Raw genomic sequence first — 66,757 nt, 5'->3', positions numbered from 1 at the left:
TGTTTTTTGTTCTAATGAGTCAACGCTGGGCGGGCACCTGGATGGCTCTGGTCACCAGAAGGACCAAATTCTGACCAGAAGCTTGGAACTTTCAGTCCCATCCCATCTCTAGGGAAGGGAGAGGGGCCGGAACTCGAGTGAATGACCAATCATGCCTACGTCCAGAAGCCTCCGTAAAAAAATCCCTCAAGTATGGGGTTCACAGAGTCTCCAGGTTGGAGAACACGTCCGCACGCCAGGAGGGTGACCCGTCCCAATTGCCCGGGGATAGGAGCTCCCATGTTCAGGACCCCGGTGGCCCCGGCCCCGTGTAGTCCTCCATCCAGCCGTTCACCTGCACCCTTCGTGAGAGCCTTTATAATAAACTTGTAAATGTAAGCATTAGAGCAAATTACCAAACCCGAGGAGGGGCTTGTGGGAACCCCCAATTCTGAGACCGAAGTCGTGGGCAGCCTACTACTTGCAGTTGGCGTCTGAGGTTGGGGGGACAGTCTTGTGGGGCAGCCCATCACCTGTGCTCTCTTCGGGTAGGTGGTGTCAGAATTAAATTGAATGTTAGGAGGCCCGGCTGGTGTCCACAGGGAACTGGAGAATTGCCACGTGGAACTCACAGTACCCTTATGCCTCACAGGGGGAAACCAAGTCACACAGATGGAAAGCCACTAGGCCAAGGTCGATAGCGAGCAAAGGGCACAGCAGGATTCGAACCTAGGCCGCCAGGCCCGGCGCCTCCTACTTCATTCCTTCCCCACATTGTTTCTTAGAACATTGACTGACTCCCTGCGTTGTGTGGGCCCAATGTCCTCTCCCTCCCCCCGCCTGTGGGGCCCAGACCAGGAGTACAAATGGGGGCCCACACGCCGTGTCTTCCAGCTGCCAAAGTGTTCAGTGAACTGGGTTCTATCCTCCTGCCTTGACACGCAGACCTTCTAATGCCCTGGAGGCCGGGTGTGAATTCAGAATTGGTGACGCCTCAGAGTTTCTGGACAGGACGTGGTGCCCAGGAGAGGTTGCCCAGGGCGACCTCCTGTCTTTTCAGCCCTGCAGGAGGCCTGGCACCCTCGTACAACATCCCCTGCACTCCCCAGGTCTCCCCACCCCCGCCGGTGATGGAGCTCGGTGTGTCCACTTCTCTGAGAACGGGCCTGGGATGAGGTCACTGAGGGCCCTGGACTGAGCTCAGAGCCTTTTATGCAGGGATTTTGGGCTCCCAGAGCAGGCCCCACAGGCAAACCTTGGGGGAGCAGCACACGGCGTTGGGGGGAGATGGCAGAATTACTCCCCACACTCCCCAAGCCCCGGAGATCTCCCCAGCCAGGGGGTGTCTGCCTCTGCCTCCCATGGGGCAGTCACACTGGACGGGGGCACACAGTCGGTGACATTGACCTGAAGCCTGTGTCACACCGGCAGCCCTCCTGGCACAGCCTCCCTACAGCTGTCGGGCAGGGCAGGCTGGCTCTGGAGGAACACAAGTCATTTGTCACAAGCACGTGGATTCACTGCCCTAAGATCCCATTCTCTTGCCTGCTACCTCCCCAGCACCCAGCGCAGGCCAAACCTTGATGAACAAGTTGCTGGAAGAGTTCATGAACATGTCGAAGCCCCTCTCTGTAGCATTTGTTCAACCCAAGCTCAAGCATCTACGATACGCCACATCCCAGCCCCTGCCCAGGCTTACCTGTCACCTCCGTCATCCTCTTTAATCCCATGGGTGCCCTCCTTGATCGACCGCCCCCAGTCACACTGGCTGTGGGGCTTGGATACCCACTGCCCATCCACACCATGAAGACCGGCCCCCCTGAGTCCCCTCAACAGGTGTAGGACCCAGCGCATAGCAGCGGGACCTCTGGGCGGGGATGGGGGTCACCTAGCACCTATCTTTCGGGAACCCCACCAGGCTCCAGTGTGCACTCACCACAGCTCCCAGCAGAGGGCGCTCAGCTCTGGAGCCCCTAGGGGCAGGACACGGCCCTGCTGGGGGCAGCCAAAGAAAGCCCGGTCCCCCAGGCCCCACCACTGACCAGACAGCTGGTGTCCCTCATGCCACGCTCATGACCGACACAGGCTGCGGCAGGCCAGCAGCTCCTCGCGTGGGCAGCTTGCTTCACAGAGATCAGCACGTGTCTCCCTGTGGCCATTTTGGGGGCAGGATTGTTCGGGAGCGATGAGGGATCGAAGGAATCAGCACCAAGCATTGGACAATCCCCTTACCCCTCCATCAGAGCCCCAGACCTGTGTTTTCCTCAGAACCACCCCCAACACGCACACACACACCACACACACACACACAGAAAAGTTGTGTCCTCTCAGACCCCAAAGCAGGGACAGACGTTTGTGTGCAGTTCACAGCCTGTGCCACTGTACACAGGCGGTCTCGGCACAGATCCCACCCTCCTCTTTGCTGTCTCCCTCCAGCTCACCGCTGAAGCCGGGAAAACACTAGGTGCCCACAGGGAGGTCAACAGTTTGACAGGCTCTCATTGGCTGCACACAGCTTCTCCATGCAGCTGGCCCTGAACGGGCCCACGGGCCCAGATTGCTAGGGGCCTGTCAGTTCTGCGAGCTGCCCACAGGCCTTGGGGCCTGCCTACCTGGCTCTCCTGTGGGCCAGGCGGCTGGACCTTTCTGAGCTGCAGGGCCCCACCTCCTGCCCTGCGGCCTGGAGCTGCTCAGGCTCCAGCTGGCACGTTCCCAGGGGCTTCAGGGCCTCGGGCCCACACACACCGCAGCAACAGTGACCTCAGTTTCCAGGTGCACATCCTGGATCCACAGTTCAAGGCCCATGTCCATGGCCAGGTGGACGACTGAACACCGTGTGCGGACAGCCCGCCCAGCCTCGGGGAGGGAGGCAGCAGAGAAAGCAGGTGCCCACTCAGCTGAGGGGACAGGATGCAGGACTGGAATCAGGGGGCCCCTGCAGGCTCGGTTCTGGGGGGGCAGTACAGACTCTCAGTGGGAGGCATTTCAGATAAAAACCCCTGTATCAGGAAGAAGGGGGTGAGGCTCAGGGGATGAGTGAGACTCTGGAGAGGGAAAGGGGATGGACGGCAGAAAATATGAAAGTGATGCCCAAGGTTGTGGGTAAAGATGAGAGAGGAGGAGGGTGGGCCGAGTCCCGGGCGTTCGGGATTTGGGGTGCCCACAGCTGGACAGGTGGGAGGAAAACCAGGAACGTGGGGTTCTGGAAGCAGGGAGAAAGCGCTTCATGGAGGAGGAGGGTAGGGGTGTCTAAAGCCACGGATTGGGTCACTGGACTGAGGGAACCTCATGCAGAGAGGTTTGGTGGCACGAGCTTGAAGGGGGACAAAAGCCTGACCAGAGGGGGTTCACAGAATGAAAAGGGGGGGATCGGAGGCAGTGAGCACAGACAGTGCCACAGTGGTTTTGCTGTAAAGGGTTTCTAAGAAAGTGGCAACAGCTAGAGGGGCTGAGGGTTCAGGCAGGTTTATAAAGACGGGACAGATCACAGCCTGTTGGAACAAGGTGAGAAGGACCCCACAGGAAGGGGCAGACTGAGCAGGGACTCAGACCAGTGGGGCCCAAACTACAGTGGGCATCAGGGTCCCCAAAGGCCGGCTGAAACAGACCATGGGCCGCAGGGAGGGGTGGCCAGGAGTGGGACCCAAAAGCTTGCATTTCACACGAGTTCCCGGGTGCTGCTGATGGTGCGCTCTGGGACCCCGCTTTGAGAACCACTGATGCCGAGGAGAGAGAACAGGAAGAGTACCCAGGTGAGACCCAGGAGCAGAGGCCATGGTCACCACAGCTGCCAGGACTCAGAGGGAGCTCCAGAGTTTCGAGAAAGGACGTGTGAGTAGTCATGGGGCAGGGAGGGAGAGAGGGAGCGTGCGTCGCAGGGACTGGGGAAGGTGGCCATTCAAGGTCATGATTGCAGGTGTGAAGCTGGCCCAAGGGCGAGAGCAGGACAGGGGAGCCTTCTGCAGTGGGGTTTGCCCAGTGAGTGGGAGGAAGGGGAGGGCGCAGGCCGGGAGGAATTGCAGACTGAGCCTGGAATCCGAGAGGACAGGGCACGGGCAGCCGCGGTGGGCTCAGGGGGTTGGGGGCTGGCCAGCCAGTGGGCTCAGCCGGTGGCTGGGGTCAGGAGGCAGCCAGGGAGGGTTGTGAAGCCAGGAAAGTCGGGGGTGGAGGGTAATGGAGGTGAAGCCCAGGCCTTGGAGGGAGTAACAAGAGGCCTGTGGTGACGACCAGACCTGAGGAGGCCCCAGCCGTCCTGTGTCCCTCTGCCTCGGGAGAGCCCGCCGTGCGGTTCACCCTCTGCCCACTGTGTGTTCACCCGTCCGTCTGTCTCCCTAACTTCTGTCTCACCACCGCTTCTGTTTATCCCAATATCATTCTGGCTTTCTGGTTTGCCATCAGCCTGACGCTCTCTCTGTCCATCTGTCCGTCCATCTGCCGGACGGTCTGTCTTCTTGTCCCTATCTCCTTCTGTCTGCCTGTCCAGCTGCTGTTTGCTCTCTGCTGCCGGGTTCTCTGCCTGTCTCTGTGACCGCCCAGTCTCCCACTGTGTCAGTCACTCCCCGGGGGACCCCTCCCCGCTCCACTCTCTAGCCCAGCCCCCGCCTCATTCACCAGCACGCATCCTATTGGGGTCTCGGGATCTCACCACCATGTCCCAGCCTGGCACCACCAGAAGGACCGGCTCTGGCACTGGGGCTCCCCACCCCCCGGCTCAACTTCCGCACGGACGACGCCAGGACAAAGTGGCAGGGCTGGATCTCAGCTGCATCTCAACAGTGTGTGCAGACGGCCCTGGGGACCCAGGTGGCCAGCCAGGAATGGGAAGTGGTGTGCAGGTGCCCACAGTGCCGGCTGCGGGGATTGCTAATCCAGAAAGCGGTGGAGAGGCGGGGACTGGGCTGCGCAGAGACTGGACTGGGACCCGGACTCCAGGTCCTGAGAGAGGATGGCACCGGGGCTCCTGCCTCCGGGGCTTGAGAGTGGAATGGGGTGGGGGGAGGGCTCACCAGATTGGGAGTGTGTCCAGCCTCACCTCTGATCGCCTCGCTCCCGGTCACTTGATTCTGCAGGACTGAGGGGAAGGGTGTCAGCCAAGCGCAGCCAAGGGCCCACCCACCACAGCTGGTCCTCTTCCTGCGCCCTCGTGCTCGCTGGCCCGCCAGCAGCAGCCAGAGCATCGCCACGGCGGCCTCATGTACGGGGTGACTGCAGTGGCTGATAACCCAGGGCTGCTGTGGGGGCCCGAGAGGGGGCTGAGGTGGGCCTGGGGATCCTGTACCTCAGCTCCACGACCCATTGTTTGAGGATCAGCAGGCCCAGGAAGCTCGCAGGGATCCTGGTCCTCAGCTGGTCTGGTCTGGCAGGGGCCAGCCGGGGCAGGCCTGCGGGTGGGGGTGGGGTGAGATGGGGCGAATGGACAGATGGCTTCCAGGGCCTTCCCCAGGGGCAGGGTTGACACAGGCACCCAGAGTCCAGGAGGAGCTCCCCACTTCATCAGCGGGGCCGAGCGTGAGTCCAGCAATCCGCAGATGGGGAACTGGAGCTCAGCTGCCCCGAGGAGCTGAGGACGCAGGTGCCTCTCCTTCCCTGGGCCCCGCCCCGGCCTGCGCTCCGCAGGACGTTAGAGATGCACTCTCGGCCTCCTGGGCCCTGAGCTGGGCAGGTCAGAGGGGGTGGTCCAGATGTGCCCCTGGGGAGTTTAAGGGGCTGCAGGCCGGCTGAGGGGCCCATGGGGGGCAGCTGCAGAGAACGATGTGGGGCTCTGTGCTAGAAACTCATAGCTGAGCATTTGGGAACACGCATGGGGGACCTACCGGCAGAAGGCGAGATTGATTTGGAGCTGGAAATAAGGGACCAGCAAAGAGGGCTCCTGCCATGCACCCATGGAGATCGGTGGGGGCTGCCTTAGCTAAAGACGTTCTGAGTTAGGCCAGGGGGACTCCATGGTCAATGTGGGGATCCTCAGGGCACTGCCCTGGGTCCCCAAACCCAAGGGTTCATCTGGCCAAACCAGGTGGGAGAGAGGGGTGCCTACACCAGGGCCTGATGTGAGCGGGCCCCTCACCTTGCCCGACTCTGAGGAATCTCTGGTTGAGACTTCCTAGCTGCATTCACAGAACACCCCAGCATGGGGGCCCGGGAACACCGGGAGCAGTGTCCAAGCCTGATCAGCAGGGAGGGGCTGGCAGTGGGGGACCCGGGCCCCTCTCCTGAGGTGTTAAGTCACAGCCCCAGCTTCACTCCTCAGACATGCCACCTGGAGCAGGTTACACGGCCCCCTGTAGGACATCACACCCCACAGCCCTCTCTTCCTGGCTTGTATGAGGATTAAAACAGCATTTCCCAGAGTGTGGCTGGCTGGTGGGCTGCTGGTGCAGGAATTCCGGGAGCACCTAAGAAGAAATGAGGAAGCACTGGGTATTATTTTACTCCTGTTTGTTTATCTAATATTTGTGGGACTTTTTTTTTTTAAAGATTTTATTTGTTTGAGAAAGAGCACAAGTGGGAGAAGGGGCAGGGGCAGAGGCAGAGGCAGAGGGAGAAGCAGGCTCTCCATCGAGCAGGAAATCCAAAATGTGGCTCGACCCCAGGACCCCAGGATTACGACCTGAGCCAAAGGTCACTTAACACTTAACCAACTGAGCCACCCAGGTGCCCCCTAATATTTTTTATTTCTATTGAAAAAAAGTATGCCGCTGCCACATGAAATCTTCAGTTTTTGAAAGAGTGTTAAAGTCAAGGCTAGGTTGAAAAAAGAGAAACACAAAAAGAAAGAGAAGCAGAAAGAAATGATCTAAATAAAATAATAATATAAGTGGGACCAGTGGTATTTGTTCCTGGTCTGTCCCCCTCACCACCCCCCCACACAAGACAACCCCATAAGAGCAGGGATTTCAAAATAAAAAATAAAAAAAATAAAAAAAAAAAAGAGCAGGGATTTCATCTGACTTGTCTCTGGTTGTGTCCCTAGCGCTCAGAACAGAGCTCGCTTGGCACATAATAGGTGCTCAATAAATACGAGTTGAATGAATAGTAAAAATTAAGAAAACCACACTCAAATGCCTGACTTGGAATAAATAATGGAATAACACACATAACATTCTCAGCAGCGCCCAGCACAGAAGTACTAAACAACATTCATAACCTTATTCTGATGAAAATTATTATTATTTACAGGCAACAAAGAAGCATACTGGCCAAATGCTGACTAGCATTAAAATCCAGACAAGCCCAAAGCTGAGTATCACCATCCAAGGATGAACTTCCTGAAACATAAAAACAAATCTGAAAACATATTAAACATTTATTACTGTCACAATCTTTTTATCCACAATCACAGCAGGCAAATCTTTCAGGTCGAACACTTTAGTGAGGGACAAGGTCTCCACTTGGCCACCGGCCAACCTGCTCCTACAGTCCATGAGTTTCTGTGGCGGTTCTAAAACACGGCCCCAAATTTTTTCAGCAGATTGAGAGGGGGGTCTGTCTCTCTCTGCTCTTCTGAGGCTGGCCAGGTTTGTGACAACTTCAACCAACTGAGTAGAGAAGAAGGGAGGCTGGGGTGTAAGAGGCAGTGTTTGCAGAAATGCTCACCAAGGAACCTGAGAACCCTAAGATGTCCCAATGTCCTGAGGCAGCCGTGCTCAGAGGCTGGTGGGCTGGTACTGGAGCCCAGTCCAGACGTGCGAGTAAAGCAGCTTCCCTACTCCTGTCTCTGTCCACCAAGTCCCTCCATCCTTGAGATCTTTGAGACCGCAACATCTCCGAGCAGAGCCAAGCAGTCCCTGCTGCTCCCGTTTGACTTTCTGAGCCACGGAATCCACGAGCATTCTAAGACGGTCACTATTTCACGCCACTAAGTTTGAGCCGGTTCGTTATGTGGTGAGGGAACTAGAGCCACTGCCCACGTGATACCGCAGGATTTAAATAGTGTTACTTTTCTGCAGAAACGAAAATCCATTCCCTGCTCGCACCACTCCTTAAACGTTCACAGTAATTATTTCTGATCATCACAATCACTGTTAATCACGGTGGCATTTTCCTTGTAAGATAACTATTGTGAAAGACTGTGTGTTGCTCCTTCCGCTTGACTGGGAGGATGCCAGCCGAGGAACCACGTGCGAGGCTTTCCATTCCAACTTACATCCGGCAGGCTTTTCTATATTTGCAAGTGAATATTCAGCAAAGAGAAGCACTGACTGGGGATGCAAAGCCTTGCTTGAGCTCCTGATATGTTTACACTGGGTGGGCCGGATTCTTCAGGCTCAGAGATGCCCACCAGTGACATGGAGGTGAAGAATGTGGATGGTCAACTTTTCTGAAGACCAAGATCCCAGCAGAACATCAAGGCAACCCTGTATTTTTTTTTTAAGATTTTATTTATTTATTTGACACAGAGAGAGGTTACAAGTAGGCAGAGAGGCAGGTGGGGTGGGGTGGGGAGCAGGCTCCCTTCCGAGCAGAGAGCCCAAAGCAGGGCTCGATCCTGAGCCAAAGGCAGAGGCTCAACCCACTGAGCCACCCAGGTGCCCCAAGACAACCCTGTATTTTTGTCATGGTTCTTCTTTTTTTTTTTTTTTAAGGTTTTATTTATTTATTTGACGGACAGAGATCTCAAGTAGGTGGAGAGGCAGGCAGAGAGAGAGAAAGGAGGAAGCAGGCTGCCCGCTGAGCAGAGAGCCCGATGCGGGGCTCCATCCCAGGACTCTGAGATCATGACCTGAGCTGGTGCAGAGGCTTTAACCCACTGAGCCACCCAGGTGCCCCTTCGTCATGGTTCTAATAGCTGTGTGGCTCCTTGGGGAGGGGGGTCAAGGTTGGTGGGGGCAGGAGGAGAAACTGAGGCTCACCGATCCCTGGCAAACACAGGAAGCTGGTAGATGGCTGTTGAGTAAATCAAAGTTTCCCTAACTGACTCCCAGTCTCCAAGAGAGCAATAATGTGGCGGATGCCAGAGTGGCCTCCTGGTCGACCTCTTTCCGGCGGACCTGCTATTGGCTTTTAATGCCCAAAACATCTACTAGATCCCCTAGAATAGGACTGCCTCCCCTCAGGTCCCCTAGGGCAGACCATGCCCTCTTTTGTCCCCTGCAGAGCTGGGTCAGGTCTGCTCAGAGCACCCCCTCCTGCCAGGGTAAGTTGTGTGCCCCTATCCCTTCCAGGAAATGGTTGTATCTTCTCAGGAGCCCCCACCCTGGGGCCATGTCCTCTCTGGATCCCTGAGCTTCATAAAACACAGGCACCGTTCATTTTTCAGCTAATTACAAAATTCTAACAAAACAATGTGTGAGCCAAGTCTCAAATGAACATCTCCAATAGGATGGGTCAGACCGCACAGCCCCCTGCAGACGTTTGGGAAACCTGCCTGGATCTTGCAGATGAGACTGGGCGGAGGTGGTGGGCAGGGGTGGGGGTGGGGGTGGGGTGCTGGGGTGCTCTGGAAGGAAAAAGCTATGGTGGGGATCAGCTACACTAAGGGTTTCGTATCCAAGGACTGAAGCTTGGAACTTCTTCCAAACAGTTGGCTGTTAGTCAAAGGCACTTGCCTGCGTGTATGTTTCAGGAAATTGCTTCGGAGCATGCAGGTGACGGGCAACACACTATAATTTTTTATCACCGGAAGTCATGGGAAACAGGCTCCGGTGAGAATTTTCCCTGCAGACCAGCTGGTTTTCAGCAACACGTGGACAATTAGGGCAGAAAATGCTCAATTTCCCACAGTTTAGGGGCAGCAGCACCCCCTGGTGGCAAACACAGGAAACACCCGCGGTGGCTGTCAAGCCTCCATGAGATGGGCAGATGTTCTAGGGAACAGAGTGGGTCCCAGGGGAAGCTGGGACCTAACCTCCAGCCCAGATGAAGGAAGGGGCAAGGGTCTCAGGGCCTGGGACTCCTGTCTCTACCATACAGCGCCCAGTTTCTTGTGTTGGCCTATGGGGAATGTCTTTTTTCCCTCCACCGGGCATCTACATAACTTTTTTAAGAAAAAGCACTCCATTTTCCTTTGGGGAGCTCCCTGCACTGAAGTCATAGAGTTCTTGAGAGTCAACCCGCTGACTCACGCATCACACATCGTGATTTGCTGAGGGGTGAGCATATAACCCAAATCTGTCCAGTAAGAACCAGGCCTGGGCCTTTCTTGCTGTAGCTATTGGGAGGAAAGCATTTTCTTTTCACTGGGGCTGCTCAGTGGTCCATGGCATATCAGCCTAGCGTTTGGGTAGGTGGGGGACATCTCTGTCTCTGGTTGTAGGGGAGGCTTCTTGCAAATAAAGCTTCTCTCCATACAAAAGCAGATTTTGGAGCAGAAACGAGGCAGTCCTGATGAAAAATATTTGAGCAGCTGGATCCAGCAGTACCTGAAGCCACATGCTCCAGGGCATTTTCAGTTAAGTGAACCAATTAATTTTTTTTCTCTTAAGCCAATGGGAATTGGAGGATAATGCTCCCTGCCTGATTTGTGCCAGTCCCTAATTTCTCCCTTCCCTCCCGGACAAATGTCTCATTGCTATTTACACTTGCAAACTCAGAGGCCATGTTAATCAAAACCATCTTTATTATTTAAAGAGCATCCTGTCATCATGGGCACCTAGATGGGGGTCCCCAGATGGCAGAACAATATTTACATGGGGGTCAGGAGGATGAGGCTCAGGTGTTCCCAGGGCTGAGTGGGCCCGCCACTGTGGAAGAGAGGAGCCTGGAGGGAGGGTATCCTTGGACCTGTGGGCTCAGCCCAAGAAGAAAAACGTCCCATTCCGGGCCCTGGGTGAACCCCACCAGATGGGGCTGGAGCCACCTAGGTGAACTTGGGCCCTGGAGGCGTGCGCATCAAGGAGAAGCCACAGGTCAGAGCTGGGTCACCATGCCGCTGGCTTCGGAGTGAGTCTGGAGAAAGACAACTGGGGGCTTCTGAGGTCTGAGAGGCTTCCCCAGTCCCACAGCTAACCAACCTCCCCTCCTGACAAGCCTTGGAAATCCATCTGTCCCCTGGCCTGAGCACAGGTTTCCAGAAAACCCCTGCCTCCTCCCCCCTCCCCATTAGAGTCCCAAACATTCCCACCCAATGGCCCCCATCTGGGCCCAACGTTCACCTTTATGGCCTGGAAGATCCACTCCCGGAAGTCACTGACTTTGGTGTAGACACCTGGCTTCTGGGCCAGGGCACAGCCGGTGCCCCAGCTCACGATGCCACACAGTCGCCAACGTGGCGTCCGAGAGATGCTGTCCTCACACACGAAGGGGCCACCGCTGTCACCCTGGTGGGGGCAGGGGAGGCCTGGCTGGAGGCCAAGAGGGCATCCGAGAGGCCCTCTGGGATGGCTAGGGGCTGTGGTCACAGAGCCCTGTGGCCCAGAGGGCGGGACCCTGGCCACCCACCGCCCTGTGTGTCCATCCCTGGAGTGGCAGGAGCTCGGGGCCACCGCGCACAGTCCCTCACCTGGCAGGCATCAATCCCGCCCTCAGGGAAGCCGGCACAGAACATCTTGGGCTTGATCTGGTTCGCGTAGAAGTCGGGGCCATTGCAGACCTCATTGCTGATTATAGGGACTCGGGCCTCCTGGAGTACCCCAGCCTGTTGGCCTGGGGGTGTGCGGGCAATGCTGGCCGAGGTTGGGGAATAGGCGCGGCCCCCTTCCCTCCTGCTGCACCCCCCACCCCAGGCTCTTCAGCGTCCCAGGGCCCCAGGGCCAAGAAGCATTTGCCTTTCCAGCCAGACTGTCTTTCCCCAGCCCACTTCCATTTCCCTCTTGGTGGCTCTGCAGGCAGAAGACGGGACTCACCGTAGTACTGGGTGTTGCCCCAGCCAGTCACAGTACAGATCTTGCCGTGCACCAGGGCCTGGCCGGCAGCCGGGAGGCACACGGGCTGGATGTATTCTGTGAAAGACCAGGTGGTTCAGCCCCTGTGGGCCTGCCCTGCCTGGGACAAAGCCTCTGTCCCCAGCCTCAAAGGCCCCGACACACCCTCTCCTCTGTTCTTTTAAAACAATGACATTTGAAGCTGCCTCCCCTGAGAGCCCACCAGGGTCCACGTCGCCCCACCTCACTTCCTCCAAAGTCCTGCCAGTCCAGAGAGCGAAGGGCTAATATTAGCCCATTTCCAGAGGAGGGAGATGAAGCCGAGTCACGTGGCTGAGGTCTCGTAACGAGGCAATGACAGAGCTAGAATTTGAACCCACGTTGGCCTGGTTCCCAAGCTCTGCGTTCTTAACCGTGGCCCACAGGCTGCCCCCACCCTGCCCTCCCCCAAGAAGGTGCCTGTGTGAGAAACAGAAGAAGGCCTCCCTATCTTTAGATACTTGACTTCCATCTGCCAGAAGATCATTATTACTTGGTACACAGATCTACACCAACAACAGTGAGAATGGTGCCCTAAGATGTGATGTCCTTGTGCAGTGCACAACCCACACTGTAGATCCTGGCAGCTCTGTCTACGGCCTGCCTGCTGGAGACTTCACAGGCCTATCGTCAGGGCTCTCAGGTATAAAATGGACAGAATAATCGTCTCCCTTAGAGGTTGTGGTGAGAAACCGGTGAAGCACTGAGCAGCATGCTCAACAAATAGGAAATGCTCACATAACTATTAATAGTAATAAACAATGACAATAGCAATGACTTCTCACGGCAACTGAGTGCTCACTGTGTGCCGGCATCGCTCTAAACTCTGTGCTCATATTACCCTTCCTTTTTAAAGATTTTATTTATTTGAGGGGCGCCTGGGTGGCTCAGTGGGTTAAAGCCTCTGCCTTCGGCTCAGGTCATGATCTCAGGGTCCTGGGATGGAGCCCCGCATTGGGCTCTCTGCTCCGTGGGGAGCCTGCTTCCTCCTCTCTCTCTACCTGTCTCTCTGCCTACTTGTGATTTCTCTCTCTGTCAAATAAATAAAATATTTTTTAAAAAATAGATTTAAAGATTTTATTTATTTGAGAGAGAGCAAGAGAGAGAGCCTGAGGGAGGGGAGGGGCAGAAGAACTAGGCTCCCCTCTCAGTGGGGAGCCTGGCATGAGGCTCTATCCCAGGACCCCAGGATCATGACCTGAGCTGAAGGCAGACGCTTAACCGACTGAGCCACCCAGGCGGCCCTCATATTACCCTTTTAATCGTCTTGATATCCCTAGGAAGTCATTTAAGGGAAACTGAGGCACAGAAAGGTGAAGCCAAGATCACATGGCTGGCAAGTACCCCAATCTGATCCCAAACCTTATGCTCTTACTCCCTTGGCCATGTGTCTCCCAGTCAAGCGGCTCCCACCCCACCCCTCCATGCTTCCATGGACTCTTCCCTATGTCACTATTTGCAACCCTTCCCTCCCTAAATAGAAGAGTTTGTTAAATTTTAAAAAAAAAAATGTATATCATCCCCTTTGTTGGAAAACCAGGAATACGGACCATTCAAAAGAAAATAACCATGAAAAGAAGTAGAATGCAAGCCACAGAACGGCCCCGGCAGCAAAGCCTGGGAGATATAAGCACAGACGCCTGCGCCAGGTGACCTCGACCCAAATCTTTCCATTTTCCAGATGCAGGACTTCAGAGCCACTCTGCGTGGGGACCTTCCCCTGTGTGGGAAAACAGGATCCTACCAGGATCTGCCCTCCTAGGGCTGCTGTCGGAGCTAAATGCACATAGGCTGGGGTCATGCTGAGAACAGGACCAGGCATGCAGGAGGTGAGCTGTGAGTGTTGACACTACAACATCATCGCCGGGATAGTATTTTATGGTACTTTTTTGTTATTGCTATACTATTGCCTGCTAAAAGCTCATCTACACCCCCTTTGATGACTTCGTCAGCAGTTTTTATGAATATTGTTGTCACGCTGTGGCCTGCTGAGAGTACAGGCTCTCAATCCACCGGCATGCGGTAGAGGAACGCTAAGGACAGCCGAGCCCCCACGGGGGCTCCCGCTCTGGAAAACTGCAGAGGGAATAACTTCTGATTCCCTCTCGGGTTCGTTAACAGCTTTTAAAAGTTTTCTTCGTTGTACTTCACTGTATTTTTTGGTAACAGCTTTTCTGAGACGGAATTCACACACCACACAGTTCACCCCCTCCAAGTGGACAAGTCAGTGGGTTTTAAGGGGTCCACGGAGAGAATTTAGTTGCGTGCCTGGCCATAGGAAAGTGCCACCATCACCACCAATGATTTGAGGACGTTTGGATCACCCCCAAAAAGCAAACCTGTATTCTCTGCTTGTCACCTCCCAATCTCCCTGTCCCCATCCTCCTCCCCACCTCGTGCCACCCCTACTCCCCGGCAACCACCTTCTCTCTCCCCTGTTCTGCATCTTCTGGACATTTTCTGTAAATGGAATCACCCAGTGGCCTCTTGTGTCTGACTTCTTTGGTTTAGCACAATGCTTTCAAAGTTGATCTGTTGTGTCACGCGTCAGAGCCCCCATCGTTCCCTCTTAAGGCCAAATATTACTCTATGGTAGAGATCTACCTCATTTAGTCTTTCCCTGTGTCCAGTAAACATCTGGGCTGCTTCTGTCTTTTGACTGTCGCGGACAGAGCTGCCCCGAACACCGGGGTCCAAGATCCTACACGCACCCGCATTTTTCTTTCCTCTGGGCATGTAGCCCCAGGTGAAGCCGCTGCGGCAAATGGTAACTCCGTGTTCCACTCCCCTCGAGATCGGTTTCCTGATCACTGTGGATTCCTATGACTCGGTCCTCTGTCCTTCCCGCCTCTGGAGTCCCCAGGCCCAGGCGCATCCCCAGACTTACCTGTGAGGGGCAGGGGGCTGGACAGATGGACCAGGGCGATGTCATTACTGTTTTCCTCACTGTTGGGGTCTCGAAAGGGGAGGTAGGCCCCGTGGTAGATGACTGCCTGCACCCCCAGCTGCAGGCCATGGGGGGAGGCCTGGGCCACGGCGCCGGCAAACACTCGCCACCGAGACAGGACCCGGTTCCGCCTACCAGGGAAGAGGAGAGGAGGGAGGCAGCTTCCCCTGGGCGCAGCCTCTCCCACCTCGCCTCTCCCCTGCCTCTCCCGCTTGGGGCTGTGCAGGACACTCACTCAGGGAAGCAGTGGGCAGCTGTCAGCACCCAGTCCCCAGAGAGCAGGGACCCTCCGCACAGGTGTGCCCCATCGTAACGAAGACTGACTTGCCATGGCCACTTGCCCAGGCTGGTATCTTGGCCTCCCACGATGCGATCCACAGGCAGCTTCCTTCGGCCACAGTCTGTGGGAGAAGCAGAGTCAGGGGGCCGCGGGAGGGTCTGAGCCTGGAAACTTTAGGACATAGCCCCATCCCTGGGGACCTATAGGAACATGGCCCTGCTTTGGGGGACTGAGGGGACACGGACCTGCCACCCTGGGAGAGTCCGAGGACACAGCTCCGTCCTCATCGGATCTAAGAAGGTATGGCTAGTGGGAAGGGGGAGGGTGTCTGATGGGATGAGACCCTGACCTGAGGAGTCTGCGGGAACTTGGGCCCACCCTAGGGGAGTGAGGAGACATAACCCCATCCTTGGGACCCTATGGGGACATGGCCACGCCACCTAGGGGTGTCCGAGAGGACCCACACATGCTTGTGGGATAAGAGGAGTGTATATTTGGGGGGAAGGTGTCCGATGGGACATGGCTCTGCCCTGGGGGGTCTCAGGAAGAGGGTTCTGAGTTTCGGGGTCTCACCTTGGCAGACGGTAGCCAGGAAACGGCCCCTGGGACAGTCACTGTGACAGAAAGATCCGGGCAGGGGCAGAAACAAAAGGGGCGGCCAGTTAAGACAGGAGAAAGGTTCCCAAGGGTGGGTGGGATGGACGCCCCAGCCCGTGGCCCTCCTCACCACACAGAGATGACCTCGAGCAGCCTCCGGGCCAGCGGCAGCCTCCCCTCGTCCACGCAGAAGAAGCCTGACGTGCTGTTGGCGCCCGCGGTCCGCACGTCCAGCTCCGAGTGGCTCAGGGCCCTGGGCAGGCAGGGGTCAGGCCTGCTCCTCCCGCCCCGCCCCACCCCGCCCGGCCGCCCTCGGGGCTGCCCGGTACCTAAGGAAGCCCATCTCCTCGCAGCCCAGGCCCGCCACCCTGGCGTTGGAGCGCGAGGAGCACAGTAGCCGCCACGTGCCCTCCGTGTCGTCGAACACCATGAGTCGGGCGTCGGCCGGGCTGACCTGCACTGCAGGGCGACAGGACGGCAGCCTGGGTCACCTCCCCGCCGCGCCGCCCCCCACCCAGCCCGACCCCACGGAGCTCCAGGTCAGAGTTCCCATAGGGGCCGACAGGAGCTTGGGGCGCACCGGTGGGCGGGAACCCCGTGTCCTGCCCGTCACCTCCGGCTAACTACAATGGCTGCGCATGCGCCGCACATCTGGCCCTTTGCTCGGACATCAGACATCTGGGAGGAGGGAAGCGGTTTCAACCACGCTGCCAAGAGCATGGTGTGGGGAAAAACAAGCCATGTGGGGAAAAACAAGCCAACATGGAGGAAAGCCAGGGGATGTCTACCCCTCGATGGTGGGAGACCCAAGAGACCCCCAGAATGGTTGGATAAGTGAATTGTTTCCCTTGTTGTTTAACCAGTTTTCTCCTTTTGTCTTATGCAGCCAAAGACCCTTGACTAACACCTCAAATGGCCAAAATACTTAGATACCTAGTCTTTATTTTGTTGTTGTTGTTTTTAAATCTTTTTTTATTTTTTGGTAGATACCCAGTCTTTTAAAAAGAAAGAGAAAAAAAGGAAAGAAAAACTATCTTTTCTGCAGGACTTGTCCGAGCCTTGAATATTCTAAAGTGCAATTCTCCAAGCTGAGCATGAGGTATTCATTCATTCACTGGCTCACTCGTTCATTCATCCACGGGATAATAAGCGTTCGCTAGACGTATACCCCATACCCAGCCTTGTGGGTGGGGGTGCTGGAGGCACAAAAATGACCAAGACAGCCCTGGGCTGTGCCCTCACCAAGCCAAAGTCGAGGACTGGGGGAGACAGACAGCAATAAAAAAAGTCATTCAGCCAAACACATCATCGCAAACTTTGAGAAGAGGTGGGGTGCAGATCCAGGAAGGCTGGAGAGCACTGAGGGCTTCCTCGCGTCTGGGGCTGCTTGTGATGAAAACTGCCGGTCCTCTTAGCCCATCCCAGGCTGCTCCCCACGCGTGGCCAGAGGACCGTCTCCCGCACCTAAGCCAGGTCGGTTCTCAGGTGTATTTATCTATATATACTACACCGGCTGGGCGAGGCTCTATTTTGGGCAGTGAAACAAATTGTCATGGCATAAACAAATCAGACAAAATCCCTGCTCGGGGGAACTCCAGGACCGGTAGGTGAGATGGGTAAGGAAAGGGACAAGCAAGCAAAACAGACCCTGCGTGTCACAAAATGAGGGGCTGGGGAGACAAAGCCAGCTTGACTGAGGCAGGGGCATCCTGGTGTGCGGGGAGAGCTTGCCGTTTTCCACAGTCCGGGCTTCACGGAGAAGCTGGGGTGCGAACATAGATCTGAAGGAGGGGGGCGAGTCGCGAAGGTAGGTGAGGGCACAGAGAACTAGGCCACAGGAACTGCAAGTGCAGAGATCCCAAGGCTGGTGCGGGCAGGGCGGGGGTGGGGGAGGCACTTAAGGAGGGTGGGGGGAGGGAGAGAGCGAGGGGCAGATGAACTGGGAGGCAGGCCAGGCTCATGGGAGGACTTTGCTTCTCCTGGGAGAAAGGCGCAGCCCGGGGAGGCTCTGAGCTAGCAGCCCCCTGACCTGACTCAGGTTCCCCTGTGAACCTGCTCCTAGGTGTGAGCCAGGGGCAGACTGCAGGGGGGGCGCCCCGGGAGCGGGGAGGGGGGTTTGCTGCTGCAGAGTCCAGGCAGGGGAGGATGGAGGCCCAGCGAGGGCAGGGTCCATGGGGAGAAGCATTGAGATTCTGGAGAGATTTTGTGGGTGGAGCTGACCGGGTTTGCTGACAGACTGTGAAGGAAAAAGAGGGGTCAAGGACAACTCCAAGGCATCTGGCCTGGGCCCTAGAAGGATGCCGCTGCCCTGGGCGAGGATGGGGGAGGGGCAGGGGGAGCAGGTCTGGGGAAAGGCCAGCTGGAACCCCCTCGGTCCTATTCGCCTGAGCCTCATGCATTGCTGGCGCCCAGGATAGCACATTCTAGGAAACCAGATCTAGGGCAAACTCAATTTGGCCTCACCCGAGCTGAGGGGATCTGGACAAGGGAGGCAGGAGTTCCAGACCCAGTTCTAGAGAACCCTGTCTGCTGAGAACCTGCCATGTGCCCAGTATTATGCCTCACATCCCCTCTGCCCACCAACAGCAGGACCTCGCCACACCACTCCAAGGCCACAAAGATCATCCCCCTTCTGATCAGAGGAGGAAAATGAAGCTTGGAGAGGCATATTGCGCCTTGCCCAATATCACCAAGTGAGCGAGAAGCAGAGAGGACTTGCATTCAGGCCTGCGTGACGCCAAACCCCAAGTTCCGAACGTGTGCCCGCACAGCCTCTCCCGTGACTTCCTTACCCACAGCGGTCACCGATCGCTTCCTGGCTGTCTCATTGCAGTCACGGCCCCCCTGCTCTGAGGTGGGGGATTGGCGATGCCGGACGCCTCTGCTGGATGGCACCTCCCACCCCAGATTCTAAGACTAAGGCTTGAGTTTGAAACACCAGCTGGGGGTGAAAAGCTTCCAAGTGTTCCAGATAGGGTAAGGTTTTAGGAAAGAAAAGGATCACTTTATGGATATCCGTGGGGGGAGCGAGAGGGAGGGAATGTCAAAGGCCCCCTCCGATTACTTTTAAAGCCACGTTCTGTACCACTGTTTCTCACTTTTCCACTCTTTATTCTTGTTGGTATTATTTGCAAAAAAAAAAAAAAGTGTTCTGGGTCATCTGGTTTTGCTTACTGAATTATCTGATATATTTAGAGGTGTGAAAATCCCAGGAAAATGAGGTGGAGATATAGTTTGGGGGTTGTTTTCCTTTATTTGTTTTGTAATTTCCCATCATTTTTGGAAAACCTAAGTACAACCAAAGGGCAGGAGTGCTGGCATTGGCGGGATCGAGGTCTGAACCACAGCCTCGTTACTTTCCTGCTGGAGGCCAAGGACAATAACTTGTTCATCTCCGTGACTTGTCTTATGCATGTTCTCAAAGACCTCCTGAGCAACCCTATGGGCAGGACACCATCTGGGGTGGCAAACCCAGGGCACCCCGTCCTCCTGAAATGCCCCAGAAGTCAAGTGTGGGGAGAATTTTACCCTGGGTAACAGGCACGGCCACAGGGTTGGGGGAGCATGGGGCCTGGGGGTGCGGGAAGGCCTCTCTCAGGAAAGTTAAAGCAGGGTGAGACCTAAAAGCCACATTTACCAAGTGGCTCAGAGCCAAGCACTGTATCGTCTCTCCTTATCCCCCACGCCCCCCGTAGCTTATATCTAAGGAGGTTGGGACTCAGGGCAGGACTGGCCTGAGGCCCCAGAGCTCAGCAGAACCTCGAAACTGCTTCTAGGTGTGAGCAGGCAAGAGGTGGTAAGCCAAGACCGTGGGGGCCAGAAGGGTCCTTCGAGGGCATGAGAACAGCCCATAGGCTGGACCCTGGAGAGTGCCAGGTGCATGTGTGAGGTGAAGGCCGAAGAGGGGTCTGCCCCCTGGGAGCCCGGAGCCTGCAGGGGGCTGAGACTTTAGCCCAGTGTCCCTGGGGAGCTACGGAGCATTTTCTGGGGTGTGATCCCTCTGGCCTGCTGCTTCTTCAGTGTGTGGTCTTGGGCGAGTCAGTTCCCTTCATTGGGACTCAGCGAACCCCATCTGCAAAAGGGGGGTGATGATGATGGGTCCAAGGTTACAGCGTGGGTGCGGCAGATGGTAGCTGTCGCTATAGTGAGTCACTTGCCTGTTTCTCGAGAAACAGCAGAGTGTAGTAATTCTGCATAGACAGATCGAGGCTGCCTGGGTTCAGATCCCAGAGCTGCCGTTTCCTAGCTCTGAGACCTGTGGCAAGTTGCCAGGCCACGCCTCGGTCTACCCATATTAAAATAGGCTTTTGTGAGGGTTAATGAATTGAAGCCATAAAGCCCCAAGGCCTACGCCTGGCCCCTGTGAGTGGTCGCTAAGTGCTGGGATGGTGACCAGAGCTGATGCAGGCTTTCCCTGTCCGGATTTTCATTTCTCCTCTTAGCATGATCTGAGTCCTTTAGGGAATTAGATGAGGCTCCTGGGAGTGAAAAATACATCCCATCACCCAACTTCCCCTTTCTTCCTGCTGAGCTGGGCCATGGAACTGCAGCTGGGGGCTGGCACCCAGGAAAATTCATCCATTCATTCCCCATTTAGTTTCCACATCTATTATTAGTGTGACCGTTCATTCTCAGCTGCCTGCAGACACAGCTCTGCCGGGCCTGTCTGAGAGCTAGCTATTCCTGGCCTCATCATCTCCCAGCTGTGTGTCCTCTCTGGTCTCACTTTCCACATCTGTAAATGGGGATCATAGCAGTAGCACCCTACCCCCACCCCCGGAGAATGAGGAAGGGGTCGCCAAATTCATACAGCACCTCACAAACGGGCTCTGACCCTGCCTCGTTGTAAAGAAACACATTTTTATATTTTATGATGTAGCCCTGAACTTGTGCTTTCTGGAGCAAATCACTGCACTGCTCTGAGGCTCAGTTTCCCCCGCTGTAAAATGGAGAGAACAATAGCACAGCTCTCACGGAACCAAAACGAAAGATTAACAAAACTTTTCCAAGCTGAGAGAGATGCGTTGTGGTCTTTTCTAATCTAATCTTCTTCATGCTTTGCATTTTTTTATTTTTTAAAAGATCTTATTTATTTATTTGAGAGAGAATGAGAGAGAGCACAAGCAGGGGGAGCACAAGCAGGGGGAGCAGCAGAGGGAGAGGGAGAGGCAGGCTCCCCCCTGAGCAAGGAGCCCATGCGGGACTGGATCCCGGGACCCTGGGATCATGACCTGAGCGGAAGGCAGACACTTAACTGACTGAGCCACCCAGGCGCCCCTCTCCTTCGTGCTTTTTAAGTGTGGTTTCCAGCTCCCTAATTGGATTGCATGAGTCACTAACGGGTAACGCATTTAGAGTCTGGAAAGCATGAGACAAGGTGGAGTGCTTAGAACCACCCCTGGTCTAGAGCAGGTGCTCAGTACCAGCGCTATCAACATCTCTGCGCATGCTCACACAAGTCACTCAGAAATCTTTCCTTGAGCTCCCACCAGGTTTCCTCCAGGGATCCCCAGAGGGTCCCGGCCTGCTTTACTCACCCGGATACAGCGGCTCCTGATCACTCTTGAGTAGAAAGGTCACTGCAGAGAAGGAAGAGGTGAGGGCAGGCAGGCAGGGGGCTGCAGGGGGGCAGGGGAGGGGAGAGGCACAGGGGCCACTCTCACCAATGGCCCAGGACGCTGCCCCGATGCCTGTCAGGAGCAGCAGGGTCCCCGCAGTGAGAGCTGCCACCTTGGGTCCGGAACAGCATGGCACCGTCCGGCCACCTGCAACAGACACCACGCCGGGGCAGTTGCCAGGCCTGTCCTCCTCTCGGCAGGACCTGGGCACGGGGCCAGCTCTGCCCTGCCCCCCCTGGGGCTAACAGGACGCTGGATCCTGCCACGACCTGCCCTGGGCCAGGTTTCTCAGGACCCACCCTCCCCTACAGTGTGGCCGACCAGGTGTCCCCAGCATTCGGCTGGCAAGGGGCGTGGCCGGGAGAGCTGCCACCCTCTCCACCCTCCCCGGCCGCACTCCTGGCACTGCAGCCTCTCCCTCGCCAGTGAGGCTGCACTTTGCTAATCTCCTTCTTTCCTTGAACCTGTCACTTCTGCTCCCTCTCTCAGAGGTCTTGGAGCCTCTTGGGGGCTGCAAGCCCTGACCTCCGCCCTCCTGGCTTCTCACTTCTCTGCTGTTTGGCACGTCCTGACCACTCCATCCTTCTCGCTGCCGCAGTCCCTCTGTCCCTGGGCATTCCCCCCAAACCAGCCCTCTCCAGCAGTACCCAGCTCTGAGGTTAAAAATGCCCCTGGAAGTTAAGAACCTAAGTTTGAAAAGTTACTGGCCTCACTTAATAAATAGTGGTCTTAGCCCTCCCAACGCAGGACCTTGGGTGGGTGGCCTCACAGCTCTGAACCTCAGCTTTCTTGTCTGTTTAATGGGCATCCACCTAGCACTCACCTCTAAAAATAATACTTTAAAGTTCTCATAATCATAGTAGCCAAACTCTTATCACAGGTTCATGCCCCCCAAGCACTGTCCTCATTTGGGGGGAGGATTCCCATTTGTCGGACAGGGGACACTAAGTCTCCAGAAAGTGGAGTGAGATGTGCATGGGACTCAGCCAGCAGGAGGCAGTGGTGAGTCCTGGAACCCCAGGAGCATGGGGCGCTGGAGCCCAAGCCTATAAGCAAGAAGCTGTGCTCCCCTCCCCGTGCCATAATGCCTGCCCGGAGCAAGTTGTCAGGAAATGCTTTTACACCATTGCAGCTGTGTGCTCCTGGGCAATACCTTTCACCTTTCTGGGCTTCCTTGGTGAAAAGGAGCTTTGTTCACTCCTTGTCCTACTCTGGCACCTTTCTAGGCTCGGGAGACACACCCCAAGACAGATGAGAGGCTGGCTCTCATGGGGCTCACGTTCTCATTTGTGTGAGATTGAGGTGAAAACATAAGCAAGTAAACAACTTGATCGCTCCCAGATGGTGGCAAAGTCTATGAAGAAAGTAATGCAGGTCAGGGCAGTAGGTGGCTTCTGCGGGGTGCTAAGAGGAGGCTCCCCCAAGAAGTGACCTTTGAGCTGAGACCTGAAGGCTGAAACCAGCCACGCAAAGATCTCAAGGAAGAGCCCCGTGGGCAGAGGGAAATTCTTGAGGCGGGAATAAGCATGATCTGTTCCAGAGGGAGACTCCAGATGGGGCCGGGATGGCATGAGTTCGGGGAAGCCAGGGACCTAGGCTGAGAGTGGCTGGGTAGGCTGGGTGGCCTGAGGGGAAAGGGGTTTTTATTTCTAGAGCAACAGGGGCCGTGGGGATTAAAAGCCAACCCCTTCGCTAGGGATTGTGAGAAGGCCGAAGAGGAAGGGCTCCCAAGAGTCTACAGCTGGGCCCGGGGTGTCCCGAGCCTCTGCAGGACATCCCCAGGGAGGTGGGAGTCCCAGGTCCCCGACCTGTATCGCGGTCCTACAGCTGGTGGGCACAGGGCCAGACCAGCACCCAGAATGGAGCAGGGCGTAATCTGGGATCTTCCTGGGGTGGCCATTTTCCGGGTGTCTTAAGAATTTGAGAACGCCTCAGTCCCCATCAAGGTGAGAGAAAACAAACAAATACACCCTCTTTCCAAAGAGGCCACAGGGGCCAGGCCAGCCCTGGCCTCCCGCCCGCCTGCCAGCTCTGTCCCCAGCCATCTTCCTGGTTCCGGTGGGAGGTCCCGGCTCCTGCAGCCATTAGGCTGGTCCTGGTCTCTTTGTTTTCAGGGGGGCCCGTCAGGGCTCTGGGCCACTCCAAGCCCAGCCCAGAGGCTTTGGTGTGTCTGCTGGGATGGCGAGCATTGCCACTCCGGGAGAAAGACCTCCTTCCACACCCTCTGAGTCAGGGGGCTTTGGGCAGCCCTCAAGCAGGTGTCCCAGATAGGACAGCAAGTGTCCCCACTCTAGGTCCTCCAAGTGCGAGGGTGCCCTCACCTTAGATCTTCAGCCCCCACCATCTGGCTGCTAAACCCTCACAGGCGACATCTTGGGCTCCTTGTCTCTGAAGTTCCGCTCAGTCAACAGCTCATGTCTCAGCCCTCGGTGTCCCCAACTCCAACTTCCCGAATGAAAGTCTTTCCTTTGGCCTCTGGGACGCCGCATGCGTCCGGTTTTCCTTCCACTTTTCCAACCCTCTTCCTCCCTCTCCTGACCCTCCTCCTACTCCCTGAAACCTGGAGTTCATAGGATGGGACGTGGCTTCCTCCCCCTCATTCCCCTGGCACCCAGGTGTGACTCACACACCTCCACAGCCTCAGTTTCCCTTTTCTGTCCTTCAGGTTCATAGATGCCTCCCCCTGGGACCCGCTGGGTCCTTCACGTCCCCCGGGTCCCATACTGGCCTCAACGTCCCCCTGAGTCCCCAGGTCCCGTCTCAGAGGCCCTCATCCTCAGGACTGTCCCTCTTCTGCAGGACACCTCCTGCCCGCACAGCTTGCCCTCCCCGAAGCCCACAGGTCTCCTGAGCAGCTCCTGTCCACCCTCTCCTTCCCTGTACCCAGCCCCACCCAAGCCCTGGGCTCAGCCTCCCCTCTGGTCAGCCTCCACACGGAAGCTTGACGATCGTCCTAAGCACCAAATCCACCCTGCCCCTTCTTACCTAGAAGCCCCCAGGACTCCCCAGTGTCCCCAAGACAGAGTCAAAGACCCTCAGCCCTGTGATGCCAGCCTATCTAGGATGTAAGCATGGGTGTTAGAGGTTTGGGAGTCAGAACCTATGTTTCCCCAAATTCCCAGACAGTCTTATGGGTCATTATTAGGCCCCTGACAGAGCTTCCAACAAGCAACCAAACCCACAGAACTTGTAAAAACACAAGTCAGAATAAGAGCAACAAAGAATGACTACCAGCGCCATCTTGTGGAGACACCTGGCACTGCCGGGGCCTCAGCCCGCCCTTCACCAGCAACAGTCCCCAGGGACGGGCTCACTTCCCCCTCATCACTTTCCCAGCTCCACTTCCCACATGGCCTCCAGAAATACCTGAATTCTCCATGTGCCCCTGCACACCTGGCAGCTGGCTGCCCTTCCCTTTGCTGGGCGCCCCCTACCTAGTCCCAAATCACCCTGGGTGTCAACCTCCTCCAATTCCAAGTCCCCAGGGAGCGCCAAGAACCTTGTCTCCTCGCACTTAGAAGCGAACACAACCAGCTGGCAGCCCCCGCAGAGCCCTGTCCTGCGCCTTCCTTCCAGCCTCACAGCAGGTGTTAATAAGGAAGGTGTCATTACCGTCATCCCCGGTTTGCAGATGAGGAAAGGAGACCCAGAGAGGCACAGCAACATACCCAGGGTCACCCAGCAAGTAAGCAGAGCACCAGAACCTTTGCACGTCTGGGTCCAGGTTTGATCACCGGCTCCAGCCCTGACAGCAGGACGCAGCCGGGGGACCAGGCCCAGCTGCCTGGAAAATGCACCAGAGCCCACTCGGCCGCAGTTCTCTCTGTCCCCAGACCATCTCTGGCCATCCTTCCAGGCACGATCTGCTTTTCTCCCTGGTTCATTCTTGTAGTGGCCGAGGCTGGGGCCCTGGAGACTCCCTTCAGTCAGCTCCAGGACGAAAATCCTCCCGAAGGGTCCAGGCTCTGCCAGCCACCTGCTCACCAAGGGCACAGTGGCCCCCTACCTGAACCACTGGGAGCCTGGGTTTGCTCTGGGCCCTAGCTGTGTGGTCTGGGACTTGATTTGCTAACTGCTAGAGCCCAGGAGGCCAGTGATCCACACGGCTCATTTCAGCCAACACAACCAGCATTCCCGGCCTCTCATGCCCTTGAAACCCTCACATCACCCTGGCGGGGTACAGTCACCCCAGCTCCATTTTCCAGATGAACACTGAGGCCCAGAGAGGGTAAGCCCCTCCAGGTGGCTCCCCAGGGGGGTGGAGGTTGAGAGGGAGACAAGCTGTTTGGAGTCTGCCAAGGGCCCCTCAGGGCCAGCCACCCAGGCCGCCGCTCACTCCCATCATTCCTGGAGCGGTTTCTCTGCGCTGTCTCCTCTCCATCCATCCCAGCTGAGTCCAAAGTCCTCCCTCTGCTCTTTTGCCCACAATGCTAAGAGGTGGAAGGAATGTCTGGAATTGGTGGGGGTCTTGGGTCCCTGGAACACAGGCTGGCTGGCCTCGGTCATGATCATGACAGCTCTGGTTCATGGCGTGTGTCTCACGCGCTAAGCCCCACGCCGGTGCCTTAGTGTGGGTTCCATGCTCCCGGCAAACCCTGTGGGTCGCTAGGCAGGTAGCCTTAGGACCCATGCATGACCCAGGGTGGGGGGGAAATGGAGCCCAGAGAAATGACGTCACTTGTGCAAGAGCACACAGCTAAAAAGTGGCGGAAGCAGATTTGAATACAGGCCTGTGTGTTCATCTCCAGAGTCTGTGTCCATAACCGTGATAGCTGGTCTTCCCACCTTAGCCCCAAGTAGGGTAAAGGTCCAGGGTTAGCTAAGACATCACTGGGGTGTGAGGGGAAACTGAGGCAAGGAGCCAGGAAGGTCGTATGGCGTAGGCAGGAAGGCAGGTGGTGGCACAGCCCCACAGAAAATTTGGTTAATAGTTAATCGGGTGGAGGAGACTTCAGAAGGGGGTGGGGATGTGCTCAGGAGGGGCACCAGAGAGAGGGGGGCTCTGAGGGGGCGGAGGGTTGGGAGCAGAGCACAGAGGGAGGGGCGCCAGGCCGAGCCAAAGTTGGGACTCAAGGAAAAGGGGACTTACCCTCCTTCTCCGCCATGTCACGGACTCTTGTTAATGATTCCCCGGCTGACCTCCTGGGCCGGGGTGGGACCTGTGGGGAGATGAACAGAGAGGCAGGGCCTGGGGGAGCCGAGCCCAGCCCCGGTGCCCCCAGTCCCAGGCGCCCATCCAGGGAGGCTGGACGGACTGGGCCCTGGCCAGAGCACGCCGTGATCACGGACGCAGATCAGGCTGGGTTCAAGGATGGGGTCAGTGTCTGACCAGCAGCCAGGGGACTCCTGGATTTGCAGGGGTGGGGGCCCCTTGCCTGGGCCTGGGGGAGGAGGAGACTGAGGGTCTGAACTCCCAGCTCTGAGGAAGCAGAGACACCTGGGGGCCTGAACCCCTGGGTCCTGGGGAAAGAAAGATTTGGGGGCTCAGAACAACTCGGTATGTGGGAGGAGGGGCGTAGGGGCCCAGACTCCTGGGTCTGAGGGAAGAGGAGACCCGGGGCCCAATCTCTGAGTCTGAGCGGGAGGCAGCTGGAGCTCCGAGGTCCTTGGAGAGACGTCTGAGAGCCCACTCTTGGGGTCCCAGGAACCCCGCTATTGGGAGGTGGGCATTAGGTTGTGTGGGGACGAGGGCACCTGTGCCTTGGGCCTGGAACTGAGGGTCCTTACCCTGGGGTCCGGCAGGTGGGGCCGCAGCTGAGAGATGGTGCCCTCTTCGGGTCAGTCTCCGGGCCTGGGCAGGAGCATGGTGGCCCACGGCAGCGGTGGCCCGGAGGCAGAGGCAGCGGCGTGGGGCCTGCTAGGCCTGGCTGCCTCACCTGAGGAGGAGGGGGCCGGGCGGGAGGCGGGGGAAGGGGCGGGGAGGGGCAGGGCAAAGGGATTGGCAGCGCTAGAGGCCACCTGGCAGGCGGGGCAGGGTTTGCAAGGGCTGGACCTGGCTGGGCCCGCAACCTCATAGCCTCCCACCGGCCTGGAGGGGGCCCAGGTGTGCCATTCTTAGGGGAGGTGGGAGCTGGGACAGGTTTGGCCTGAAGGCAGGGGCTTTGGGCAGACAAAGCAGGCTGGGAGGGGTTGGGGGGGCGGGGTGCTTACAAGGACTGAAGCCTGGGCCTTTGAATTGGAGGGAACCAGATAGGGGGCCCCAGCTGCCCCAGCCCACCCCGCTCCTGCCACTTCTCCTGCCTCCGGCCCAGCCCCTGCCTTATGCCTACCCGGGCCCCAGCTCGAGCCTAACTCCCTCCCTAGCCACCCCTGCCCCTTCTAGCTCTCCACCCACATCCCCAAACTGAACCCAAGCCTACCACTGCTTCCTGCCATTTCCTGTCCCCATGTCCAGATCCTGAGCAAGGCCATCCTGGTCCCTGCCCCAGCCCTGGCCTCAGACCCCTCCCTCCAACTTCGGCCCCAGCCTCCGCCCCAGCCCCCTCCCCCCAGCTGCCTTCCTACAAGTCACGGGGGCTGGTTTGCTTTGGCAGCCTCTCTGCTGCCTGCAGCCGTGACCTCTGGAGCCTGGAAGTCCTGTATGTCGGGGGGATGGGGGGCTTGGCCCGGAAAAGGCAGCACCAAGCGCTGAGGTCCAGGCCAAGGGGCCGGAAGTGTCCACAGGCGGATACACACTGTCCCGCCAGCAGCCAGGAGCCATCCACGTCAGACCCCAGGGCCAGATAAACACCCAGACGCACAAGGGTCACCGGCAGCCACCTGCTAGCGGACAGCCATGCACCCAAACACAGACGGCAGCTGCTCACCCCACGCGCTCGCCCCACGCAGAGCCACAGCCTCCCACAAGGGCTCCTGCTGGGAGGGGGCTGCTGGAGCTGCCAGCCCCTAGTCTCTCTCTGCCACTCCCTCTACCTGCATCTTCCTCTCCTTCCCTCGCCCCTCCCCAGCTCCCAGCACCGCAGAGAGAGCCACCCTGCTAGGAACTCAGCAAACCCCCAAACTCAGGCATCCCCTCTCTTCCCTCCATGCCACCCTTCCCTTCCCTGCTGCCCCTGTGACTCCTCCCTGGCCCCCTCCCGCCCTCCCCGCTGAGCTAATGACAACCCCCCACCCCGCCCCCACTAATCAAGTGCTAAGTCGCTGAGACTCAACGACCTGTTCCTTCCCCCTCCCTTTCCCTGAATGTGCACCCGAAAGCGGGTTGGGGTGGGGGGAACCAAGGCTTTTGGAGAGGGTGACAGGGCTCGCGAGAGAGACTCTGAATCAAGTCCAAGAATCTTTATTTCATGAACAAAACTACTTGTGTGAAGAGAGAAGAGGCTGAATGGGCCTTTCTAAGCGGCCCCAGTCCAAGGCTGGTGAGAGAGGGCAGGGCGGGGCTGGGGCAAGTGCATCACAGGGAGAGGGGACCCCAGGTCCAGCCAGAGGAAGGAGGGGAAGTGTCGCCGGGGGTCTTCGGTCGGAGTGGGTCCCAGAAACCCCCTGCCCCAAACTGTGCCGCCCCATCCAGACCCCGCCCCCGCTGGGTGGGGGAGGAGGGCAGGGGGGGCTGGGCCCCAGTAGTGTGCATCTGAAGCGGCCAATGTGTGCAAATCAGCAAGAAGGAAGGGTGCGGAGCCGCTGCCCCCGCCTCACCGCCCCCCTCCTAAACAGGCAGCAGAAGCAGGGGTGGGGGCAGGGGCAGTATTGCTTTACCCATCATGCATGGCGCGGGTGGGCGATGGGGCAGGAGGAAGTAGGCTGGATTGGGGGTGTGAGCCAAGCCCCCTGCCCCCTCCCACCCAGGCCGCTCCGTTGGCAGGACTCTGAGGCTCGTGGAGGTCCAGGAATGGCCAACCCCCATTGGGGGCAGGCTGTGTCCAGATGTTCCCCATCAGGGCTGGCTCTTCCTTGAGGTGGAGCCCAGGGCCTAAAGGTGAGGGAGAGACAGGTGTCAGGGATCCAGCCAGTTGACCCCCGCCCAGGCCCCCCAGCCCCCTGTCCACCCACCTACCTTACCAGGGCTATTCGGCCACCTGGACACCCGTACAGTTCTCCTTGCTTTCTGAGGTGATGGCCAAGTATTCTGAGCTGTAGGGGCAAAGGCCAGGGGTACAGTGACCAGCATCATCAGTCTGGCCCACCCCAGGGGAAACTGAGGAGGGTGGGGGGGTTCTCTGCCCCAGGGGCACAGGGTTCTGGAGTTAGAGAGGTAGGGACTGCGGGCTGGACATCCAGGGATCCACAGGAAGCCCAGGAGTGGGGCCTGGAGCCCCGAGTCTCAGGGAGGAGGGGACTCAGGGGGTCAGACTCTGGGTCCTGAGGGCAAGGCACTGGGGCCTGACCTTACCCATCCATGACAGCAGATGGACGTACCCCTCGGGAAGCCCGCGTGTCTGGGTCACCTGACCCCGCCCCCACCGGCGCCACTCACGCGTTCTCCTGTGCGGCGGCCTCAGTGGCCGCAGCGATCTTCTTGTAGCAGTAAACCATCTCTGCCACGAGCCATATGGTCAACACCACGATGAGCACATACATCATGATCTCCGACACGATGGACGCCATGTCTCTGTTGGCTGCAAGGGCAAGCTGGGTTAGGGGGCCATCGAGGCCAGGCTCAGGAAGCCTGAGGTGCCCCAAGCGTGCGGGGTATGAGCCTGGCCAAGTGACCTGGCCTCCCTGGGCCTGGTCTGCCAACGGGACCATGCTGCTTCCCTAGAGTCAGCATTGTTACCGTCATTCCTGTTTTCTTTTAGAGCCCAGTGTGGGGCTTGAACTCACCACCCTGAGATCAAGACATGAGCTGAGATCAAGAGTGGAATGCTTAACCGACTGAGCCACCTGGGCGCCCCATCACTGAATCCGGATTCTTAATAACTAACCACTGTCCAGGGGGCTTTGGGATCCGCCTTAGCCTGCCTCCCTGTGTGGCTGGAGGGGGCATCTGTTTCATTCAGGCAGCTGCAGGTTCCCCGGGAGCTGCAGCTTTGCAACCAGAAGGCTCGGATTCAGATCCCAACTCTGCTACTTGCCAGCTGTGTAACCTTGGGCAAGTAACTCAACCTCTCTGAGCCTCAATTCCCCCTCTGTAAACTGGGAAGTGACAGTACTCACGCCTTCTCACGGGGTTACTGGGAAGAGAAAGCAAGTTAATCCCTGTAGCACGCATGGATGGGCTCGCGGTCGGCACACTGCCTAAGTGTTGGCTATTCACCGACATTTTCCGGAAACCTTCTGTCCTTTCCACGGCACTGGCTCTTGCCGTCGCCAGCTTCCTCTCACTTAGCCTAAATTTAAACTGTGGAGGGGATGTGCTCAGGCAGGGAACCAGAAGCGAAGGCCACTGTGACGTCCCTGGCCGGATTCCACAGGCATCCGCCCCGTACTCCTGGGCCTCTCCTTCCGGGTGGCCAGGATCTCATTTGCCCCGGCTGTCCTCACATGGTCTTTCCTCCCATCAGTGGGTACTCTTTGCTGCTCCACCCCGTGCAGATGGCACCGACGTTTTCCGGGCCAGAGGGAAAGAGGGCGCAGGGCTGGGTGTTTCTCCCCTGCTTTTCTGCCGGGAGAAGCTGGGGCAAGGACTCACACATCATTCATTCATTCGAAAGTTCGGGATGCGTGTCATACGAAGAACGCGTGCTTCCAGCCAGGCTCTGTGCTAAATTCTTTATGTGAGCATCTCCCTGCGTCTCTGAAACACCCCCAAGGATAGAGAGAGTGCTGGCTTCCCACATCAGCTGACCTCAGGAAGCACACTGAGTTGGACGTTGCTGGGTAAAGCGCGCGTCTTCAGAATTCTCCTCCCTGCTCCTGGAACTCGGTGCTCTGATGGAGTTAGGTAATCTGGTATCTCCTGCTCTCCCAATCAGATTAGGACAGTGACTGGCACAGCTCTGCAGCCCATTTTTCAGACAAGGACACTGAGGCTCAGAAAGGGGATGGCTCTGGCGAGGACACATGACCCAGGATCGGATTCAGAGCCAGGATTCAACTCCAAGTGTAACTGACTGCAGGCTCTGAGCAATTCCCTGCTCTGGAAACGACCACACCCAAGGAAACACTGGGTAAAGGGCGCTGTATGTCCAACGTAGACTCCACCAAGCCACACAGACATTTCAGGAGGCGGGACTGTCATTCCTCCATTTCACAAAGGAGGAACTGAGGCAGAGGGGTCACTGTGGTGTGATGAGTAATGTTAAAAATACTACAGTATGCTGGCTGACAATGAATACAGTAGAACAAGTAAAACTTTCAAATACTACAGTATGATTAATCTAAAATACTATAGCATGGTGGGTAAAGATAAAAATACTCTAGTATGATGGACTATGATAAAAACACTGTTGTATGTTTGGTAATGTTAAATAGTACAGTATATGGTAATATAAAATACCATACTATGGTGATAAGAAAGAAAAACCACTAGAGTATGTTGGATACTCCCATAGACTCTGGGAAGACAGCATACAGAGCTCTGCCTTTGGCAAATGTGAAGAACACAGGCTCTGGGAGGTACTAGAATGTGCTAGATCAAGTTTAAATGAGTCTCTGCTGGGTCGGGGTGTGCTCCATCACCAGCCTCCCACCCGCAAGGGCAGAGCGCAAGAAGCAGTAGGAGGGAAGGAACCTGGGAACCTCCCTGCTCTCCTGACCCCTAGCCTCCGCACTGATTCCCAAGACAGGATTGACACAGATTTTTGTGAAGCCACAGGATTTGGGGGCGTTTCTAGTTCCAGCCACTCCCAGGGGCGGGGCTCCGTCTTCCACATCCGTGGGTGGCCGCCCACCCAGCATCGGGACCTACAGCAAAGAGGAGCTCAGACTTGTCTCCTGCGCTGAATCCTGCTGGTTCACTTTGATAACAAACGTAAAAATGCTAATTATCAAAAGAAACCCACAGGCTCTGGCTGACAGCGGAGTGTAGTGAATCACGCCAAGAACAGAAACGGCAGTCACACATGCTTGGTCGGGTTCAAATCCAGGTCCCAGCTCTGCCATCTCGGCCACGTAACCTTACCTCCCTGAGCCTGGGCTTTCCCGTCTGTACAGTGTGGACAGCAGGAGCCCCTAGCCAGGAGGGGCGGTGGGGAGGCTCAATGAGGGACTGCACCCCTCTTGGGGAAAAGAAGGAGAATGCACGGTCCCGTGATAATGCGCATGCGCCGTGGGCCCCACAGGACATACTTGCCGTGGTTCTCTGGTGCCTCAAGTTCTGGGATAGCTTCCTGACTCTAAGCCAATGGGCCCTCCGGCCCTGGAAAATTCCAATTTACACCCATCGGAAGATGGTTCAGAGAAGGGATCCAAGGCAGCTGGAGCCAAAATGATGCAATGTCCCCAAACGCCTGAGATCCTTGCTGTACGCTGTGGCCCCACACCTGCCGCTTTGGCTTCGCTGAGAGCTTGTTAGAAATGCAGCAGGGGCCCCACCCGGGGTCTGCTGAGCCAAGGTCTCCCAGGACGCTCGCTCACTCACTCGCACAGTGGAATTTCAGGAGCTCTGCTCCAGGGTACACACTCTTATCTCTTCCGCCAAGGGGACAAAGGGAGGAGGGGCTGAGGCTGCCGGACAGTCGGAACCTCCACTGTCATTCCCACTATCGGGGCAGCTGACACCCACCCACCGCTCCATCCTCACACTGCGCTGAGAGATGGCTCCCGTTAGCAGCCTGTTTCCCACGGGAGAGCCCTTCCACAGAGACAGGAGGACACCTGCCCAACGTCCCACAGCACAGGTGGCAGTTTTGCACCCAGAACTTTCATGGGAGGGGTCTGCTGGGGCCCCGCGGCGGGTTGAAAGGAAAGGAAAGCCGGAGCCGGGCCTGGGGAGGGAGGTGCAGCTCCCCCTGCTGCCGTGGGCGTTCGCCTGGCCCAGGCATGGAGCCAGCCTGTCCCCTGCCTGCCATCTGTCCCACCATCTGGCTGCCGGTGGGCAACAGGGGCGAGGGGGCAGGCAGGGCCGGACTCACCTTTGTCCACCACCTCAAGGTGGATCTTTTTGACGACGCTGGTGTTGTGCTCATAGTTCTCAAAGAAGAGCAGGCGGTAGACGTGGCACTCGTAGTCGCCGGAGTGGTTGTAGGTGACGTTGGTGATGAAGATGGACAGGTCCTGCAGGTCCTTGGTGCCCCGGCTGCCGTTCCACACCACCCGGCCCTCAAAACGCTCATCCTCCTCCAGCTGTAGGACCTCGTTCTCATAGCGCAGGATCTGGGGGGCAGCCGGGCTGGTCACTGCCAGCACCCGACCCCCCCCACCCTCACCCAGACCATTCTATCCCTCGCCCTGACACTCAGAGAGACAGCGGACACACACGTGGGCACCATGACCCCAGGCACGGAGGGCACAGGGGGGTGAGGATGGTGCCCTGGCCTGCACCTGCCCCTCACTGTGTCCCTGGGCCAGGCACGCACACTCATGTACATATTCCTCGGGCACCCCCCCCGACCCTCTTTCAGCCTTCCTGGCTTTCGCTCTCACCAGGCACACCCCTCAGCCAGGGAGAGAGGAGTCTAATCTCAGCCATAGCAGACCCCAGTGCTCGGGGAGACCCTGTGAGTCTGCGGAGCCTCCTCATGTGTAGTTCAAAATACATATAATGTAAAGGAAGGCGGGAAAGTTCTGCATCTCTCATGATGACTACCGGAGACGGCCTTGCTGGTACTGAATCTTTGTGCCACTGTGTGCCAGGGCAACAACCGGATCAACCCTCACCCAAGTCTATGAGCGAGAGCCCACCGCCACCCCGTCTTTACAGAGAAGGAAACTGAGGCTCAGAGAGGCCCAGTGCCTGGCCCAAGGGCACCAGCCAAACAGGGGTGGAGCTGGAATCTGAATCCGGGTCATCACAAATAGCACATTATCGGAAATGAGCAAACAACACACCCCCCCGCCCCCAGTATGCTGCCTGCCACCATGACCCGCACAGAGGCCCGCCGCCCTGCACCTGTGCCCCCCCCCAACACACACCTTGACAAACTCCTCAGTGCCCTTCTGGCGGAAGGTCCACTCCGTGAAGGTCTCTGCGGTGGTCTCGCTGCGTCGCTTGCAGGAGATGCACAGAATTTTGAAGGTCATTCCGTACACGGCCTCGGTCTCTGAGTCCACCTCCACGCAGCCCCCCCAGGCTGAGGACACTGCAGGGACAGCAGGCTCAGGTGGAACAGGGGCGCCCAGCACCCAATGCCAGGCTTGCTGGCTCTTGGCTCTCCGGCCTCTCGGAAACCATCTGTTTCCCCTCGATAATGAATACGAACGGACAGAACCAGACGCTCAGCCTGGCCCTGCCACTTGCTGTGTGCCCTTGGCAAGTCCCTCATCACCTCTGGCCTCAGTTTCCCGCAAACGGTCATCTCTGCTTGGAGGGGTTGCCCGGCAGATTCCACCAGTGAGGTAAAGCCCCAGCAGGGGTCCTGCCAGGCAGGAAGCTCCCCACCCACCCAAACAACATAGGGCTGTCACTGTGGGAAGTAACTCAGAATCTTTGCTCTGTATCCAAGTAGACACCCATGTACCCCTTCTTAGGAAGTCCCCTTGCCCATGGTACCGCAGCATTTAGGTGGTGGGACTAGAATTCCAGATGTGTTAGAAGTTCAAGGGGACAGAGTCATTTCCCTAGCCCCAGAGAAGGGGTTGGGAGAAGGCAAGGCCTCAGAGGGGTTGGGGGCGCTGGAACCAGGGCAGCTCCACACTCCAGCCCAGCTCTCCAGTCCCCCACCCCCTACCCAGCTTCTCTGGCCCCTGTCACCCTGCCCCCAGGCTCCTCAGCTCCAGACCCCTCTCCCACCTCCTGTCAGCTTCTTGAAACACATTGAGCTCTTTGCAGTCTCAGGGACTTTGCACCCCCCACTGGATTCCAGTCCCCTTGGGTGCCTCCTCCGTATTCTCACCTGCCTCCCCCATCCCCAGCCCCAGCGCTCACCAGATAATGCTGAGGCTCTCTGGCTCCAGCTCCGGGTCTGTTTTCTTGTCCCCTAGTCTCTCCCTCTGTGAATCTTGGGAACTCATTGTCTTCTTCCGCTGCTCTTTCTAACTCCTTGAACACCTCTGTGTCTGTCTCCCTTACTTTATATCCCTTACGGAGTCTCTACCACTTTGTGTCCTCTTTCCAAGCTCGGACGGCCTCTCCCGGTCTCTCTCTCCACCTTTCCCTGTTCCTTTTAAACTCCACCTCTCCCAGTGTCTACCTGTGTCTCCGTCTCTCCTGCCTCTCTCAAGTTTGTCTCTCTGGCGCTCCCATTCCTAACTCGCTTCTCGGCCTCTCTCTGGCACACTCTACAACCTCCTCCGTCTCCTTCTCCCCCGTTATTCCCGACTCCCAGTCTTCGCGGAGCACTCCGGAGTACTCGGAGTCGCTGCGCCTCTCGCGCCTTCCCTTGCGTCCCCATCTCTCCCTGTCTCTCGGTCTCCCCCGTCCCAGTCTCCGGGCGCCGCCTTCCCCCACCCCCTCCCGCGGCTGTGGGTGTCACATTGCAGCCTGCGGGGCTCCGGGAGCAGCTGACTCCGCGTTTCCTCGCCCCCGGCTGGGCGCCCGCAGCCGCCGAGCTGTGCCAGCCCGGCCCCCGCCCGCGCTCGCCCACCCGCACCTCCACCGCCCTCCCCCGCCCAGCTCCCCGCGCTCACAACTTCGGAAGCGGACTTAGCCGGGCCGGGGAGTGGGCCGCGGCGGGGGGGCAGCCCTCCGCCCGCCGTCCCGGGTCCCACGCGCGCACCCCGTCGCCGGGCCGCTGCCCGGGCCGTGCCCCCCACCGCGCACCTCCCCGCCCCGCGCACTCACCCAGTGCCGCGCCGACCACCAAGGCCAGCAGTGTCCCCATGGCTGCGCGGCGCGCGCTGCGCCCCCCTCCCGGGCCGTCGGTATTAATAGCGGGGCAAGAGGCAGCGGGCCCGGGCGGTGGTTAGAATGTCCCCGGGAGCGCGCGGGCGCAGCAGCTGCGGCTCTGGGACCGGCGAGGGGGGGCGGAGGGGGGGCGCGGCCCCCCCGCTCCGGTTACCGCCGGGGGCCCAGCCCCGGGGCCCGGCGTCCGGGCATCCCCGCCGCGCGGGCGGCGGCCGCTGCTCGGGCTGCTGCGCTGGCGCGCGCAGCCGGGCGCATTCGCCAGGTGCACCGACCCCGGCCCCGCTCCGGCTCGGGCGCGCTGGGGCGCGGGCCGCGGTCTCCTGCGCACTGCAGCGGCGGCGGCGGCGGCGGCGGCGGCCTGGGGAGGGAGGAGGGAGCGGGAGGGGGCGGGATGAATCACCGCGGGGGGAGGGCGCGGCCGCCCAGCCTTTGCCGCAGCGGCCCGGGAGGCGCCCGCTGCACCGGCCTCTCCGGGTGGCGCAGGGGCCGCGGCTTTTGGGCATGGGCGGATGCCCTGGGTGTCCCTGACCCCTCCCGACTCTGGGGACCCCCAGCATCGGAGTCTGGGAAAGGTCACCTCCAGAATCACGGAAGGGCTTAGAGGGCGTTTGGGGGACATGGCTTCCGACTTCAGTTTATGGAGGTCATCCTCGTGGGATGGAGGGGGACTCGGCTCGGACCTCCAAGTGACCTCCCCTTCAGATCCCTGACATCCGGGGCTGGAGGTCACTGTGCTGGAACCCAAGTGGGCATGAGGTGGGGGTGTCAGGCTAGGGCACCAAGAATACTTCAGACTATCAGCTGGGACGCGCTAGATCTAGACCAGAGACCCTGGTCTGGGGGCCTGGGGGTACCCTGTTTCAGGAGGAGGGTCCCTGGTCTCTGATGTTACCACCCCCACCCCCAACCACCACCACCACAGTCTAGGCCCCTGCTGCCCCTTCTCAGCGCACCAGACTTATTTCTGCCTCGGGGCCTTTGCCCACCTTGTTCTTCCCTCTGCCTGGACCACTCTTCCCCCTGGTGACCAAAAGGCTCAGTCCCTCTTCTCCCGAAGCTCTTGGCTCCAATGTCACCTTCATCAGGTCTTCTGTCCATTCCCAGGAAACTGCCTCCCCTGTCCCTTACTTGACCGACTTTATCCATTTCGTTTTTTTCCACCACAGTTGTCGCTGACATTATGCTCTTCCTTTATATATATCTTCCTCGCAATGCCTGGCCCTCCAGCCCTGGACCAGAAGAGGCCCCTAGGTGAGGATACCGTCCTGTGCACTGCTGTGTTCCCAGCACCTGTTACTATGCTTGGCATGCTATAGATGCTTGATAAATATTCATCAAGTGAACAAATGCCAACAGTAGAGCCCTTCTGATATGCCAGATCCATTTCTACCCCCCACCCCATCATGGGCAGCAAGTTCTATTATTATCCCCATTTTATGGAAGAAGAAACTGAGGCTGAGCGTGCCTCATGCCCTTGCCTAGGGTCATGTAGCTGGCCTCAGCTGGGTCCGGGATCCTGCCCCAGCAATGCTGGGTGGAGAGGTAGGGGGTGTGGGCTCTGGGCTATCAGGACCCGGGTACGAGTGAGACTTCGGGCTGGCTGCTCGGGTCCTGGCCTCCAGTTCTGGGTACAGTGAAGTTCCAGGATCCCCCTGACCCAGTCCCACTGAGCAAGAGGAACCAGGGTGTGGGGCAGGCTTGGGGCAGGCTTGAGGCAGAGAAACAGGAAGGAGAAACAGGAAGCCGGGGACACTGGACACCTTTGTGGTCTGGGCCTCTGTGCCAACACTTCCTGGGCTGTGAAATTGCCTTGCAGAAAATAACTCTCTTGCTGTAACGAGCCCTCCCCCTAGCAGTGGCAGTGAGGACAGGCCTTAGGCACTGGGCAAGGGCACCCACTCACAGCCTTACAAGCTGGTGTTCACTGAGCAGCTACCATGGGCTTGGTGCTGTTCTCAGCACTTTACTAATATTAACTCAATTCTTCCTACAGGGTGGCCTTTGTCACTATTCCCAGTTAACAGGTATGGGAAACGGAAGCCCAGAGTGGGTAACTTGCCGTGATCACATAACTAGAGGGGAGGCTGGCTTGGCCCTTTGCCACTCGTGGTCCCTCCCACCTCCATCCAACCCCCTCCCTACAGTCCTCTGTCACAAGCCACTTATTAAGAAGTTTCTCACAGCCTGTGACACGTCAAAGGTCTCTCCTTATCTCTCACTCATTCTGCTACCAGAACAGGGCTGAATGAGACACACCTGGGTTCTACCTGGACCAGAGACTTGGCTTCTAAGCCCATTTCCTCATTGGCAAGATGGTTCCAGATGGCCTCAACCTGTACAGGCCGTGGTAGGGTCCTGCAGGGGACAGGACCTTGCATCTAAGTGTGGAGACACCAGGGACAGGTCTGCAGTGGCCTCAGACACATATCTATCTGCCTCCCCCCATCTCACGGAGTCACCATGAGACTTAAACGAGCACCAGACCTTGCCACAAAGTCTGGTCCCCATTTGGTGCTTACTACAGGAGTCACTTTCCTCTCCCCCCCAATTCTTCCACAATGAGAGAACATCAGCTGAATACTCACTCTGCACCAGGCCCCGTTGTGAGGCGCCACACTCATTAACGCAGCGCTTGTAAGAGTGGCTCGCGAAGTGGGATCCGGGAGCTTGTCAGAAGTGCACACTCTCAGCCCACCCCAGAGCTGCTGACTCAGAAACTCGGGGGGTGTAGGACTATTCACTTCTAAGGACCCCGGGAGACAAGTGCCGCTCTTGTGCCCATTTTACAGAAGGGGAAACCGGGAAGCTCAGAGGGCCTGACCTGGGTTACGTGACCGCTAAGGATCAGGGGTAGGATCTGAACCCAGGCCTCCAGGCGCCTGCGTCTGCCCTCACAGCCCTGACACTGGACCCCGAAGACACAAAGCCCGTGGAAGATGCTGAAGAATCCCAGATCGTGTGAGTGACTTGGGCCCCCGGAAAATGGACAGATTCCCCCTTCCAGCGCAACAGGAGACCCCTGCCCACTCCCGGGGACCCTGCAGGCACAGCCACAGCTGTTTCCAACCCTTTATTGGGGCTTTCCGTCGGCCCCAAATAAATATAATACATTAAACCCAGAGCTGAGGGAATCGTGCACCCCAGAGGCGCCCCCCACAACCCCAGCTGGGCAAAATAAGTTAGCGGGGGGCCAGGCCAGCTCCCTGGTTGGGCCGGTGACAGCAGCTGGACTTGCACACGCTGGTCTAAAGTGCATCTCGGTTCTGTGGTCCCCATGTCTGTGTGGCCCCTGGCTGGGCCACGGGGAGGGGTGGGCGGGAGGGTCCCGGCGCTCACACCGTGCCAGCAGTGGCCACCGAGGCTCTGTGTCCGTCTGTCCGTTAGGGGGGTCGGCCGTGGGGCTGGGGTTCCTCAGGAGAAGCTGTCATCAGGCCGTGGCTGGGAGTCGAAGGGAGGGTCCGAGACAGTGATACCTTGATGCAGCTTCTCCAGTGAGAACTTCATCTGGGAGGAAGAAGTAGGCAGGGTGGGAGGTGAGTGCTGGCAGGGTTTCCCGCCGTTGAGGAACTGGGGAGGCTCCAAAGAGGTCATGTCCCCAACCAAGGTCACCCCGGGAAAACAGTGGACCGTACTGCCCCAAGTTTAACTTGTAAGACGCTGGTGAAGGAAGGGGTCCCAATGGCCCAGGTTCCGGGCACACTCCTGCTATGTACTGGGTGGTCTTGGGCAAGCCCCAAACTGTCCCAGGCTCCCCAGCTGAAAGATCACAGGACAAGTTCAGGGCTCTGATGGCCGAACACCTAGCACTTGGCACAGGAGCTCTTCTTACTCCCTGCTGTGTGACCTTGGGGAAGTCTGGGCTTCTCAGACCTTAGCCCCCCTCTCTTAGATGGGGGGCAACACAGGCTGGCCTGGAGGAGCAAACTGGCTCACGGGACAGCCCAGCTCCATCTGAGTCTGCGGTAAATGAATCTGTGGTGTCAACTCTGCACCCTTGGCAATTTAAGAGGGAAATAATCAGAATTTAACTTAGGATGGGGAGGCCATGCCATCCCTCTCCGGGTGATATGACCCCAGCCTCGAGCCCCTCCTGCTCTGTTCTGCGCAGCCTTCCCAGCACGAGCCTTTCCCCACCAGCCTGGTTTCAGGGTGCAACAAAGCCCCCCGAGGTGGGCTCCACATTCTGGTCTCCGGTGACCACACACAATTTCGCCATCAAGCCCCAACTCGGGCTCTGATATGCTTGGGCACCCAGCCAATGCCAGCCGCTCCTCCGCTTCCCACCCCTCCCCCTCCCACCCTAGGCACCCGCTTAGTACCTGACCTTTGTGCTGACCCACCACCACATTAACAGAGCTCCTACTGTGCGCGGGCACTGGGCTCAGGCTAATAACCGCAGAGACACACGCAGTGTTTACTACGAGCACTATTCCAATGTTAACTCATTTGATCTTCACGCCCGTCTTTGAGGTAACAGCATGTACAGAGGAGGAAGCCAAGGCTGGCAATGGTGTAGTCACTCGTACAACGTCACACATTGGAACTTGAACGTGGCCGTCTGCAGAGATGCAGCCACCGTACTACAGACAATGTTCGGGGCAACCCCTTCTGGAGACGAGACCCTCCTCGTAAAAGGTATCCTTGGGAGGAACTCTTTCCCACCCTCATGTGACCCCTCATGTGGGGGTGGGGTTCAAGGACCAAGCCTCGCCTGCCCCCAGCCACTGTGATGGGTTCAGGGATGGACCGGCGAGCCCAGCGGCCAGTGAGAACGAGCCCTTTCCTTTGCGTGTCAGCCGGAGCGGCAGCTGCCACCTTGGTCAAGGGCAGAGGGTAGGACACTGCCAAACAAAGCCAACCCTGGTGGTGGGCAGAGTCAGGAGATGGCATGGGGGTGGCTGGACCCAGCCATGCCTGAAGTCAGACACCGTGGACATTTTTCCTTGGCTGTAAGCCACCTCTTTCTTCCATTTTTCCAGCAACCCTGGGAGCTGGAGACTAGGACTGGCTGCCTCCTTGTACAAAGGAAGAAACTGAGGCCCAGAGGTATCTACCACACACCGGGATCCGAACCCAGGGCCCCGCAGCCCCACAGCCGCACCTCGTCGAGGAGTTCCACGGACGCCCGAAGGATCTGCCTCCACTTGTGCACCTCGACGCTGTGGAACTGCTTCTGGAGGGCGAGGATCTCCGCCCACTCCGTGGCCGTCTGGGGTAACTTGCTGCAGGGGGCGCAGGGCCTGAGCGGGGCGGCGGCCTCGCCCAACCCGCCCAAGTCCCCAGCCCCCTCGGGCCCCCCACTCACCCCTTGGCCAGGGCCAGACTGTGCCAGGACTCGAAGGTGTGGGCCGTTCTCTCCAGGGACCAGAGGCGGTAAAAGAGGAGGACGTTGAGGGCGATGAGGACGATGAGGCTGAGGGCAGGGGTCAGAGGTCAGTGTCAGGACACAGAGGCTCTCCTAGGTCAGCAGCACCCACACAACCAAACCACAAAGGGGCACCACGATCACCCCACTTTCCAGAGGAGAAAGTGGAATCAGAGAGGGTGACTGACATGCCTATGGTCACATAGTCCCTAAGCAGCAAAGTCAGGGATCACATCCAGGCCTCGCCCCTGAGGGCCACAGCAGGCTGCCTGGCTAGGAGAGCTGCGGGCTCAGGGCAGGGAGAAGGGGCTGCAGCTGGAGGTTGAGGGGAGAGGGGTGGGGGTGCAGGAAGCAGGGCCCTACCTCACACAGATCCTGGGGAGGCAGCAACAGGAATACAAAAGAGGTGAGAGCCTGCCCCGCCCCTCCTTGAGTGTGCCACACGGCCCCGCTCCGGACTTCAGGCACCGGGAAACTGAGGCCCAGAGAGGCTGAGTGTGTGACCGAGCTGACTCTCGCCTGCAGGGTCTGCCGGAAGGTCGGACCTCACTTCCACGTCCTCAGAGTTTCCTGTCCCCACCTCCCCTATCCCTGGCCTATGTGCTCCTGGGTCTCCCTGCTTCACCCTCTGTGGTCTCAGCTCAGGAATCCTCTGCTTTTCTGGGAAGCCTTCCCCAGCCTTCCCCAGCCTCCCGCAGCCTCCCCGTCCCGGCCCTGTCCCCCAGCACCCTGGCCTGCTGTCAGGTTTCTAGTCAGTTCTGTGTCCCCAGTGTCCCCCAGCTTAGGGCTGGACACAGAAAATAGGACTGAGATGTGTGACAGTGCTTTTTCCCCAGATCTCTCCCGGTTCCCCTCATTCTACCTCCGCTGGGTGCCTGCTCACCCAGAAAGCCCTCCCTGCCCCCAGGACGTCAGGCTCCTCTGACCTCCCAGAGCTGCAGAGCCCTCAGGGCCTCGCTCTCCCAGCAGGACAGACTTCTCTACCACACACTGGGCACATTCCAAACATCCTCTCCCTCCATCTCCACTATGCTAAAAAGTGAGCCCACGCTCCCACTCCACTAGATGCCCAGAGAAGCCCAGAGAGGCCAGACGCCTGCCTGAGGTCACACAGCCAGAATGCAGATCCAGGCCTGTCTGACCCCACAGCCCCGGCCCCTTACTCACACCACGCTGATGAGAACCAGGGCGCTGGGGACGCCTGCCCCGGGGCCTGGGTCTGCGGACGGTTCCGAGAAGCGAGAGCTGAGGGAACCTGAAGGAGAGCGCCGTGCCATCAGACAGAGCCATCCCAGCACACCCACCAGGGCCCCGGCCCGGCCCAAGGAGACACACCTGAGGTGTGCATGCCTGCCCGGGCGCAGGGGTCTGGGTCCGGGTGCTGGGGCCCGTCGCCGTGACCCCTCCAGCTCAGGGGCCGCTTGCGTCGCCGCAGGCCTGACAGCAGTCCGCGCGCGTCCTTCCCGCCTTCCTCCAGGGACAGCTTCTCCGCCTTGGCAAGCTCCCGCTCTGTGAACACAGGAGGGGCCTCTGCGTGGCTGCACCCGGCCAGCTGGGCCACCACCCCATCCGCAGCCGGGCCGACCTCCCCCTACCCAGGTGGTGGAAGTAATCTTCGATGCCGCTCCAGGAGTTCTTCTCGATGAGGGACTTCACGAGGCTCCAGGGCTGCTTCCGGTAGCGGATCTCAGAGGACACCCTGGGGTCGCGGGGGACGGGGCAGTGGGGGTGGTCAGGGTCTGACTCCGACCATTCCAAGGGGGTTCTTTCCTTCCCCCAATTCAGAGAGGATCCCTTGTCACCCATAGGCCAAACCAACACACCTTGGCAAGTCTCCCAGACTTAGCAATGCCCCGCGCCCCCCGCAGCGGAGCCCGCACCTGGCCGGGATTCTTCCGTCTTGCTGCTGTGCCCCAGCTCCACCCGGGGTCCAAAAGACAGTTCAGCCCACCCCAAACTGAGCTCATCTTCCCCCAAACCTGTCCCTTGCCCCTTTCCTCATCCTGGTGGATGGTGGCTCTGGGCCCGTTAGCTCAGGCCAAAGCCCTTGGGGTGTTCTGCCACCTCTCCCCGAGGGAGGGGACTCTGTCAGGGGAGGGGCCGGGCCGCTGCTCACCGCAGCCGGGCCTTGTTGCGGGCAAGGCCCAGGATGCAGTAGCGGTGGGCAGTGTAGAAGTAGTCCTGGTATGGGATGCCCTGGGTCAGCACCTCGGAGTCCACCACGCAGCCGCCCGCCTGGGGGCCACGCCGGAACAGTGTCTGTGGGGAGGAGGGAGGAGGGAGTCAGGGCCCCCCCAAGCCAGCCCGGGCTGCCCGGCCTGCCACTCTGCCCTCCGCCCCGGTCCACCTGTGTCTCCACCACGGAGGCGCTCTTGGGGCCTAGGGGGTTGCTGATGGGGATGGTGTACGTCAGCACTCGGCGCTGGTGGCACTTGTTGTCGCCACTCCAGGGACTCAAGGTCACATCTGTGAGAGGCAGGGAGGAAGGGACAGAATGAGGACACCATTCTCCAGTCTTCTGCCCACAGGCTGTGGGAACTAACCTTTTTTGTACAGTTCCAGTGCTCTGGGAACTCGCCCCCAAACCCACCCTGCCCCCATGCCCCATCCTTCCTTCTGGAGCCCTAAAACTTCGGATGTTGGTAAGACTCCAAGCTGGGACCTCTCTCTTCCCTATGCTTGTCACTCATCCTGGGGCCATCTCATCCGCTTCTGCAGCCTCACTTTCCCTTTCTGTACCAGTCCTGGTTTCTCCCATGAGCCTCAGACCTAGGGTTCTGTGACCTCCTGAACACCTTCCCTCGGAAGTTCCCCAGATGCCTCACACCCAGGAAGTTCCACACTGGCCTCGGCATCCCCCTTTCTCTCGGGGTCCCAGGGCAGGGGTGACCCCACCATACTCCAGACTCCTCCAGAGCCCTGGGCCCTGCCCTGGACACTCCCTCCCCTTTGTGTTCACTTGAACTGAGCATTGCTCCTGGTTCAGTCCATCCCTGCCTGCCCAGGGTCCCACTCTGGCCCCCCTGAGTTTCTGGCCTCGGTCTCCACCTCTGAGGTCCCGGCGTAGCTTCTTAAAGCCAAGCCTGCCCCTGCCCCTAACCTGCCTAGAACAGTCCATGGCTCTCCAGGGCCTCCGGACAGAATCTGAGTTCCTCAGTCTGATGTGCCTGTCCTTCCAGGACATGAGCATAGATTTGGAGGGCTGTGGGTCCCCAAACCAAGGCACGTTCTCACTCATTCTGCAGAGGATTCTATCTGACTCATTTTCATCAACACAAAAAAAAGAAACAGAGGAAAGACGACCAACTGGCTAGCCCCTCCCCTGCTTGAATCCCTTCCACAGACTCCTGAGCCGTTCAGCTTGTCCCACCGTGAACCCTTCCATGTCACCTGGCACTGTGGCTTCACCTCGCCACACATGGCCACAGAGGCCCAGCATCAAGAGATTCTCCCAGTGTCTGCCCCCAGCCTCAGGGCCTTTGCAGGTACCCCGCTGGCCTCCTGGGTTTCTCTCCCATCTCCTCGCCTTTCCCCAGAAGAGCTCCTCCTTCACGCCTTGGTTCCTTCGTCACATCCTTCCAGCAGCTTCTCCTGAGACCCCTCAGGTCACAGACACCACTCTGGCACTCTGTGCCCGCACATCTGTGACTTATTTGTGTGTCTGTTTACTGTCGTTCTCACTAGATTCTCAACTTCGTCTGTCCTGGCCTCTGCACAAATCTGACAGGGCGGCCACTGAATGTGTGATCGTCAACTTGTGTTTATTAAGTGCTTACTGTATACCACTGCTCCTAGCAGTGTCTGGTTATCAACTCATACAGCTCTCAGGAGACCTGGCAGGGACTGTTATCATGCCCCGGACATATAGACGGAGGAAGAAACTGAGGCAGAGAGGCTCAGAACCCTGCCCGAGGCCACTCAGCTAGTTAGGAGGCAGAGCCCGTCCGGTCCAGTCTCACGGATATGGCTTCTCACTTGCCCACTGCCCCCCGGGGCCACATCTGCTCCGCAGGGCTTGCTGGTCTCCTGCTTCTGCCCCCCACCCCTCCCCTGCAGCCAGGGGAGCTCGGCCCTCCTGACCTGTAAACTTGCACTGCTGCAGAAAGCCCTGCAGGAAGGGCGAGTCTGAGAAGAGCATCTGCTGCAGCCTCTCGGCTCCCACGTGGAAGACGGAGTTGATGAGGAGCCGGCCGGAGAGGTCGGGCAGCAGGGCGGCCAGGTCAGCTGGGGGACAGAGAAGGACGGCGGGGGCTGCATTACTCCCTCCTTGGAGCAGCGCCTCGGTTTCCATTGGGTGACCGCTCCTCTCCACTCCCAGGCCTCGCGCAGTGCAAGCGCAGCCCCATCCTTGCGGGCTGGGGTGGATGCTGACTGGAGCACCGCTTGGCCCCTTTCTGTCCCAGGGGTGGCTTTAGGGCAGGCATGTGTCCCCCCACTCAGCCAGCCAGAGCCACTGTGATCGGTTCATGGAGCAGCACACGCCCGGGCCCAGAGGGCTGCTGTCACTGGCATCACAGGGGTGGGCCTGTGATGCTCCTGATCAGCCTGGGCTCTCAGCTGCCATGATTGGTTCAGGGGCAGGCCTGGGCTCCAAGGTGGACCAATCAGAGCCAACCCTAGTGCTTCTGGTGCCTCTGGTGGGAAAAGCATGCTTTCTCCCTGCTAGGCTTGGCAGGGGGAGGGTGGGTTGGGGCTCTCTGTGCCCCCCCACCTAAGAATGGAGGCTACCTAAGAAGGAAGCCGGCACATGGGAAATGGAAAGAGTAATAACAAGAGCCAGCACTGATGGGCCTGAGCACTTTACAAACATTAACTCACTTTCATTCTCTTAACATCGATCCCATGAAGTGGGCAGGATTATTGCTAACCCCATTTTTCGGATGAGAAAAATGAGGCTCGAAGGGTTAAATAATTTGCCTACGTTACCCAGCTAGGAGGCAGTGTGGCCAGCATTTGGGCCCCGGCAGTCTGGCCTCACAGTCTGTGCTCTTACCCATCCGGTCTGCTGCCTTCGAGCCAGAGCTAGACAGACAGACTTCTAACAGCACCATCTGAATGCCTGCACCCCCTGGATTTTTTAGTCCTGGGAGCCAGCTAATCCCATGCTGACGCCAATCTGAGCAAGGGCTGTCCCGTGGAAGCGAAGCAAATGCCTGGGGCCACCTGCCTCACCTTCCTCCCCTGTGGACGAGGAAGAGTTGCTCGTGTCCGTCAACAGCTCCTCACTGCGCAGCAGGTCCAAGGGGCCCAGGGAGGTGGGCCCCTCAGGTGGGGTCGGCTCAGTGCTCGGTGGTTCGGCCACCGGGGTCACGGTCTGGCTGGAGGAGGCATCTGGCTGGGTGTCCGTCTGCTCCTCCTTGTCCTCCTCTGCCTGCAGAGAAAGGCTGACTCCAGCTCTGGCCCCCTCCATTCCAGCCCGAGGGCTCCCCCGCCCCGTGTGCCCACATTGGCCATAAGGATTTGAGACTGGAGGAAACTCGATGCTGGGGGTTCGTGTGTGCACGAAGCTTCCAGCCGAGCCACAAGGGGCCCTGGGGCTGTCCAGGTGAGGGCCCTCTTAGCCCCTACCAGGCCTGTCCTGGGTGCCTGGGCCATAAGCCTTCTCACGCCTCTTCTGCCCTTCTGTCTATCCTTCTGTGCCTTGTCTGTCCAGCTCTGTTCCATCCATCCATCCATCCATCCATCCACCCAAGTCTTGCTTCTTCTGTCTCAGTGTCTTCCTGTCTTCTGCCCTTTCCCCTCTCTCACTCAATTTCCTTCGCCCATCTTAGCTCCATCTCATCCCTCTGTCCATCCTCTTCTCTGGCCCTCTGTCCGTCCCCTCCCCGCCTCCCCCCCACCTCTCAGTTTGTTCCTCTCCCTGACAGCCCCCCCACACACCCTGTCCTCTGTCTCTAGCCATCAGCATCCACTCTCAGCCCCATTCTCTGCTCACCCCATGGTCTGCATCGCTGCTGGCTCGGGAAAGGTTGGGGGTTATGCGACCACGGCGCGAGCCCACCGGGCTTGGCTCCTGGCTGTTGTCAGCTGCCCCTGAGGGGGTGATGTCACTCAGGGCGATCACGTCTCCCACTTCCTTGGAGCTCCTGTGGGGGAAAGGGAGGGTATGGGACTGCTGTATCTTTGCACCCCACACACCCTCCTGGTCTCCCAGACTGTATGCCCACCTCAGTCCACCTGGGACTCCAGGAGCTCTGCACACACAGCCCGTCGTCTCCCCCCCCACCCCGAGAACCAGCCACCAACCTCTGACTCACCCTAGACCATTCAGCTGCAAGGGGCAGACATAGTCCTCATCCTCGCTGGTGAGGCCCAGCTCGGAGCCATAGCACTGATGTACCAAGTGCCAGAGCTCACGGGGGCTCAGCGTCTGGGCAGACAGAACATGGGGTTGGCCTCCACTTCCCTGGGCCCAGAGCCCTTCCCAGTCCCAGCCCTGCTAGCCCTCAGGACAGCATTCCCGTCTTGTCCACAAGGGGGCAGCAGCGTCCCCCATCCAGTTCCATCTGCCCCCTCACCAGGACTCAGGGTGCTTAGGACTGTCCCCTTAGGTCCTCACAAGACTCCCACCTCCACTGGGTAGCATTCCCAGATTTACAGAGGAGAAGATGAGGCCGGGGGAGTGGAAGTCACATGCTCGAGATCCCACAAGCGACCTGGGGCAACTCAGGGTTCTACACCCAGCCGGACTCCAGAGCCAACACTCCCATCCGCCATGCCGTCCTGCCCGGGACTGCTTTCTTAAGTGCTCCTGGCCACAGTGGCTGGAGGCCTGGGACAGAAGAGCCGTGACAGCCCAGCAGCAAGGCAGCCAGCCACCGTGCTGTTACCAGGCTTCCTGTGGGCAAACTCACTGAATCCTCTACAACAATTCTATAAAGCGCTAACATCACTGTTTGAAGGCAATGATGCTGAGGCACAGAGGTGCTCGAGTGGCAGTGGCGAGATGTGACCCCCGGGGAGTGGGGGTGCGGGGACTGCTCTTGCACCTTGTCACTGACCGCTGGGCCAGCCTGCCTCACGAGAGCTGAGTGAGCACTTATTCTGGGCCCAGCTCTGGCTGCTATGAAGTAGGGAACGGCCCTCTCTGATGGCGTTCAGTGACTTGCTCCGGGTCACTCAGCTCCTCGGTGATGGAGCGGAAACCCCAACCCCGGCAGTCTGGCTCCAGGGCTTGAACGTTGAACCCTCCCCTGCCCTCCCCCTCCCTGGAGGCCGTGACCCTCTCTTGGACTCCTGCTCCAGCACCATCACCTCTAAGGATGAGCACAGCTGGAGCTGCCCCCGAGGGGACAGAACAGGAGTGTGGCACAGCTGGAAAGCAGGTTTGGCCTGCTTGGTGCTGCCGGCCAATAGTCGCAGACACGGACCATGCCCATGACATCCAGCCATCCTCCCTCCCCGCCAGCAGAAACCCAATTTGTTCGGGGCAAAAATCTTCCCCAGCCCTAGGGATAAATTATAACTGGTTTACACCAAATTTTCCATCTTTCCTTTGCAACTGAGGTGGTCCTTTAGCCAGTTCTAGCCAAAGACATGCAAAGAGCAATTGGCTTAAAGGGGGGTTTTCCTTCCCTGAAAAAGGAAAGTGCCTTTTCTACCCACCCATTTTCTCCTTCACGTTTGGGCACTTATGTGACGGAGGGCATGATGTCTAGGGCTGTGGCAGCCATCTTGTAACCATGAGGCAACAAACATGTGGATAAAACATCAACATGCAGAAGGCAGACAGTGTGGAAGAATAAACAAGAGCTGGGGTCCTTACGGCATAGGTGTTGCAGGGGAGAGCCCTCAAACCCGCCCTGGGCTGCCTGCCTCCAGACCTAACTGCCACGGGCCACAACCCCAGCTCTGCCACATGAAAACCCTCATGACCACGGGCAAGGCTATCCCTCCACGCTTCACTGGTGAAACAGATAGCTGCCTCCCAGGGTGGTTGTGAAGACAAAGTGAATTACTGCATGTAATGCTCAGAGCAGTGCCTGGCACCCAGCAGCACCCAAAATATTAGCTACTATTATTACTCAGGAAGTAATTCAGTGTCTGTTTGCTTAAAGCACATGTGAATGAGTTTTCTGTGACTTTCTGTGACTTGCAGCCGACTGTATAAACTCATGCAACCACAGCCGGCTTGGGGAGCCTGTGGGCCAGCCCATGGTAGGCCATCGGAATACACCATGTCTAAAAGCCCTTACACAAAATGTCTTGGGGCAAGACATATGTCAAGATTAAGAAAGTTGCAGATCTAGGTAAGATAAGGCAGTGCCTGTACTGCATGTAATAACATAGGACCAATAATGATGACTATATTATATTTAGCACACAATGCACAACATATCAAAGGTTCTCCAAGGGTGGCCAAGGATTCCTGGGGATCCACCAAGCCTTTCAGGAGGTCCATGCCGCCAAAATTATTTTCATAAGTGTGGCTAAGTGTTACTAGTAGTATAAGATACTTCTTGCCTTTTTCACTTTTATTCTCACACTAGTGTACAGTGGACTTTTCCAGAGGCTACGTGACACGTGACACTGTCTTTTTCTGGGGGCTCATGTAGTGTGTGCTCATGTATTCTTGTGGTTAAGAATTCCCCAGTTTCAATTTCTAATACAGTAACTATTGGTAGATCTAACCCCCTTAAACAAAAGCTCTGTGGAGAGTCTACCATTATTTTAAAGAGGGTTCCGGAAGCTACAGAGTTTGAAAATCACTGGCATATTCAATATTGAACAGATACGATAACTTTATGTTGAATTACGATCACATCTAAGATGCACCCCGGTCGAACATGTCAATATTTTTTGTCCTAAAACATACGAACGGTCACACGGAGGTAAACGTAGGCCTGTGCTGTCCACAAAGCACGTGTAGCCGTTTAAGCAAATCAAAATGAAATGAAGTGAAAAACGCAGCTCTCCAGCTACCCTATCCACTTTCTGAGAGTTCAACAGGCCCATGTGGCCAGCAGCTGCCATATTTTGACAGCACAGATGGAGAATACTTTGATCACAGCGGAAAGTTCTATTAGAGAGTGCTGACACAGACTAGAAACAACGATGTCAGCTCGGGGCCGGACCTTGCTACAGCACACACAACGGCACCTTCTCATTTTCAGAGCATTCTGCATTTGCGGCGGTGAAGCAAGGGCCACAGAGACACGGATATAGGTCTGCGGGCGCAGGGCCAGGCACCGGGGCCCGTGGTGGTCCCTGCCCAAGTCTAGGCAGGAAGCTGCACACAAGGCAGGCCTGTGCCTATGTAGGGGAGTGAAGGGGCCCTCCAACTCCCCCAGTTCGGATCTCCTGGCTCCAGGATCCCCCCCTACCTCAACCTCCAATCCACTCTCACCCAGACCCACCTTTTCAAGCAGTGCATTCTGCCAGAGGCGGAAGATGAGGAGGAAGCAGCGGTCCCGGGCCCCGAAGGAGGTGAAGAAATGCTGCAGGAGAGAGGGACCTGTGAGCGTGCGGGGGCAGACGTGGCCCGAGGGAGGGGAAGCTCGGTCGCCACCCGCACTTTGCGCCTGGATCTCCATCCTGATGTATCCATTCATTCGTCCCTTCATTCACTCCACGGAATGTTTATCCTGTGCCCAGCCTGGCACCAGATGATGCTGGAGTCCCCATGATGAGGTGATGGCCCCTGGCCCCAGCCCCCAAGCTCCCAGTCCAGGGCAGGAGACAGGCACAGCCCAGATGGGTGGGCTGTTCGGGGAGAAGCCCAGAGTACTCTTCTAGTCTCCTTTGACCAGGAGGGATGGTCACCTAATTCCACAAAGGGAAGTCTGCTGGGATGTCTCCCCCCCATTCCCTTCCTGTCTGAGTCACTGGTGTCAGGCAGCCATCTTGGGACCACGAGGCAACAATCATCAGGATAGAACAGAGTGTCAGGGAAGGCTTCCAAGGAGAGGGGACATCTGAGTTGATAGGTATGTGGGAGGGAAGAATTCTACTATTAATATGATCCCTGGGCAGCTGGGTGGGGGTGAGGGGAGGGCAGACCACTGGCACTGACAGGAGGGGCTGGTGCAGGGGGGTCTGGGTCAGAGGTGATGGGAGCCTAGGCCAGGGCAGTAGGGGTGGCAGGGGAATAGACAGAAAGCAAGGGATTCTGAGAGCTTAGCGTGCAGAATAAACAGGGCTTGGGGCAGGAGGGGCTGGCTGAGGCCGGTGCCCACAGCCCCCGAGCAGGTCCTCCGGCTCACCTTCTCGCTCTCAGTGCAGATCTGGATGGCATTGGGGATCAGCTTGGCTGTCTTCTCCTTCTTCAGACAGGTCACTTCCTTCAACTGGATGGAAATCTGAAGACGAGAGGCCAGTCAGAAGAGGCCCCGGGTCCAATCCGCCCACCCCTCCTCATCCCCAAGTCGGCTCACTGTTGTTTCCCAGCGGAAGATGTTGCTGTAGAAGCAGATCCAGTTCTCGGAGAGGTAGAGGCGGCCTTGGAGGAGGATCTCGCGCTGCAAGGCACAGGAGTAATCTGAGGCGGCCGAGGGGAGAGACGGCAGACACCCGAGTCACACACGCTGTGCCTGCCAGCGCGAGCAGGAGAGGCGGGAGGGCAGCGCGAGGGAACCGGGGCCCGGCCCGGGGACGGGGTCTGTGCAGCCGGACTTACCCACGATGAGGCGTTCGGCCTCCGGGAGCTTGCTGAACAGTTTCCGGAAGTCCTCGTTCCGCTGTTTGTATGTGGGGCTCAGCATCTGGAGGAGGTGGGGAGGTAAGAAGCCAACTGGGGGTTCACACCCCTGTACTTGTGCCCCACAAAGTGCCCAGAAGCCCTTCAGGCTTCTCAGCCCCCAGCCAGCTCTTGGAGGCTTCAAGTCTAGCTACCGGCTGCCTTCCCTGGCCCCTCCACGAGATTAGCCAGCAGGAGAACGGTCGTTTACTGATTTCCACGTAAGCCTGTGCCAGGGACCCACTGGCATCACTGACTCTTAGCAAGAGTTCCCTTCAGCTTTGTGAGGCTGGGACAGTGTCTCCAGAGACCGGCCCAGAGAAGTTAAGCAACTCACTCAAGGACACACAGGAAGTAAGCGGCAGCCCAGGATGTGACCCTAGGTCTGCTGACCCCGGCACCTAATTCCTTGCCTGCTGCAGCCTAGGGCTCCGGGCCCGGCACCTGTCCCCCTCCCTCTCTCCCCTCCAGCCCCCCTGCCCAATACTTACACTGTACCAGCTCTGCATCTTCTGCAAGAGAAAGGAACAGAGTCAGAATGAGCCCCTAAATCCCCTTGCCCTTCAACCTGTCTCCCTACCCCCCTGGGCTTGCACCGACCTTGCTATTGCGGATGAAGTTCCGGCTGCCCAGGCTCTGGGTGCTGGGTGTCCCAGGCACCCCACCCTTCTCTGAGGAGCTGTCTGACCCCTTCTCCACCATGGTGCCTGGTTCAGGCTCAGGTGGGGGTCGGCTCGAGGGCAAGAGCTGCAGCCGCTTACGGAGAGATGGGGAGCTGCTTGGCGTGCTCCGACCGGAGTGGGGGGTGGTGCTGGGGGAGGAGAAAAAGAGGGGCATTGGCGGGAAACAGGCTGGGTGTGGGGACGGGTCTGTTTTAGGAGGCCCACATATCAGCCCATGGATCCCACCCACCCATTTGACTCCACTTCCAGCTGCGTGACCAAGCGAGCAGCTCCCTAACACTCTGCACATCTGTGACTTCGGCTCTGACCCATGGGTGGTAAGGACATGTCCTCGTCTGCTTGTCAGGGCGGTTCAGTGAAACACTATGTGTAAGGTGCTTCTAGTAGCGCCTGGCATAGTTAAACTCTCAAGAAGATCGCTATTTTTAAAATTATTAATTCATTCATAAATATTTGAGCAGCCCCTCCCCACTCACTTGCTGGAGCTAAAACCCTAAGCACGTGCTTCGTTTGCTTCTCGTTCACTCTTCACTTCTGATCCACTAGCAAGTCCCACCTGCTCTACCTCCAAAATCTACTTCTGTTACTTCTATTACACACATTTCCCCTGCTCCTGCACCCTGGCCCAGCCTCCATCCTCGCCGCCCCCCCCACCCGGGACATCACAGCAGTCTCCCTGGGTTCCCTGTCCCCAACACTGCCCCCCGGCAGTCAGCCCCCTACACCAGAGGGAGCCTGTGAACCTGACTCAGGTCAGGGCCCTTCTGGGTCAGAGCCTCTCCGGGCTGCACCGTACTCCAGGTAAAGGCCAAGTCCTCACCTCATCACCCCAGGCCCTGGTGTGGCTCATACCCTCCACTTCAGCCCCCCACCCCCAGCCCCCTTTTGTCCCTAAGCTCACCCACTGCATTCCCACATCAAGGCCTCTGCACTTCTGTTCCCTCTGCCTGGAATGGCCTTCCGTGTCCCAGGCAACCAGGGTCTTACTTGGCTCAAATGCTCCTCTTTCCCTGGGGACCCAGCCCCCGAGGCAAACTTCACACCACCTGGACTCATCCCATCCGCCTACTCATTTTGCCTATTGTTGCCTCCAGCTGTGAACTAAGGAGGTCTTAGTCACCACTGTGTTCCTGGCACTCAACACTGTACCCAACACGGAGCGAACTCTCAAGAAACATCGGTGACCGCAGGCATGCCCTGCGCTGGCTAGAGCGGGAGCAGCAGAGGGACACTTGCTGGCGCTGTACCAAGATGCTGGCAAGCTCCCCGTACGATTACGTATTCCTCAGGCAACCCTGGACATGTGACGGTATCGCCATCCCTGCTTCCTGGAGTAGAAGCCAGGACGCGAGGCCACCAACCACCAGTCCCAGGATGCACCGCTGCTTGAAGCCAGGGCACGACTCTACCTCAGTGGCCTCCATCGCCTCTCAGGGGGGTGGGGGCAGATGGGGGTCCCTGGACCACCTGGGGCTCCTCAAACTTCTCTCTCTTGCCTCCAAGCTCCAGCATATGCCGTTCCCTCGCTGCAGACTGCCCCTGGCCTTCTCCGTCTGGCGAATTCGTGTGCCTCTCCCAGGGCTCTTGGACGCCACCCCTCCCTCTCGGACAGGGCTTCCCTGTTGTGCCTCCCTAGGGACCCCTGGCAGCTCCCATCCTGTCGCTAACCACTCTCCTGCACTCTGCCTCTGCAACCCCCACCCCAGCCCCGACTCCTTCTGGCCGGTCACTTGTCAGACGACAGCTCCGTGTCCCCCACAGGTCTGTGAGCTCCCCAACAGCAAGGTCCTGGTCACCGCTCTGTCCCTGGTACTGCCCAGGCCAGGACCTAGGGTAGGCATTCCAGTCACACTTAGGAAATGAGTTTGTGGAATAAAATAAATAAGTAAATAAATGAAATAGGTGGTGATCTGGGCCACTGTCACAGCCTCCCCCCCCCCCCCGGGATGCCTGGAGCTGGCTTCTCCCAGGTCTCCCCAACACCCATCCCCCACTCTGCTCCCCACCCGTGGCCATCGGGGGCCTGTGAATACCTGAGTTGGGTTGGGGAACCCCCACCCTGGGCCCGCTGCACCTGACTCCAGCGAAATGAGCCTCTGGACCCTCTCATCAACCCCTTGCTCACTCTTCCCCAGCTCCTGCCTTGCCCATTCCTCTACCCAGATGAGCTCCCTCACTCACCTCCTTCACGTCCCTGCTCAGTGGACACTTCTCTGACTCGGCTTCCTCGCTTCTCTATTCAAACCACACTCCCACCTCCCGATCCCTATCCCTCTTCATCTCTTTCCACAGCACTTCCTGCACCTGACCTGCAGTCCTGTCCCTCTCTGCGCCCCCATGGGGGTTGGGGGTTTGTTACCAGCTGCCTCCCTGCTATCTAGAAGGAGGCTGGGGCACGGACCATTTGCTCCTGTGGACCGACCAGCTGAGCGCCCCTCTCCCACCCCTCACGGGACCGGGATTCAAGTAGGTGTGAGACTTGCCCAACCCTCAGCAAACCCCAGCCACTTGCTCCCCGTGTGGCTTGAGGGCAAGTGTCTGCACCTGTGCCTCATTTTCTTCCTGACCACGGTGGGACTAATGGCATCGCCTCACGGGGTTTCTGGGAGAGAAAGCGAGGTAACAGACAGCTGACCCTTGAACAGCACAGGTTTGAGCTGTGTGGGTCCACTTAAATGGAAATTGTATTCAATAAATACGATACAGTCTTCTAAAGGTATTTTCTTCATGATTTTCTTAATACCATTTTGTCTAGATTACTTTATTGTGACACAGTACATAATACAGATAGTATACCAAAAAACGTGTTCACTGACGGCTCATGGTATCAATAAAGCTTCTGGTCATCAGTAAACGATGAGGAGCTAAGTTTTGGGGGAGCTGGAAGGGACACACTGATTTTCAATTGCAGGGCAGGTCAGCACCCCTCACCCCTGCGTTGTTCAATGTCAAGGGCACATAAATCCCAGCATGAGGGACGCACTCTGGTTTGATCAGTAGGTTCTGTGGGACTAAAACCGAGGCCAAGGTCCTGCCCCTGCCCCAGCGCACCTGTGCTCAAGAGGCCAACGCTGACCCCGACGGGGACCACACACACACCTTGGCCCAGGGTGCGGGGCCCACACTGACCCCAATCTCCATCCTGCACACGCTAAGTACGGATTAAGGACGTGCCCTACGCTAGGCGCTGGGGACACGGAAGTGAACAAAACAGATACCGTCCCGGCCTGCAGGGACCTGACACATTCCAGTTGGGGAACCGAGATGAGCAAAACAAGAACACGTGTCAAATGGAGACACTGAGCTCAGGCACCCCCACACGAGCCACACAGGCAGCTCTGGGGCTTGTGCGACCCAAAGCAGACCTCTGGGGGCGGGGCCCAGGACGGGAAAGTGCGTTCAAGTTTGAGCACCATGGAAACAAAGGAGGGCTAAGTGGCTGGGTGGGTGGGGCGCAGGGCACACTTGAGCTCAGACCGAGGATGAAGAGTAGCTTAGCCAAAACACAGGGGAAGACTGTGTTAGGGACAGGGGTGTGGCATTCAGGGACAGGACTGAGCCTGGCAGGTCTGAGGAGTGAGGTGGCCAGCAGGGCAGGGGAAGGAGGACAGGAGGGCACAGGTCACCCCCCTCCAGGCCCCTCAGGCCCAGGTCAGGAGTTTGGGCTTCCCCCTGAGGGCACTGGTGAGCTATGGAGGAATTCTGAAGGAGGGGGTGACCACTTTCCTCCCCTGCCCCATATTCTCACCTCTCTAGCCTGAAATGCAGATGCCTTCTCCACCTGCCCTACTCTCCCACGGCCACGGGCCTACAGGAGGGTACCTAAGGACAGGCCTGATAACACACAGACAGGGCAGGGCCTATGTCCCCCAGATCTTGCTTTTCTGTAGAAGGAAGAGGAAGTGTTCGAGAGCAGGCACAGCCCTGAGGCTGCCCAACCAGGCAGGCTGCTACAGAGGGAAGGGAGGAGCCCGTTGTGGCTGGAGGACCGTTATGGGGGGCAGGGACTAGGAAGAAAACAGGGTTTTGCCAGTGCAGACACCTTTCTTTGGACCTGGGCCTACAGAGGCCTAGAGCTCCCTCTGGTCAAACAGGGGCAGTGCACACACAGGTGTGCATAAAAGGGAAACGTGGTATGGGTCCCACGCAACCAGTATAGGCAAAAGGTACTTCCCCACTGTTGCAAGAAGTTTCCCCCCTCCATCCACCTCACAGCAGAGCTCCCACAGGTGTGTCACCCTTGCACCCAGAGCCGCAGGGTTGTAGAATAAAGATTCACACAGCTGCAACATGACAAGTGTGCTACAGTCACAAAGTCCCAGAAGTTACACACACACGCCTGTCCAGGATGCATGCGTGCAGCTGCAGAGGGTCACGGAAACCACAAAAAGTTCCAGATACATGACATTCACACAGATGGCCATAAGAAAGTCTCTGAGAAGAGGTGAAAGCAAATCACATTCTACAGGGACAGCCATACACGTAAAAGAGCAGTCACAAAGGAACTCAGCTGATGCAGGTACCCTGTAGATAAATTCAAGCCGTAGGGTCAGCTCAGCTCTCCTGGTGTTCACAGCGTGTGGGGAAGACACAGTGAAGGACTGCTCTAACGTGGCAAGGGACGGAAGTGTCAGGAGTCTCTGTTGTTGCCAGAGAACCCAAACACTCACACAGCCATGAAGGACCCAGGAGGTCACGGACACAGCTTAACAACACAGTGGCCAGCTATGGAAATAATGCGTGGGACGTGCTTTATAAACTGTAGCACGGGAACAATGTCAGTCATTACTGCTCCGAACAGTCAAGGGTACACCCGAGGTCTCAGGAAAGAGGGTCCCGTGCCCACTAAGAGCCACAAGGGATCTCTCCTTGTGCTCTCACACATACAAAGCCCCGGGGGGTCTCCACTGCATACACACAGAAGCCCAGGCACAAACAGAACTGTCACTTACGGATTACGGAGACACACTGGAACTTTCACACCAAGATGTAATCAGAAGTAAATTACAGGCACAGCCCCAGGGGGTTCCAGCCATATACCCCAGGCCCTGGACACACAATGTCACCTAGGGACACACACAAGTCACTTACATTTGCACCAAGAGCGAACGTGTTCAGAGATAAATTATAGGCACAGACAGAGACAAAGGATGATAGCTGTAAACACCGTGTCCACATACCACCAAGTCACAACTGGACACACAGGCAACTTACGGAAAGGCCTGGAGCCACAGATGTTATCCGAAGCAAATTTCACAGACACGCACACAATCAGGGAGGATCTCCGCTGTCTGCACACTCGGAGACCTAGACACATGTACACACACTCCAAAGTCACAAGCAGACATGCATGGTCTGATGGGATGCGATAACACATCACACACATACACAACCAAAGAAGGTCACAGCCACGCACACAGAGCCTCTCACATACACACACACACACACACAACTGGAGTCGCAATCAGACATACTCAGAAAATTTACAGTAACACATGGAGCCACAGATGGAGTCTGACGTAAATTACACACAGCCAGAGAGGATGCATAGGAGGAATACAGACACGCAGACACACACTTCCAAGACATCTACAATGGAGACTCCAAAACATAGCGGGCCCAGACAGGGAGGAGGCCAATTCCGGCCCCACGACCTGGGGAATTTCAGGCACAAGGCCGGCCGGCCGGCCACGAAGCCCCCACCACCAGCGGCGCCGGGACTCGCCACAGACAGAGGCGGTGGGAGGGGGCCCAGGCCAGGATGGGGGCTGCTCCCGAGCTCCGTGGCCTGTGAGCGGGCCAGCGAGGGGCTTGTGTCCGCCTAGCCTGCACCCCAAGCCCAAAGCCCGGGGTCAGACTCGCGCCCACTCCTCGCCTCCCGGACCGCGTCTGGCTAGGCCGGAGCCCTCCCCCGCAGGCCCCGCTCCCCGCGGATGAGCCCGGGACCCCCACCAAAGCCCCGCCACCCCGGCGCGTCTCGCCAGGCGGTGACGAGCCTGGGTCGCCCCCCACCTCTCTCCCGCCGTCAGCGCCGAGGCCCCAGTGCAGCGCCGGCCCTTCCCCGCCCCCACCCTGTCGCGCCCACCGCCGCCCCCCTTCCGCCACCGCTCCGGTCGCGCCACCCTCCCCCGACCCCGAGCCAAGCGCGCGCGCAGCCCCGGGCCGGCCGGCCGCGTCCTCCCGCCCGCCGCGCCCCCGCCCCGGTCCTTACTCGAACATGGATGCGGCGCGGCGGGCGCGCCCGGCCGCAGGGCTGGGCCGGCCGAGCGGGGCTGGGCTGAGCTGGGCGTCCCCGCGGGGCACCTGCCTCGCCTTCCGGGGCCGCCGCCCCCACCCGACCGCGTCGCCCGCGCCGCCCGCCGCCGCCCGCCGCCGCCCGCCGCCCGCACAAAGGCCGGAGCCCCGGAGCCGCGGGAGCCGCCGCAGCGTCAGCGCACCCTTCCCGCCCCCGCCCCGTCGCGTCACGGCGCCGCCCCCGCCCGCGCGGGAAGGGGGGCGGTGCGGCGGGAGGGCCCTCGGACCCGGGGAGTGAGGGGGAGGGGCGCCGACGGGCACGGCCGGAGAGAGGCGGCTAGCGAGAGTTCGAGGCGCAGGGCCGGGGGCGCAGGGGGAGGGCGAGCGCTCCCGGGAACCGAGAGGGGCGGCTGGGACGCCGGAGATACCGAAACAGGAGAGAGGAAGGGAAAAGAGAGACGCTGGAAATCGAAGGAGGCAGCGAAGTGAACAGAGGAGAGGGAGGGACAGAAAGAGAAACAGATTCGATTCAGATGAAACGCGGCCATAGCAGCTGCCTTGGCTCGGGCCGCGACCCTCTCCCCTGGTACCCGGAAAGGGTCTTAAGCTCCCCTTCTGCCCCCTGGCCGGGAGCTGCCGGCCGCCCGGGGCGGAACCGGAGACGGGGGGGAGGGGGGACGAGCTGGAGCGGGTGGGGTGGGCGGCTGGTTGGAGATTCTGGGAAGCGGAGGGGTGGGGGCTATGGGCATCGAGGAACCAACGCTGGCAGGAAGGGGTGGGACCCGGAGGCAGCCTCCGTCCTCCGGTGCGTTTCCGCCCACCCACCCCTCACCTAGTGTTGGCCCAGGAGGTCCTCCAGGTCTGGGGACCTCTCTCCGTCCCAGTCCCCGTTAGCCAGACCAAATTAGAATCCAGCCTCCCTGGCTCTTAACTGTGCTATGACCTTGGGCAAGTCACCCTGGCCCTGGAGATCTCACCAACTCTGTGGTAAGGGGCATTCCCGCGGGACAGCGCGGGGGTGGGGGACAGCAGCCCTTTTACAGGTGGGGAAGCCCTGCCTCAAAGACGGGAAGTGACTTGGCCCAGGTCACTCCGGGGTAGGCTGCAGAGCTGGACACAGCCCTGCAGGGACTGTCTGAGTCTGTTGGTGTCCCTGGACTGCTGGTGTGAAAGCCAGGAAATGTGAGTCCCGCCTCACAGCTCTCAGCCAGAGGCACCCCAGTACGGGGACTTGTGCCCCACCCCTACCTCTGACATGCTGTCCTACTGCTTGAAAAAGGTCCATTCCCATCCCTCTCCCCACCTGTGCAGCACCCCGCCCCCCAATAAGCCCCACTCTACTTCCTTTTGGTGACTGGCAGGCCCCAAACTTCATCTTTCCTGGCCCCTCTCTTGCCCTCACACCCACATCCAATCTCTCAGCCATCCCTGGCCGCTCCAAGCATAAAATCTCTCCAGAATTTAAACTCTTGGCTCGTTCGGCCCCTGTCCAGGACAGCATAGCAGTCCCTTGGCTCTTCCTATCCTACCTCCTATAGTCTGCTCCCCACCTGCAGCCAGAGAGAACCTATGAACCCCTGAATTAGGTTAGGGTCCTCCCAGCTCAGAGCCCTCCTGTGGCTCCACCTCACTCCAGATAAAAACAAAGTCCTCCCAAGATGGTGACAAGGACCACCCTTGGGAAGTCCAACCAAGGCCCAAGGGTGGTCCTTGTCACCATTCTGACTTTGCCTCCTCCTTCTCCCCTTTTTGCATTCACTCTGCTGGCTGAGCTTCCCTAGCTTCGCCAGACACACTCCTGCCCCAGGGCCTTTGCATTTGCAGTTCCCTCTGCATAGACGTTCTCTCAGATCTTAGAGAGGCACTCCTTCCACCATCTCCCTCTGTCTCACTGGTCTCTTTATACAGATGACCCTTGAACAACATATGTTTGAATCCATTTATACATGGACTTTTTTTTTACAGTACCGTGCTGCACATGTATTTTGTTTTATGATTTTCTTAGAAACATATTTTTCTCTAGCTTATTTTATTGTAAAAACACAGTATATAATACAGATAACATACAAAATATGTGTTAATTGATTGCTTATGTCCTAGGTAAGCTTTCTGGCCAACAGTAGGCTCTTAGTAGCTAAGTTTCGGGGGAATCAAAGGTTACACTTGGATTTTTGACGGCACAGTGGGTTAGTGCCTCCTAACACCCGCATTGCTCAAGGGTCAGCTGTACTTCTCTTGGCCTGTTTCTTCTTTTGAAATACTTACAAAATTTTAATTAGAGACTATTTCAAACAGAAAAAAAAAAAAAAAAACGGTCATCCCCACTGTCCATATCCAATAGATGTGGACATTTTGCCATTTCATTTCAGATCTTTTTTTTCCTTTTTAAAAGAAATAAACTTTTACAGGCACAGCCAAAGTCCCAACTTCCCATCCCTCCTTTCTCTGCTCCTGCGCCCAAGGTACCCACCTCCCTGAAGCTGGTGTGTGTTCCTCCTGTGTACTTTTCCATCCTGCTTTAGTATCAGGATAGATCCACCAACAATATACCCTATTGTTTAATGCCTTTTAAAAGATACACTATTAGGCTCCTACTGTTATCATTTTGCAACTTGCTTTCTCCATCATCATTGTTTCTGAGACTTCGCCATGCTGGTACACAGAGCTCTAGTTCATAAACCTTCACTCTTATCTAGCATCCATTATTGGAAGACACCACACTGGGTGTTTTTACTCAGGCCTGGTATATTCTTTCTTCTTTCCCTCTGCAGCCTTGAACCTTCAGCTCCTGTCTCCTCATGCCAGGGGTGCTGTCTCTTCGAAGAAGTTTTGTTTACTTCTTTCTCCCCCGCCCCCCCACCCCGCCATGAGCTGCAGCAAGACATACCTTTTACACTGGCTTCCTATACAAAAACTCTATGTGACATATAGAAATATATGTGACGTCACAAAATTTGCAGGAAACTACGCTTACTACCTCACAGACTGTATTTCCAATTCTATCCTGTTTCTGTTTGGAAAAAGTGCTCATCGCAACATACTACCTTGGTTTCATGGTCCTTAAATGGTCATGATCCACAGTTTGAAAAACACGGGGTGTGCCGAAGGGGGTGTCCCCCCTTCCCCCTTAGCAGGCAGTGTCCAATGGAGTGCGGAGAGCTCAGGGGCCCTTGTCCCATCACATGTTTCCAGATGCCTCTTTCTGTTCATGTGCCTCTTTCACAACCTCCGGTCAGGCCCCATGTGGGGCTAAGGCCACGTTCCAGCTGACCTTCAGCTCCCGCACCCAGACAGTGTCAGCCCCCCCTGGAGCAGTGTCAGAGAGGGAGAGAGCACCTTCTTTTTGTCCCAACACCCGGCTGACCTGTCCTGGGATAGACTGTCCGGGTCTGGTGTCCTCGGCAGCTGCAGGCGTTGGGGGGTCGGGGTGCACGGGGGTGATTCCCCGTCACTGCATGGTGTGATGTAAATGGAGGGCACCTCTAGGAACCTCCAGGGCTCAGGGGCCAGGCCCTCTGCCCCGCCACCCTTTGGCTGCTGGCTCTGCCACTTGGCCTGGGACACTGATGCATCCTCAGTGCTACCCTCAGCCAGTGGGGGCCAAGGCAGCGGGGGCAGGAGCTCGGCCATGGGGAGGGCTCCGCCTGCTCAGTCAGGGGCCGTGGATAATGGCACAGACGCTGCAGGAGAAAAAAAGAGAAGTGAAGGGGGGAGCCCCTGTTTAATCCTGCCTCTCAACCGCTCCCCCACCGCTCCTCTTAAGAGGACAGCCGAGCTGAGGGTCAGAGAGGTCTGAGTGGGATTCCCACCTCTGTCAGGGTCCTCTCTTCTGGACCCCGGGCCTCAGTTTCCTCTTCTGGAAACTGGAGATCCTGATGCTCACATCCTCTGGTAGCTGGACGGCATCAGAGAGCTCTGACATGTGGGGTGCCCAGCCCAGGGCCCCGTACACAGTAAGTGCCCAGTGACCATCTGTTCATGCCCCTGGGGTTGGGGTTTATTTTGTCTGAGCATTCGCCAAGGCCAAGCCCTGGGTTTTCTATACACTAGTGACCCTAGCTCCCTTACACACACACACACACACACACACACGCTCACACACGCGCGCGCACGCTCTCGAACAAGGCCTGGAAGGAGCCAGAGGCCTCCGGGCCTGGGTAACGGTGAGGAGACAGAATCCGGGATTTCCCTTCCCTGTTTGCTCAGCAGTTACCCCTCCCAGAGCAAACAAAGGGAGGGTGGCCAGCTGTGGCCTCCTCAGCAGGGAGGAAGCAAGGCCAGTTCTTGCACTGTGGCCGTGGTATGACAAGCCACCTGGGTCCGGGGACATCAAATCAGTCTCTCTCTGTCCACACAGCAGAACACAGAAAGGGCTGCTTGGTGCCCGGCTGCCCAGGAAATAGGGAAGAAGGACCTGTGGGACCCAGAGAGGGTTTCCCCGGCTTGTGGAAGAGAACCGGACCCCAGGGCCCGTCCCAGGCACCCCAACATCCATACCTTATGGTTTCCTCCTCCTGTCCCCACAGGGTTCCTACTTCCAGAGTAAGGACAAGAGACCAGGCCCTTTCCTCCCCCCAGGAGTCCTGGCTGGACCGAAGAGTCACAACCTTGCGTCCAGAATAGCACGTCCGGCCGGAGTCGTGTTCCCCTCTGACCAGCTGTTCCTGGGAGAGGAGATGGAGTGGGGGTGGGGGTACCCACCCCACAGCGGAGGCTAAGGTCAACCAGCCTGCCTTTCCCTCTCGACTACCCCAAGCCTCTGCTGGCCCACCTCTCCTGTTGGCCGGCAGCCAGTCACAATGTAGCTTCTGTCCATCCGCACTATTCCCCCAGAACTGCGCCTCCGCCCCCTAAGGGACCAAATCTGGGACATTTTCCAGTCCTCCTATTCCCGCCCTGCTCTTAGAAGCCACAACCTGGGAGACCCGTCATCCTTCTAGGAGGTTCTCTCTGCCTCTGGGATGCCCCAGTTTCCGGCTCTCCTCCTCCCTCACTGGCAGCACCAGCTGACGTTTTTATGAACAACCCTCTCCATTCCCTGGTCTGTAGAAACCGGTATTCTCCATGGCTTAGGTCTGGACACTATTCGTTTCCTTTCCCCTTTTTATTACATAATAATTGACACTTACAAAAAAGTGTCTGCATCACAGACTTGAGTTATAAAGCCTAACAACATGAGCCCCACAGCCCCCTACCCAATTTGAGAACCAGCACATCCCTGGTGAGTACCCTTGTGACTGCCTTAGGCCCCTCCCCACCCTACCCCATTTCCTTTCCAGAGCTCTCCATCACCCCTCACTTGACAGTTCTCATTCACTCACATTTTTAGCCATTTTTTCAAATCCCGTCAGTATGCGTCCCTAAACAATACATTTTTTTAGTTTTACTTGCTCTCAAGCTTTCTTGCGAAGGAACCACACCATGTGGTGTCTGTGACTTGCTTTCCTCACTCAGCATGATTTCTAAGGTTCAGCCACACAGGGATAGTTACCTTCATCCAATTTTGCTACAATGCTGCCTTCCCCTGGGGGAGCAGCCCACCATTGCTGTATCCGTCTTCCCTGCCTGTGGACAGCAGGCTGTTTCTGGCTTTCTGCTCTGAGGAATAAAGCTGCCCTCTAAGTTCCCGGGTGCGTTATTTTGGGGCAACTCCCCAGTTAGCCAGCATCCTACTGATGGCCCGTCCCTCCCACCCTGGGCACGTGTGTCTCTGGGTGCTCAGGTCAGTTCTGTGGATCTTCCGTCCAGCCCTGAGTCTATGAGACATTGCCATCATTACTTAAGCATTAAAGGAAATCTTGATGTCTGGTGAGCAGGACTTCCTGTCTTGTTCCTCTTAGACCAGAGTCAGCTTGTCAAGTTCCAAGGGGAAAAAAACAAACAAACAATGGGAACCTGATTGTCATGCTGTAACCAACAGTTGGTATCTTTGCAATACAGAGAGTTTTCCCAAATGCCCACATGGGGTCACTCTCCAAGAATGTAGGGAGGTTTTAATGTCATTGTCTGGGTGTTGAGGAATTTTTCTTAATTATGGCAAGATACACATAGAAATTATTGCCGGAACCATTTCTAGGTGTGAGGTTCAGTGGCGTCAAGGAAACACAGCATTGTCGGGTGTAGGCATCACCACCATGCGTCAAGTACTTTCGAGAAAGAATTTTTCTTTGTAAAGTTCTTTCCTGTCTTTTTTTTTCCCAGTTTTACTGAGACGTAATTGACAGTGATGAGTACTGTGTAATTTAATATCTACAGCTTGGAGGACTGACCTATATATTGTGAAATGATCCTCACACTAGGTTTGGCTAACGTCCTTCTCAGAGAGACAGTAAAAAGAAAAGAGGGGCGCCTGGGTGGCTCAGTTGGGTAAGCGACTGACTCTTGATTTCGGCTCAGGTCATGATCTCAGGGCCGTGAGATCAGGCTCCACACTGGGCTCTGTACTGGGTGTGGACCTTGCTTGAGATTCTCTCTCTCCCCCTCTCCCTCTGCCCCTCCCCAGTTTGCACGCCTGTGTGCACATGCTCTCTTTCTAAAAAATAAAATATAAATTCATGACTTAATATATAATTATAAAGGAAGAACCCACAGACCCACCACCCAGGCCAAAAAAAAGCATGTTGCCAGCACCCCCAGAAGTCATAGATGCCTTCCCAATCAAACCCCTTCTTCCTACAAAGAAAAGTACACCCTGACCTCTCTGAAAATCCCTTCCTTGGTTTTTCTTTAGCTTTACCACTTATGCACATATTCCCCAAAACCCTAGTTTGGTTTTGACTATTTCTGAACTTCATACAAATAGACTCACACACTCTGAGTTCTTTTGTATTTGGCTCTTTTCATTTGACATTATCTTTGCAAGTCATTCTCCCTATTGTGTACAGCTGAAATTTGTTCATTTTTAATATCCTATACTGTCAATATGGTACTGATAAAATACCACTACTTACTTTATCAATTATGTTGATGGCCATTTGAGGGCTTCCCAGTTTGGGCTATTAAATATAGTGCTGCTGTGAACATTCGTTTATGTGTCTCCTTGCATTCCTCTCTGTTGGACATCAAGCATCCATCCATCCATCCATCCATCTCTCCATCTCTCCATCCATCCACCTCCCCATCCATCCATCCATCCATCCATCCATCTCTCCATCCATCCATCTACCTCCCCATCCATCCATCTCTCCATCCATCCATCCGTCCATCCACCTCCCCGTCCATTCATCCATCCATCCATCCATCCATCCATCCATCCATGGGTATCTCGGAGCTTCCTGAGTCTACTGGTCCATCCCTGTGCAAAACGCACACTACCTTAATTATATATACCTAATTATTCTAATTAGATGTATAGTTTTACAATTAGTCTTGATATCTGGGTTGGAAAGTCCTCCTACCTTGCTCCTCTTCAAGAGTCTCCTGGCTTTCGTGTTAGATGCTTTCCTAACTATGCATGATCCTCACTCATCAGTTCGTATTTAGGAGTGGGGCCCAGCGTGAGGCTTAGCCTATGGTTTGACACTGAAGGGGGAGCAGAAGATTGAAATAAAACGTTTTGCTGAAACACATCAAGAGTTCTATTTAGGAGAACAGGTTGCAGATGTGCCTACAGAACCTCCAGATGGACAGGCCTCGTGGGCAGCTGGACAAACAGACGTCAGGGCTGGCCTGGGCGTCCCAGGCATGTTGGTGGAGGTCACCCACCCCAAGACATCTAGCTG

General features: G+C 57.5%; 3 protein-coding genes across 6 annotated transcripts; all 3 read right to left on the bottom strand.

The window, feature by feature from the left end:
* Nucleotides 1–10,516: 10,516 nt before the first annotated feature.
* Nucleotides 10,517–27,662, bottom strand: HPN (hepsin). The gene is made up of 14 exons (XM_080828919.1): nucleotides 27,618–27,662; nucleotides 26,986–27,134; nucleotides 26,348–26,417; nucleotides 21,304–21,405; nucleotides 21,178–21,219; nucleotides 15,970–16,099; nucleotides 15,771–15,893; nucleotides 15,617–15,657; nucleotides 14,999–15,164; nucleotides 14,704–14,894; nucleotides 11,760–11,855; nucleotides 11,417–11,559; nucleotides 11,070–11,234; nucleotides 10,517–10,863 (listed from the first exon to the last, which is right to left on the bottom strand). Exons 3-14 carry the CDS (start codon nucleotides 26,361–26,363, stop codon nucleotides 10,825–10,827), a joined length of 1,254 nt encoding a protein of 417 aa, XP_080685045.1. The 5' UTR covers nucleotides 26,364–26,417; nucleotides 26,986–27,134; nucleotides 27,618–27,662; the 3' UTR covers nucleotides 10,517–10,824.
* Nucleotides 27,663–28,516: 854 nt separating this feature from the next.
* On the bottom strand, nucleotides 28,517–36,313 carry SCN1B (sodium voltage-gated channel beta subunit 1). Of its 3 annotated transcripts, none has more exons than XM_080828921.1 (6): nucleotides 36,017–36,313; nucleotides 34,210–34,376; nucleotides 33,210–33,450; nucleotides 29,672–29,813; nucleotides 29,257–29,328; nucleotides 28,517–29,167 (listed from the first exon to the last, which is right to left on the bottom strand). In XM_080828921.1, exons 1-5 carry the CDS (start codon nucleotides 36,054–36,056, stop codon nucleotides 29,262–29,264), a joined length of 657 nt encoding a protein of 218 aa, XP_080685047.1. In that variant the 5' UTR covers nucleotides 36,057–36,313; the 3' UTR covers nucleotides 28,517–29,167; nucleotides 29,257–29,261. The 3 variants fall into 3 exon arrangements, with proteins under 3 accessions (XP_080685047.1, XP_080685046.1, XP_080685048.1); XM_080828920.1 differs by having other exon boundaries at nucleotides 29,252–29,328; nucleotides 36,017–36,193; XM_080828922.1 differs by lacking the exon at nucleotides 36,017–36,313 and adding an exon at nucleotides 35,162–35,633 and having other exon boundaries at nucleotides 29,252–29,328.
* Nucleotides 36,314–39,133: 2,820 nt separating this feature from the next.
* On the bottom strand, nucleotides 39,134–63,676 carry GRAMD1A (GRAM domain containing 1A). 2 transcript variants are annotated; one of them, XM_080828174.1, is made up of 20 exons: nucleotides 63,534–63,676; nucleotides 62,401–62,716; nucleotides 52,720–52,930; nucleotides 52,611–52,631; nucleotides 52,060–52,144; nucleotides 51,818–51,921; nucleotides 51,647–51,742; nucleotides 50,801–50,881; nucleotides 47,702–47,814; nucleotides 47,380–47,530; nucleotides 46,617–46,815; nucleotides 45,525–45,668; nucleotides 43,792–43,910; nucleotides 43,561–43,703; nucleotides 43,040–43,143; nucleotides 42,780–42,953; nucleotides 42,612–42,699; nucleotides 41,385–41,492; nucleotides 41,181–41,301; nucleotides 39,134–39,583 (listed from the first exon to the last, which is right to left on the bottom strand). In XM_080828174.1, exons 2-20 carry the CDS (start codon nucleotides 62,664–62,666, stop codon nucleotides 39,491–39,493), a joined length of 2,421 nt encoding a protein of 806 aa, XP_080684300.1. In that variant the 5' UTR covers nucleotides 62,667–62,716; nucleotides 63,534–63,676; the 3' UTR covers nucleotides 39,134–39,490. The 2 variants fall into 2 exon arrangements, with proteins under 2 accessions (XP_080684300.1, XP_080684299.1); XM_080828173.1 differs by having other exon boundaries at nucleotides 39,134–39,500; nucleotides 63,534–63,651.
* Nucleotides 63,677–66,757: the final 3,081 nt, after the last annotated feature.

The sequence above is a fragment of the Martes martes genome (assembly GCF_963455335.1).
Source record: "Martes martes genome assembly, chromosome: 17".
Classification (NCBI taxonomy): domain Eukaryota; kingdom Metazoa; phylum Chordata; class Mammalia; order Carnivora; family Mustelidae; genus Martes; species Martes martes.
The sequence above is the reverse complement of the archived record's forward strand: the minus strand, read 5'-3'. Positions and strand labels throughout refer to the sequence as shown.

Coding starts and splice junctions, on each gene's coding strand:
- GRAMD1A (XM_080828173.1), bottom strand. CDS start 62,666: ATGGCCGAGCTCCTGCCCCCGCTGCCTTGGCCCCCACTGGCTGAGGGT. Junction 52,931..62,400: donor GACAGTCTATCCCAGGACAG/GTCAGCCGGGTG, acceptor CTCCTCCCCCAG/CACCACCCCCCACTCCGGTC. Junction 43,144..43,560: donor CGCAACAAGGCCCGGCTGCG/GTGAGCAGCGGC, acceptor CCGCGACCCCAG/GGTGTCCTCTGAGATCCGCT.
- HPN (XM_080828919.1), bottom strand. Junction 15,165..15,616: donor CCTGGCTACCGTCTGCCAAG/GTGAGACCCCGA, acceptor CTTCTCCCACAG/ACTGTGGCCGAAGGAAGCTG. Junction 11,235..11,416: donor GCGGGATTGATGCCTGCCAG/GTGAGGGACTGT, acceptor TGCCCCCACCAG/GGTGACAGCGGTGGCCCCTT.
- SCN1B (XM_080828921.1), bottom strand. CDS start 36,056: ATGGGGACACTGCTGGCCTTGGTGGTCGGCGCGGCACTGG. Junction 29,814..33,209: donor CCTTGAGGTGGTGGACAAAG/GTGAGTCCGGCC, acceptor TTGCCCTTGCAG/CCAACAGAGACATGGCGTCC. Junction 29,329..29,671: donor GCCGCCGCACAGGAGAACGC/GTGAGTGGCGCC, acceptor TTGCCCCTACAG/CTCAGAATACTTGGCCATCA.